The sequence below is a fragment of the Protomyctophum bolini genome (assembly GCF_963924005.1).
Source record: "Protomyctophum bolini genome assembly, chromosome: 1".
Taxonomy (NCBI): domain Eukaryota; kingdom Metazoa; phylum Chordata; class Actinopteri; order Myctophiformes; family Myctophidae; genus Protomyctophum; species Protomyctophum bolini.
The window spans coordinates 45297744-45369832 of NC_137862.1; the positions used below are offsets into that span (position 1 = coordinate 45297744).

The following is a 72089-nucleotide window of genomic DNA, read 5'->3' on the forward strand; positions in this document are numbered from 1 at the left end:
GCTAAATCAACATTAACATTTCATGTACAGCTGCTATTTAAAAAAAAAAAAAAAAGAATTCGGACTCGGGAGTTCTACAGCAGAAGCCTATGGTAAGTGAATGGGAAGTCCTGGCAGTCAAAATGACATAAGCGATCTTTATAATCTTAATACTTGGTCACAAACCAACTATTTTACAAGAACAATATTGATGTAACTAGAGATTAGACAAATTATCTATATTTTATATACACGGAATAATAAGTAATGAGCAAAAGTCCTGATGTGACATTTCCTGGTTTTAATGCGGTCTGTCTCTCAGCGCTCCGCTCTGGGGCAGAGCTCAGAGAGCTTGGTGAAACTTGCTGGAGTGGGCGGAGCCTAGTGCGCGTTCATGTGTTTGAGGGCAAAACCTTACCAAACTGCAATACCTTCTTCGGCCACTATGTCCATTGCGCTTCAGGATTTTCTCTGGGTGTCTTCTCTATTGTATAATAACTCTATGGCTATAACCCATGTTTTTTGAAATTTTGAATTTTCTTCAAATCCTCAAAAATGATGAAAAACGGCGTGCTATAGTATGCCGTATGGTAGGGGCTATAGCCCATGTTAAAAAATGATGAAAAATGAGGATAACATTTTTTTCAAAAATTCAAAAACAATGGGCTATAACCCATGTTTTTTGAAATTTTGAATTTTCTTCAAATCCTCAAAAATGATGAAAAACGGCGTGCTATAGTATGCCGTACGGTAGGGGCTATAGCCCATGTTCAAAAATGATGAAAAATGAGGATAACATTTTTTTCAAAAATTCAAAAAACGATGGGCTATAACCCATGTTTTTTGAAATTTTGAATTTTCTTCAAATCCTCAAAAATGATGAAAAACGGCGTGCTATAGTATGCCGTACGGTAGGGGCTATAGCCCATGTTCAAAAATGATGAAAAATGAGGATAACATTTTTTTCAAAAATTCAAAAAACGATGGGCTATAACCCATGTTTTTTGAAATTTTGAATTTTCTTCAAATCCTCAAAAAGGATGAAAAACAGCGTGCTATAGTATGCCGTACGGTAGGGGCTATAGCCCATGTTCAAAAATGATGAAAAATGAGGATAACATTTTTTTCAAAAATTCAAAAAACGATGGGCTATAACCCATGTTTTTTGAAATTTTGAATTTTCTTCAAATCCTCAAAAATGATGAAAAACGGCGTGCTATAGTATGCCGTACGGTAGGAGCTATAGCCCATGTTCAAAAATGATGAAAAATGAGTATAACATTTTTTTCAAAAATTCAAAAAACGATGGGCTATAACCCATGTTTTTTGAAATTTTGAATTTTCTTCAAATCCTCAAAAATGATGAAAAACGGCGTGCTATAGTATGCCGTACGGTAGGAGCTATAGCCCATGTTCAAAAATGATGAAAAATGAGGATAACATTTTTTTCAAAAATTCAAAAAACGATGGGCTATAACCCATGTTTTTTGAAATTTTGAATTTTCTTCAAATCCTCAAAAATGATGAAAAACGGCGTGCTATAGTATGCCGTACGGTAGGGGCTATAGCCCATGTTAAAAAATGATGAAAAATGAGGATACATTTTTTTTCAAAAATTCAAAAAATGATGGGCTATAACCCATGTTTTTTGAAATTTTGAATTTTCTTCAAATCCTCAAAAATGATGAAAAACGGCGTGCTATAGTATGCCGTACGGTAGGGGCTATAGCCCATGTTAAAAAATGATGAAAAATGAGGATAACATTTTTTTCAAAAATTCAAAAACAATGGGCTATAGCCTATAACCCATGTTTTTTGAAATTTTGAATTTTCTTCAAATCCTCAAAAATGATGAAAAACGGCGTGCTATAGTATGCCGTACGGTAGGGGCTATAGCCCATGTTCAAAAATGATGAAAAATGAGGATAACATTTTTTTCAAAAATTCAAAAAACGATGGGCTATAACCCATGTTTTTTGAAATTTTGAATTTTCTTCAAATCCTCAAAAATGATGAAAAACGGCGTGCTATAGTATGCCGTACGGTAGGGGCTATAGCCCATGTTCAAAAATGATGAAAAATGAGGATAACATTTTTTTCAAAAATTCAAAAAACGATGGGCTATAACCCATGTTTTTTGAAATTTTGAATTTTCTTCAAATCCTCAAAAATGATGAAAAACGGCGTGCTATAGTATGCCGTACGGTAGGAGCTATAGCCCATGTTCAAAAATGATGAAAAATGAGGATAACATTTTTTTCAAAAATTCAAAAAACGATGGGCTATAACCCATGTTTTTTGAAATTTTGAATTTTCTTCAAATCCTCAAAAATGATGAAAAACGGCGTGCTATAGTATGCCGTACGGTAGGAGCTATAGCCCATGTTCAAAAATGATGAAAAATGAGGATAACATTTTTTTCAAAAATTCAAAAAACGATGGTCTATAACCCATGTTTTTTGAAATTTTGAATTTTCTTCAAATCCTCAAAAATGATGAAAAACGGCGTGCTATAGTATGCCGTACGGTAGGGGCTATAGCCCATGTTCAAAAATGATGAAAAATGAGGATACATTTTTTTTCAAAAATTCAAAAAACGATGGGCTATAACCCATGTTTTTTGAAATTTTGAATTTTCTTCAAATCCTCAAAAATGATGAAAAACGGCGTGCTATAGTATGCCGTACGGTAGGGGCTATAGCCCATGTTCAAAAATGATAAAAAATGAGGATAACATTTTTTTCAAAAATTCAAAAAACGATGGGCTATAACCCATGTTTTTTGAAATTTTGAATTTTCTTCAAATCCTCAAAAATGATGAAAAACGGCGTGCTATAGTATGCCGTACGGTAGGGGCTATAGCCCATGTTCAAAAATGATGAAAAATGAGGATAACATTTTTTTCAAAAATTCAAAAAACGATGGGCTATAACCCATGTTTTTTGAAATTTTGAATTTTCTTCAAATCCTCAAAAATGATGAAAAACAGCGTGCTATAGTATGCCGTACGGTAGGGGCTATAGCCCATGTTCAAAAATGATGAAAAATGAGGATAATTTTTTTTTCAAAAATTCAAAAAACGATGGGCTATAACCCATGTTTTTTGAAATTTTGAATTTTTTTCAAATCCTCAAAAATGATGAAAAACGGCGTGCTATAGTATGCCGTACGGTAGGGGCTATAGCCCATGTTCAAAAATGATGAAAAATGAGGATAACATTTTTTTCAAAAATTCAAAAAACGATGGGCTATAACCCATGTTTTTTGAAATTTTGAAATTTCTTCAAATCCTCAAAAATGATGAAAAACAGCGTGCTATAGTATGCCGTAAGGTAGGGGCTTTAGCCCATGTTCAAAAATGATGAAAAATGAGGATAACATTTTTTTCAAAAATTCAAAAAACGATGGGCTATAACCCATGTTTTTTGAAATTTTGAAATTTCTTCAAATCCTCAAAAATGATGAAAAACAGCGTGCTATAGTATGCCGTACGGTAGGGGCTATAGCCCATGTTCAAAAATGATGAAAAATGAGGATAACATTTTTTTCAAAAATTCAAAAAACGATGGGCTATAACCCATGTTTTTTTAAATTTTGAATTTTCTTCAAATCCTCAAAAATGATGAAAAACAGCGTGCTATAGTATGCCGTACGGTAGGAGCTATAGCCCATGTTCAAAAATGATGAAAAATGAGGATAACATTTTTTTCAAAAATTCAAAAAACGATGGGCTATAACCCATGTTTTTTGAAATTTTGAATTTTCTTCAAATCCTCAAAAATGATGAAAAACGGCGTGCTATAGTATGCCGTACGGTAGGGGCTATAGCCCATGTTCAAAAATGATAAAAAATGAGGATAACATTTTTTTCAAAAATTCAAAAAACGATGGGCTATAACCCATGTTTTTTGAAATTTTGAATTTTCTTCAAATCCTCAAAAATGATGAAAAACGGCGTGCTATAGTATGCCGTACGGTAGGGGCTATAGCCCATGTTCAAAAATGATGAAAAATGAGGATAACATTTTTTTCAAAAATTCAAAAAACGATGGGCTATAACCCATGTTTTTTGAAATTTTGAATTTTCTTCAAATCCTCAAAAATGATGAAAAACAGCGTGCTATAGTATGCCGTACGGTAGGGGCTATAGCCCATGTTCAAAAATGATGAAAAATGAGGATAATTTTTTTTTCAAAAATTCAAAAAACGATGGGCTATAACCCATGTTTTTTGAAATTTTGAATTTTTTTCAAATCCTCAAAAATGATGAAAAACGGCGTGCTATAGTATGCCGTACGGTAGGGGCTATAGCCCATGTTCAAAAATGATGAAAAATGAGGATAACATTTTTTTCAAAAATTCAAAAAACGATGGGCTATAACCCATGTTTTTTGAAAATTTGAAATTTCTTCAAATCCTCAAAAATGATGAAAAACAGCGTGCTATAGTATGCCGTAAGGTAGGGGCTTTAGCCCATGTTCAGAAATGATGAAAAATGAGGATAACATTTTTTTCAAAAATTCAAAAAACAATGGGCTATAACCCATGTTTTTTGAAATTTTGAATTTTCTTCAAATCCTCAAAAATGATGAAAAACGGCGTGCTATAGTATGCCGTACGGTAGGGGCTATAGCCCATGTTCAAAAATGATGAAAAATGAGGATAACATTTTTTTCAAAAAATCAAAAAACAATGGGCTATAACCCATGTTTTTTGAAATTTTGAATTTTCTTCAAATCCTCAAAAATGATGAAAAACGGCGTGCTATAGTATGCCGTACGGTAGGGGCTATAGCCCATGTTCAAAAATGATGAAAAATGAGGATAACATTTTTTTCAAAAATTAAAAAAACGATGGGCTATAACCCATGTTTTTTGAATTTTCTTCAAATCCTCAAAAATGATGAAAAACGGCGTGCTATAGTATGCCGTACGGTAGGGGCTATAGCCCATGTTCAAAAATGATGAAAAATGAGGATAACATTTTTTTCAAAAATTCAAAAAACGATGGGCTATAACCCATGTTTTTTGAAATTTTGAAATTTCTTCAAATCCTCAAAAATGATGAAAAACAGCGTGCTATAGTATGCCGTAAGGTAGGGGCTTTAGCCCATGTTCAAAAATGATGAAAAATGAGGATAACATTTTTTTCAAAAATTCAAAAAACGATGGGCTATAACCCATGTTTTTTGAAATTTTGAAATTTCTTCAAATCCTCAAAAATGATGAAAAACAGCGTGCTATAGTATGCCGTACGGTAGGGGCTATAGCCCATGTTCAAAAATGATGAAAAATGAGGATAACATTTTTTTCAAAAATTCAAAAAACGATGGGCTATAACCCATGTTTTTTTAAATTTTGAATTTTCTTCAAATCCTCAAAAATGATGAAAAACAGCGTGCTATAGTATGCCGTACGGTAGGAGCTATAGCCCATGTTCAAAAATGATGAAAAATGAGGATAACATTTTTTTCAAAAATTCAAAAAACGATGGGCTATAACCCATGTTTTTTGAAATTTTGAATTTTCTTCAAATCCTCAAAAATGATGAAAAACAGCGTGCTATAGTATGCCGTACGGTAGGGGCTATAGCCCATGTTCAAAAATGATGAAAAATGAGGATAATTTTTTTTTCAAAAATTCAAAAAACGATGGGCTATAACCCATGTTTTTTGAAATTTTGAATTTTTTTCAAATCCTCAAAAATGATGAAAAACGGCGTGCTATAGTATGCCGTACGGTAGGGGCTGTAGCCCATGTTCAAAAATGATGAAAAATGAGGATAACATTTTTTTCAAAAATTCAAAAAACGATGGGCTATAACCCATGTTTTTTGAAATTTTGAAATTTCTTCAAATCCTCAAAAATGATGAAAAACAGCGTGCTATAGTATGCCGTAAGGTAGGGGCTATAGCCCATGTTCAAAAATGATGAAAAATGAGGATAACATTTTTTTCAAAAATTCAAAAAACAATGGGCTATAACCCATGTTTTTTGAAATTTTGAATTTTCTTCAAATCCTCAAAAATGATGAAAAACGGCGTGCTATAGTATGCCGTACGGTAGGGGCTATAGCCCATGTTCAAAAATGATGAAAAATGAGGATAACATTTTTTTCAAAAATTCAAAAAACGATGGGCTATAACCCATGTTTTTTGAAATTTTGAATTTTCTTCAAATCCTCAAAAATGATGAAAAACGGCGTGCTATAGTATGCCGTACGGTAGGGGCTATAGCCCATGTTCAAAAATGATGAAAAATGAGGATAACATTTTTTTCAAAAATTCAAAAAACGATGGGCTATAACCCATGTTTTTTGAAATTTTGAATTTTCTTCAAATCCTCAAAAATGATGAAAAACGGCGTGCTATAGTATGCCGTACGGTAGGAGCTATAGCCCATGTTCAAAAATGATGAAAAATGAGGATAACATTTTTTTCAAAAATTCAAAAAACAATGGGCTATAACCCATGTTTTTTGAAATTTTGAATTTTCTTCAAATCCTCAAAAATGATGAAAAACGGCGTGCTATAGTATGCCGTACGGTAGGGGCTATAGCCCATGTTCAAAAATGATGAAAAATGAGGATAACATTTTTTTCAAAAATTCAAAAAACGATGGGCTATAACCCATGTTTTTTGAAATTTTGAATTTTCTTCAAATCCTCAAAAATGATGAAAAACGGCGTGCTATAGTATGCCGTACGGTAGGGGCTATAGCCCATGTTCAAAAATGATGAAAAATGAGGATAACATTTTTTTCAAAAATTCAAAAAACGATGGGCTATAACCCATGTTTTTTGAATTTTTGAATTTTTTTCAAATCCTCAAAAATGATGAAAAACGGCGTGCTATAGTATGCCGTACGGTAGGAGCTATAGCCCATGTTCAAAAATGATGAAAAATGAGGATAACATTTTTTTCAAAAATTCAAAAAACGATGGGCTATAACCCATGTTTTTTGAAATTTTGAATTTTCTTCAAATCCTCAAAAATGATGAAAAACAGCGTGCTATAGTATGCCGTAAGGTAGGGGCTATAGCCCATGTTCAAAAATGATGAAAAATGAGGATAACATTTTTTTCAAAAATTCAAAAAACAATGGGCTATAACCCATGTTTTTTGAAATTTTGAATTTTCTTCAAATCCTCAAAAATGATGAAAAACGGCGTGCTATAGTATGCCGTACGGTAGGGGCTATAGCCCATGTTCAAAAATGATGAAAAATGAGGATAACATTTTTTTCAAAAATTCAAAAAACGATGGGCTATAACCCATGTTTTTTGAAATTTTGAATTTTCTTCAAATCCTCAAAAATGATGAAAAACGGCGTGCTATAGTATGCCGTACGGTAGGGGCTATAGCCCATGTTCAAAAATGATGAAAAATGAGGATAACATTTTTTTCAAAAATTCAAAAAACGATGGGCTATAACCCATGTTTTTTGAAATTTTGAATTTTCTTCAAATCCTCAAAAATGATGAAAAACGGCGTGCTATAGTATGCCGTACGGTAGGAGCTATAGCCCATGTTCAAAAATGATGAAAAATGAGGATAACATTTTTTTCAAAAATTCAAAAAACAATGGGCTATAACCCATGTTTTTTGAAATTTTGAATTTTCTTCAAATCCTCAAAAATGATGAAAAACGGCGTGCTATAGTATGCCGTACGGTAGGGGCTATAGCCCATGTTCAAAAATGATGAAAAATGAGGATAACATTTTTTTCAAAAATTCAAAAAACGATGGGCTATAACCCATGTTTTTTGAAATTTTGAATTTTCTTCAAATCCTCAAAAATGATGAAAAACGGCGTGCTATAGTATGCCGTACGGTAGGGGCTATAGCCCATGTTCAAAAATGATGAAAAATGAGGATAACATTTTTTTCAAAAATTCAAAAAACGATGGGCTATAACCCATGTTTTTTGAAATTTTGAATTTTTTTCAAATCCTCAAAAATGATGAAAAACGGCGTGCTATAGTATGCCGTACGGTAGGAGCTATAGCCCATGTTCAAAAATGATGAAAAATGAGGATAACATTTTTTTCAAAAATTCAAAAAACGATGGGCTATAACCCATGTTTTTTGAAATTTTGAATTTTCTTCAAATCCTCAAAAATGATGAAAAACAGCGTGCTATAGTATGCCGTACGGTAGGAGCTATAGCCCATGTTCAAAAATGATGAAAAATGAGGATAACATTTTTTTCAAAAATTCAAAAAACGATGGGCTATAACCTTAGAGTATATATACAATAGAGAAGACACCCAAGTTCTCCTCCCGTCCACTTGCATTGAGTTGCTCAGAAGCGCATGAGGCGAATCCACTCCTCCTTCCGGTTTAGGAGCCCTGTGCATTCTGGATTTTTGCCCTCAAACACATGAACGCGCGAGCGACCGGCAGAGTGGACGGAGCCTAGTGCGCGTTCATGTGTTTGAGGGCAAAACCTTACCAAACTGCAATACCTTCTTCGGCCACTATGTCCATTGCGCTTCAGGATTTCCTCTGGGTGTCTTCTCTATTGTATAATAACTCTATGGCTATAACCCATGTTTTTTGAAATTTTGAATTTTCTTCAAATCCTCAAAAATGATGAAAAACGGCGTGCTATAGTATGCCATACGGTAGGGGCTATAGCCCATGTTCAAAAATGATGAAAAATGAGGATACATTTTTTTTCAAAAATTCAAAAAACGATGGGCTATAACCCATGTTTTTTGAAATTTTGAAATTTCTTCAAATCCTCAAAAATGATGAAAAACGGCGTGCTATAGTATGCCGTACGGTAGGGGCTATAGCCCATGTTCAAAAATGATAAAAAATGAGGATAACATTTTTTTCAAAAATTCAAAAAACGATGGCCCATGTTTTTTGAAATTTTGAATTTTCTTCAAATCCTCAAAAATGATGAAAAACGGCGTGCTATAGTATGCCGTACGGTAGGGGCTATAGCCCATGTTCAAAAATGATGAAAAATGAGGATAACATTTTTTTCAAAAATTCAAAAAACGATGGGCTATAACCCATGTTTTTTGAAATTTTGAATTTTCTTCAAATCCTCAAAAATGATGAAAAACAGCGTGCTATAGTATGCCGTACGGTAGGGGCTATAGCCCATGTTCAAAAATGATGAAAAATGAGGATAATTTTTTTTTCAAAAATTCAAAAAACGATGGGCTATAACCCATGTTTTTTGAAATTTTGAATTTTTTTCAAATCCTCAAAAATGATGAAAAACGGCGTGCTATAGTATGCCGTACGGTAGGGGCTGTAGCCCATGTTCAAAAATGATGAAAAATGAGGATAACATTTTTTTCAAAAATTCAAAAAACGATGGGCTATAACCCATGTTTTTTGAAATTTTGAAATTTCTTCAAATCCTCAAAAATGATGAAAAACAGCGTGCTATAGTATGCCGTAAGGTAGGGGATACTATAGCCCATGTTCAAAAATGATGAAAAATGAGGATAACATTTTTTTCAAAAATTCAAAAAACAATGGGCTATAACCCATGTTTTTTGAAATTTTGAATTTTCTTCAAATCCTCAAAAATGATGAAAAACGGCGTGCTATAGTATGCCGTACGGTAGGGGCTATAGCCCATGTTCAAAAATGATGAAAAATGAGGATAACATTTTTTTCAAAAATTCAAAAAACAATGGGCTATAACCCATGTTTTTTGAAATTTTGAATTTTCTTCAAATCCTCAAAAATGATGAAAAACGGCGTGCTATAGTATGCCGTACGGTAGGGGCTATAGCCCATGTTCAAAAATGATGAAAAATGAGGATAACATTTTTTTCAAAAATTCAAAAAACGATGGGCTATAACCCATGTTTTTTGAAATTTTGAATTTTCTTCAAATCCTCAAAAATGATGAAAAACGGCGTGCTATAGTATGCCGTACGGTAGAGGCTATAGCCCATGTTCAAAAATGATGAAAACTGAGGATAACATTTTTTTCAAAAATTCAAAAAACGATGGGCTATAACCCATGTTTTTCGAAATTTTGAATTTTCTTCAAATCCTCAAAAATGATGAAAAACGGCGTGCTATAGTATGCCGTTACGGTAGGGGCTATAGCCCATGTTCAAAAATGATGAAAAATGAGGATAACATTTTTTTCAAAAATTCAAAAAACGATGGGCTATAACCCATGTTTTTTGAAATTTTGAATTTTCTTCAAATCCTCAAAAATGATGAAAAACGGCGTGCTATAGTATGCCGTACGGTAGGGGCTATAGCCCATGTTCAAAAATGATGAAAAATGAGGATAACATTTTTTTCAAAAATTCAAAAAACAATGGGCTATAACCCATGTTTTTTGAAATTTTGAATTTCTTCAAATCCTCAAAAATGATGAAAAACGGCGTGCTATAGTATGCCGTACGGTAGGGGCTATAGCCCATGTTCAAAAATGATGAAAAATGAGGATAACATTTTTTTCAAAAATTCAAAAAACGATGGGCTATAACCCATGTTTTTTGAAATTTTGAATTTTCTTCAAATCCTCAAAAATGATGAAAAACGGCGTGCTATAGTATGCCGTACGGTAGGGGCTATAGCCCATGTTCAAAAATGATGAAAAATGAGGATAACATTTTTTTCAAAAAATCAAAAAACGATGGGCTATAACCCATGTTTTTTGAAATTTTGAATTTTCTTCAAATCCTCAAAAATGATGAAAAACGGCGTGCTATAGTATGCCGTACGGTAGGAGCTATAGCCCATGTTCAAAAATGATGAAAAATGAGGATAACATTTTTTTCAAAAATTCAAAAAACGATGGGCTATAACCCATGTTTTTTGAAATTTTGAATTTTCTTCAAATCCTCAAAAATGATGAAAAACGGCGTGCTATAGTATGCCGTACGGTAGGAGCTATAGCCCATGTTCAAAAATGATGAAAAATGAGGATAACATTTTTTTCAAAAATTCAAAAAACAATGGGCTATAACCCATGTTTTTTGAAATTTTGAATTTTCTTCAAATCCTCAAAAATGATGAAAAACGGCGTGCTATAGTATGCCGTACGGTAGGGGCTATAGCCCATGTTCAAAAATGATGAAAAATGAGGATAACATTTTTTTCAAAAATTCAAAAAACGATGGGCTATAACCCATGTTTTTTGAAATTTTGAATTTTCTTCAAATCCTCAAAAATGATGAAAAACGGCGTGCTATAGTATGCCGTACGGTAGGGGCTATAGCCCATGTTCAAAAATGATGAAAAATGAGGATAACATTTTTTTCAAAAATTCAAAAAACGATGGGCTATAACCCATGTTTTTTGAAATTTTGAATTTTTTTCAAATCCTCAAAAATGATGAAAAACGGCGTGCTATAGTATGCCGTACGGTAGGAGCTATAGCCCATGTTCAAAAATGATGAAAAATGAGGATAACATTTTTTTCAAAAATTCAAAAAACGATGGGCTATAACCCATGTTTTTTGAAATTTTGAATTTTCTTCAAATCCTCAAAAATGATGAAAAACAGCGTGCTATAGTATGCCGTAAGGTAGGGGCTATAGCCCATGTTCAAAAATGATGAAAAATGAGGATAACATTTTTTTCAAAAATTCAAAAAACAATGGGCTATAACCCATGTTTTTTGAAATTTTGAATTTTCTTCAAATCCTCAAAAATGATGAAAAACGGCGTGCTATAGTATGCCGTACGGTAGGGGCTATAGCCCATGTTCAAAAATGATGAAAAATGAGGATAACATTTTTTTCAAAAATTCAAAAAACGATGGGCTATAACCCATGTTTTTTGAAATTTTGAATTTTCTTCAAATCCTCAAAAATGATGAAAAACGGCGTGCTATAGTATGCCGTACGGTAGGGGCTATAGCCCATGTTCAAAAATGATGAAAAATGAGGATAACATTTTTTTCAAAAATTCAAAAAACGATGGGCTATAACCCATGTTTTTTGAAATTTTGAATTTTCTTCAAATCCTCAAAAATGATGAAAAACGGCGTGCTATAGTATGCCGTACGGTAGGAGCTATAGCCCATGTTCAAAAATGATGAAAAATGAGGATAACATTTTTTTCAAAAATTCAAAAAACAATGGGCTATAACCCATGTTTTTTGAAATTTTGAATTTTCTTCAAATCCTCAAAAATGATGAAAAACGGCGTGCTATAGTATGCCGTACGGTAGGGGCTATAGCCCATGTTCAAAAATGATGAAAAATGAGGATAACATTTTTTTCAAAAATTCAAAAAACGATGGGCTATAACCCATGTTTTTTGAAATTTTGAATTTTCTTCAAATCCTCAAAAATGATGAAAAACGGCGTGCTATAGTATGCCGTACGGTAGGGGCTATAGCCCATGTTCAAAAATGATGAAAAATGAGGATAACATTTTTTTCAAAAATTCAAAAAACGATGGGCTATAACCCATGTTTTTTGAAATTTTGAATTTTTTTCAAATCCTCAAAAATGATGAAAAACGGCGTGCTATAGTATGCCGTACGGTAGGAGCTATAGCCCATGTTCAAAAATGATGAAAAATGAGGATAACATTTTTTTCAAAAATTCAAAAAACGATGGGCTATAACCCATGTTTTTTGAAATTTTGAATTTTCTTCAAATCCTCAAAAATGATGAAAAACAGCGTGCTATAGTATGCCGTACGGTAGGAGCTATAGCCCATGTTCAAAAATGATGAAAAATGAGGATAACATTTTTTTCAAAAATTCAAAAAACGATGGGCTATAACCCATGTTTTTTGAAATTTTGAATTTTCTTCAAATCCTCAAAAATGATGAAAAACGGCGTGCTATAGTATGCCATACGGTAGGGGCTATAGCCCATGTTCAAAAATGATGAAAAATGAGGATACATTTTTTTTCAAAAATTCAAAAAACGATGGGCTATAACCCATGTTTTTTGAAATTTTGAAATTTCTTCAAATCCTCAAAAATGATGAAAAACGGCGTGCTATAGTATGCCGTACGGTAGGGGCTATAGCCCATGTTCAAAAATGATAAAAAATGAGGATAACATTTTTTTCAAAAATTCAAAAAACGATGGCCCATGTTTTTTGAAATTTTGAATTTTCTTCAAATCCTCAAAAATGATGAAAAACGGCGTGCTATAGTATGCCGTACGGTAGGGGCTATAGCCCATGTTCAAAAATGATGAAAAATGAGGATAACATTTTTTTCAAAAATTCAAAAAACGATGGGCTATAACCCATGTTTTTTGAAATTTTGAATTTTCTTCAAATCCTCAAAAATGATGAAAAACAGCGTGCTATAGTATGCCGTACGGTAGGGGCTATAGCCCATGTTCAAAAATGATGAAAAATGAGGATAATTTTTTTTTCAAAAATTCAAAAAACGATGGGCTATAACCCATGTTTTTTGAAATTTTGAATTTTTTTCAAATCCTCAAAAATGATGAAAAACGGCGTGCTATAGTATGCCGTACGGTAGGGGTTGTAGCCCATGTTCAAAAATGATGAAAAATGAGGATAACATTTTTTTCAAAAATTCAAAAAACGATGGGCTATAACCCATGTTTTTTGAAATTTTGAAATTTCTTCAAATCCTCAAAAATGATGAAAAACAGCGTGCTATAGTATGCCGTAAGGTAGGGGATACTATAGCCCATGTTCAAAAATGATGAAAAATGAGGATAACATTTTTTTCAAAAATTCAAAAAACAATGGGCTATAACCCATGTTTTTTGAAATTTTGAATTTTCTTCAAATCCTCAAAAATGATGAAAAACGGCGTGCTATAGTATGCCGTACGGTAGGGGCTATAGCCCATGTTCAAAAATGATGAAAAATGAGGATAACATTTTTTTCAAAAATTCAAAAAACAATGGGCTATAACCCATGTTTTTTGAAATTTTGAATTTTCTTCAAATCCTCAAAAATGATGAAAAACGGCGTGCTATAGTATGCCGTACGGTAGGGGCTATAGCCCATGTTCAAAAATGATGAAAAATGAGGATAACATTTTTTTCAAAAATTCAAAAAACGATGGGCTATAACCCATGTTTTTTGAAATTTTGAATTTTCTTCAAATCCTCAAAAATGATGAAAAACGGCGTGCTATAGTATGCCGTACGGTAGAGGCTATAGCCCATGTTCAAAAATGATGAAAACTGAGGATAACATTTTTTTCAAAAATTCAAAAAACGATGGGCTATAACCCATGTTTTTTGAAATTTTGAATTTTCTTCAAATCCTCAAAAATGATGAAAAACGGCGTGCTATAGTATGCCGTACGGTAGGGGCTATAGCCCATGTTCAAAAATGATGAAAAATGAGGATAACATTTTTTTCAAAAATTCAAAAAACAATGGGCTATAACCCATGTTTTTTGAAATTTTGAATTTCTTCAAATCCTCAAAAATGATGAAAAACGGCGTGCTATAGTATGCCGTACGGTAGGGGCTATAGCCCATGTTCAAAAATGATGAAAAATGAGGATAACATTTTTTTCAAAAATTCAAAAAACGATGGGCTATAACCCATGTTTTTTGAAATTTTGAATTTTCTTCAAATCCTCAAAAATGATGAAAAACGGCGTGCTATAGTATGCCGTACGGTAGGGGCTATAGCCCATGTTCAAAAATGATGAAAAATGAGGATAACATTTTTTTCAAAAAATCAAAAAACGATGGGCTATAACCCATGTTTTTTGAAATTTTGAATTTTCTTCAAATCCTCAAAAATGATGAAAAACGGCGTGCTATAGTATGCCGTACGGTAGGAGCTATAGCCCATGTTCAAAAATGATGAAAAATGAGGATAACATTTTTTTCAAAAATTCAAAAAACGATGGGCTATAACCCATGTTTTTTGAAATTTTGAATTTTCTTCAAATCCTCAAAAATGATGAAAAACGGCGTGCTATAGTATGCCGTACGGTAGGAGCTATAGCCCATGTTCAAAAATGATGAAAAATGAGGATAACATTTTTTTCAAAAATTCAAAAAACGATGGGCTATAACCCATGTTTTTTGAAATTTTGAATTTTCTTCAAATCCTCAAAAATGATGAAAAACGGCGTGCTATAGTATGCCGTACGGTAGGGGCTATTGCCCATGTTCAAAAATGATGAAAAATGAGGATAACATTTTTTTCAAAAATTCAAAAAACGATGGGCTATAACCCATGTTTTTTGAAATTTTGAATTTTCTTCAAATCCTCAAAAATGATGAAAAACGGCGTGCTATAGTATGCCGTACGGTAGGGGCTATAGCCCATGTTCAAAAATGATGAAAAATGAGGATAACATTTTTTTCAAAAATTCAAAAAACGATGGGCTATAACCCATGTTTTTTGAAATTTTGAATTTTCTTCAAATCCTCAAAAATGATGAAAAACGGCGTGCTATAGTATGCCGTACGGTAGGGGCTATAGCCCATGTTCAAAAATGATGAAAAATGAGGATAACATTTTTTCAAAAAATCAAAAAACGATGGGCTATAACCCATGTTTTTTTAAATTTTGAATTTTCTTCAAATCCTCAAAATTGATGAAAAACGGCGTGCTACAGTATGCCGTACGGTAGGGGCTATAGCCCATGTTCAAAAATGATGAAAAATGAGGATAACATTTTTTTCAAAAATTCAAAAAACGATGGGCTATAACCCATGTTTTTTGAAATTTTGAATTTTCTTCAAATCCTCAAAAATGATGAAAAACGGCGTGCTATAGTATGGCATGAATTGAACAAAGGGCATTGTTCAATTCATCAAAACATTTAGAGACAAACAAATAGACACTTATATGTAGTTAAAGCAACAGAGTTAAGCAACAGAAACAAACAACAATGGATTCTACAGTGTAAAGACACCAATTTAATTATAAATGTCAATAAAGTTGAATATCTAATAATATCAATTTAAAATGTATTATCCAATACAAATTTCCTTACCATTTTTAATGTTTTAGTTTTGTATTGCTATTTTTATTTGCTAATTGTAGATTGACCTACTTTTTGTTTCTGGCATTCCGCTGCTTGTTATTTTTTATTTTATTTTCATGTGAAGTACTTTGAGTTGCATTTTATGTATGACATGTGCTATATAAATAAAGTTTAATATGTGAAGTACTTTAGTTGTCAAGGATGCAGACAGAGTTGAACCCAGGAGCAAAGTCACAACAAACTAGAGTATAATAATAAAGTATTTAATAAAGAATTACGAGATATCTTACACAGGGGAATGCAGGTAGGAATCAGGCATGAATCAGAATGACATCAAAGTCAACACATGAACAGGCAGGACATCTGTGACACAGGTTATGAACTGACAATGAGTGTTTGTACTGAGTCCAGTTTTATAGTGAGCAGGTTGATTGGAGAAGTGTTCACTGCTGGGCTGATTAGGTAGTTGACAGGTGTGTAAATGGAACTGGGTGTGCTGGAATGGGATATGGGAGGCCAGTGTGGAGACTGAGGGAGAGACAGAATGTGACAGAGTTGCATTTTATGTATGAAATGTGCTATATAAATAAAGTTTACACCACTGACTGTCCCTCCATATAAAATAAAGGCGAAAGTCACAAAAGAAAATTGATCAGTTACAATTCCAGACTATGAAGAATCATTTAATAAAGGAATACTTCCAGATTCAGTTAAAGATTAGCTACAATAATTGTGATATTAAAAGTTAAATGCTCGTCATATGACATAACAGAGAGGAATGGGCCGGACCCTGCGCGCAAGGGGACAATTTACAATTTTACAATTTAGGCATTTAGCAGACGCTCTTAATCCAGAGCGACTTACATTAAGCAAGAACAAAAGCATGGGAATACATCACATAAAAGCATTTATCATGAAGTGGAAAACAGGAAACAAGAAATGGGTAATACATTTTAAATTGATATTGTAATCACAGACTATCTTCTTGGCAGTGTTGGGGAAGTTACTTTGAAAGCGTAGCTTGTAAAGCTACAAGTAGCTCACCATGGCAGTAGCTTGATCAAGCTACATAGCTACCCCTGGAGAAATGTAGCTTGTAAAGCTACAGCTACATGGAAAAAGTAGCTCAGCTACTTTTTATTTTTCAGCGTTAAATTGAGAATGTACATGCATATGTAGGTGCATATGAAACAAAATATAATATCCTACAAAAAAGTCACATGCCACGATGCCAGCTGAAATATGCCTCTCAACAGTTTTATTTAAAAAATAAAATAAAAATAAAAAAGACTTAGAGACTAAAAGAGGATCTGTTGAGGATACTGTGTGTTATACATGGCATTTGATCGTCAATGTTAACACATCTTAACTGTAAAAAAAGAGACCCTTGTATAATGAGATAACTACACCTACATTATAACTAAACAACTGTTACATGATGACATTTGATCGTCAACATTTGAAGACCCCTGTTCTAGACAGATTTTCCCCCATTAAACAAAGGATAAAACAATTAGAGCTGACATGCCCTCAAAGCAATCAGAAAAAGGAACAGTCCTTGATTTTTCAAAGGGGGTTCTAGTACAAGAATTAACACAGCAACCAATGGTCAAAATGAATATATTTATTTCATGTTATTGCCCAAAATTGTAGCTTGTAACTTGAGTAGCTAAACTACCAAAAATGACCCAAAAAGTAGCTGAGCTACTTGACGAGGTACACCAATATGAATGTAGCTAAGCTACCACAAGCTACAGCAAAATGTACCTAAGCTACGTAGCTCAGCTACATGTAGCTTAATACTCCCCAACACTGCTTCTTGGTGTCTTTGAACTATAATTTGACATTTGATTTAAACATACAAAAGGACAAAAGTGTCATCAAAGCAGGATATTGAGCAATGCAGGGCCTCGCACCCCATATAGGTCAGCAGAAGCTGGCTAATAGTACTATTACCATCGCTTTTCGTGTTGCTTTGCTTTGTGACACTTGAGTTCATTGCATGTGAATAGGCCTAGACAGTTAAATAAATAAAACAAGAAAAATACTAAAATAGCCAATCTACAATCTGGCTCATATTACATAATTTTCACATTTTGTGCCCATATATGGAGCTGAGTGGACCTGGCCCCTTTTGTGGCCATATATGGAGCTGAGTGATTGCTGATGCAACACACTCCATATTTGGATAGCGGGACAGACACACACAGACAGACAGACAGACATGATCTGCTAGGTCTCATAGTAAGTGCTCACTGGTTCGCAATCACTGCGTTCGCAATAATGAGAAGAACCCATTGCAGCTAATGCTAACATATGCTGCAATGTACATGTCTATGCCAAAATGAACCAAAAATGTTCCAAATTAAAGTCGATTCCTTGGTGATACCTGGTTGACGCCACGGTGCCTTTCACTAATTTCCAAACGCCTTGTACGATTTAATAAAAAAATATGAAATATTCACACATAATAAGAAGAACCCATCATCATCATCATCATCCAGCAGCTAGCTAACATGCTAACAGATACTATACATGTCCATAACTAAGCCAAAAATGGACAGAAATGTTCCAAATTAAAATCGTTCCCTTATTGGCCCCTGGAGAAAGCCCTGCTGCCTTTAAATATTTTCCAAACGCCTTGTACGATTTAATAAAAATATATGAAATATTCACACATAATATTAAGAACCCATCATCATCATCATCATCATCATCCAGCAGCTAGCTAACATGCTAACAGATACTACATGTCCATAACTAAGCCAAAAATGGACAGAAATGTTCCAAATTAAAATCGTTCCCTTATTGGCCCCTGGAGAAAGCCCTGCTGCCTTTAAATATTTTCCAAACACCTTGTACGATTTATTAAAATTATGAATACCTCCATCCACCGCACACTGTAACAAGATGGCCGCCGCCGTGCTGTTTTGGAATTACTGAGAGGTAGGGGCGGGACCATGCCCCAGGACGAAGATGGAACTCGACCAAGCGCGCACGAAGAGGCAGTTGTTACTGAGTGATGGTGTAGTAGGGGCTGATGATCAGACAGACTGTCAGTACAGAGAGTTCATGTTCAAATCCCAGTCTCCCTAAAGTTTAATGCTAGTTACTCAGCTTTATTTGGCTCACGGCCTCAGCCTGACGACCTCAAAACTCTAATATCTCCCCTGAGTCATAGGCCTTTGACTTGTCTTAGTGGTTAAGATGTTGGCTTTCCACTTGGGAGACCAGGGTTCGATTCCCGGCTGTTACACTCACATACAAAAGAATACCTCAATAGCGCTAAGAAACATCTCATTCTCTGTTATTTTAACTTTACTGAAGGCTAAAACAAAAGATCACTTCAAAATTACCAGGAGACTGTGGCTGAGTGTCTGACTGATGGTGCAGTGGTCTAATGATCAGTCTTTCAGTAGACTTTCCATGTTCAAGACCCATTCCTCCTATGGGTCAATGCTGCAGTAATTTGTCAAGGCTCAAATAAAAAATAAAACTCAAAAGCCCCAGGAGACATCTGCCTTGGCTCAATGGTGTGGTGTGCTTGACTCTTCCATCCCGTGTGTATAAGGACGTTTTTCTTTTAAGGTAAGGGACCCCCGAAATTATGTATTTGGCCACACGGACCCCCATTTCAAAATGTTGTGTTCCAGGGACCCCCAAAAGTAAATATTTGAGTTCAAAATGTTCGCTTTAAAATACACGTTTGCACATTTTCAGGATTTTTGAAAAAAAAAAGAAGATCTACAACGACACGACACAATCTGCCATTAATAGCCACTGTCTTAATGGGTTCAAATGGTTTATTCATTAAAACATGTTCTGGGAGGGTTGTAATAAAATAAAATAAAACTGCACATTACAGATTCCAGTTCCTTCTACACTGCAGTAACAAAACTTGAAATCTCTCTCTCTCTCTCACACACTCTCACACACACACACACACACACACACACACACACACACACACACACGGTTCCTGGTTCAAATACAGGTTACTCCTGGCTGCGTGTGAAAGATAAGCAGACTCCGCCAGATGGTGGCAGCAGTGAGTTACTCCTACTGCTCCCACCTGGTCTCTCTCAGGCTAGCCTGGAACTCACCTATGCTTTCTATGGCATAGGCAGTCATAGAAACTGTGCGCAGCTGCTGGACATGAGACTAATTAATTAGAGCGACAGAGAGAGGAGTGTGTGTGTACGGGTGTGCGTCAATTTAACAAAGGTGCAGACGATCAGAAACCAGCAGAGAGTGATCAACCTTTGCGCTACTCTATGCCAAATTGAAGTGGACTCGGACCCAGACTTTTTTCTGCTAATCGGAGCGGCCGTCTGCAGCCGCTAGAGGCGCGATCAACGTGGGACTGGTGACGTATTGAAAATGTAAACGCAACCTAACAAGACTGATTTTTGTCCCGCTGCTTCCGGTTCATCGTTTCTGCTTGAGAGAGCCCAGATGCAGGCAGGAGGAGGGAACTGGTGAACTCAATACTGCCTCCATCTGGCGGAGTCAGGTTATGTTAAAGGATCTTTGAGCAAGACTCCCGATGAGCAGGTCGGTGTCTTGGACCAGTCTCCTCTGATGAGCAGGTCGGTGTCTTGGACCAGTCTCCTCTGATGAGCAGGTTGGTGTCTTGGACCAGTCTCCTCTGATGAGCAGGTTGGTGTCTTGGACCAGTCTCCTCTGATGAGCAGGTTGGTGTCTTGGACCAGTCTCCTCTGATGAGCAGGTTGGTGTCTTGGACCAGTCTCCTCTGATGAGCAGGTTGGTGTCTTGGACCAGTCTCCTCTGATGAGCAGGTTGGTGTCTTGGACCAGTCTCCTCTGATGAGCAGGTTGGTGTCTTGGACCAGTCTCCTCTGATGAGCAGGTCGGTGTCTTGGACCAGTCTCCTCTGATGAGCAGGTCGGTGTCTTGGACCAGTCTCCTCTGATGAGCAGGTCGGTGTCTTGGACCAGTCTCCTCTGATGAGCAGGTCGGTGTCTTGGACCAGTCTCCTCTGATGAGCAGGTCGGTGTCTTGGACCAGTCTCCTCTGATGAGCAGGTCGGTGTCTTGGACCAGTCTCCTCTGATGAGCAGGTCGGTGTCTTGGACCAGTCTCCTCTGATGAGCAGGTCGGTGTCTTGGACCAGTCTCCTCTGCCGTTGGTGGGCGAACGTAATGCACACCGTAAAGAGCTTTATAACACTTCATTTTATTTTCATCACACACACACACACACACACACAGTTACACATGGGAGGGAGCTGCCATAGTCTTCTACGTTTGTCCAGTGAACACTAGCAGTTGGTCACATTAGCATATTGTATATGGATAGTAGTTGCTGCAGTCAGAGAGGCATTTCACCAGCATGCTGTTCAGCAGATTTAAACAGAGGACTTTTCAGGGACAAGACTCCTCAAGGTTGTAGCCTTCAGTCAGTCCTCACAGAGGACATAGTAGTCTCCATGTTCACCACTGCTGCTGCTGAGAACTCATCGTCTTCAACCTGGAAGGAAAATGGCCAATACAGTTAGAAAGGCTGTCCAATTGCAGTTGTATTGAGCATGGTATTGGTACAGTGTTGGATATAATATATCTTGTGACAATTTATGATATGAAATTTCGTAGACAAACTTGTCAGCACTTTTGGTAAAGCCTGATTTATACGTGGTTACATGATGGTGTTGAATGCTATAAATAGCAGATAAACAAGCTCACAACGCATCATATTTGTGACGTGTTGTGAGCTTGTAGATCTGCTATTTACTGAGCAAAACACCAGCACACAACTATAACTATAACTGAGTCTTGCGCAGTGTTGTTTTCGTCGACTAAAACTAAGTTGAAAAATGTTCGTCGACTACCTTTTTTCACTGACGAAAACTAAATGAAAACTAAGCTATGATGACTAAAACTAAGACTAAATATACTGACAATTAAGTCAACAAATAAAAACTAGACTAAAATAGCTGATCTACGTAGATCGGCTATTTTCAGCCATCACGGCGTCGTATTATGACATTTAGTCGACTAAAACTAGACTAAGACTAAAACATTCCGGGTGACTAAAATGTGACTAAAGCTAAAACGAAAACTATTCAAGAGACTATGGCTAAAACTAACATCAAAATTTGATGCCAAAAACAAGTGTCAGGTACCTTTTCAGTAGCTCCTGTGTTGTTGCGTCTGTAGTGGGTCTGCCCTGGTCGTCGGCTTCACTGTCCTCTGAGCTGCTGTCAGATGTCTCCTTCTTCTTCTGCTTAGCTTTGTGTTTGTGCTTCTTATGTTTCTTCTTCTAGAACAGGAAAAAAAGGATTTAACCCATTTAGATCTGAGGCCGATTCTAAAAAGAAAAAAAAAGGCTTCTAAATCCTGACAGTTTTCTGAAAAACATGTTTCTGTCAGTGGTGCTCAACATTTTTCATGTCAAGGAGCCCCAAGAATATATGTAATTGGCCGCCGACCCCAAGTCTGAAAATATGTTGTTCCAGGGACCCTCCAGAAGCAAAGATTTGAGTTAAAAACGTTTACTCTGAAATAATATATATTCAAAGATTTGCGCCATATTTTCAGGATTTTTCAAAAACAGCAGATCTGCTATTTTTCAATAGCTAAAGTATAACAGTGTTTAAAACACCAAAAGGGGTTCCCGCCCAGAATGGGTTATTTAACCCATTCTTTTACCTTTTAAAAAGGTAAAAGTCCAGGTCTGATGATGCTACACATCTGAAATTGGATAGAAATTTACTTCAACAACATAAAATGTCAATTATGGAATTAACAACACTAAAATAAGCAATATACTGGCTTCAAGTTAATATATAACGAACAGATTTCAGTTCTGTCATTAGGAAAATCACCTAGTAACAACAAAGAGTGCCTTGCTGAAAGTCACAAACATGTATGTTACCACAGCCATCTTAGAATGATGATTCTTTTTAACAGATGTCAGTTTTTTTTCCAATTTCAGTTCTGTAGATTGTATTTTTGGGCAGATGCCCAAACTTAAAAGACTTAAAATAAATCAAGGGGGAGGCAGTTAAATCCCTAGATCAAACAAATGTATGTACAAGTGTGACGCCAACAAAGTGGTCAGATCACGTAGGACTCAGGGAGTGACTGTACCAGAAAGAACGGAGACAATGTAGAAGAGAAGGTAGGATAAATATCTACACATAATCCTGTGGGTATTCTGAAGATCATTGACTGTCAATGGCTGCGGTTACATGAGGGCTTTTTCATTCAGAATGGAAACTTCAGAATTAATTAATTCAGAAGTACGCTTTTTGCTGCGTGTTTACATGGGAAATGGTCATTCCGAATGAGTGTTTACATGGACAATACTTTAAAATAAATTTGGGGGTGGGAAGGCTTCTGATTGGATAGGGGGCGGGGCGGATATGTTTACGTCCAGTGGTGGAAAGTAAATAAGTAAATTTACTTTAGTAGTATTTCTACTTTACTTGAGTATTTCAAATTTCCAATGCTTTTACTTCTACTCCACTACATTTCAGGTAAAACAAAATAATAATAATAATAAAAACACTTTTATGCCATATTACTTTATATTTGATGTATCCTGTAGCCTATGAGAGGTTGCTCTCAGAGATGTGAAATTAAACATGTCTAGTTTCTTATAATTAATCACAAAACAAGAGCATAATATAGCCATACCAATTACATGGAAACAAGCATGCACAGAAAGACCAGAATGAACTTAAATCCGAATGAGTGTTTACACGAGTCCACAATTGTTTCAATAGGATTTAAATCAGATTAAGATCAGATCTTTTAATAGAATTTAACTTTTATTCTGAATGAAAAGGGGATTTAACTGTCCATGTAAACGTAGCCAATGTATCCTAGTATTGAAATGTCTTAATCCCTGCTCTGATTAAGAGTGACTGAATCCCTACCGGATCTCTTCTTGTACATCTCTTTGGATAGCAGTCAAATAAAAGTCACCTTCTTATCCTTCTTGTGTTTGTGCTGTTTCTTGTTCTTGTGTTTCTCCTTGTTGCTCCTCCTGCTGCGTTTCACCTCCTCTTTGTTGAGAGGAGTCAGAGAGGACGTTCCTTCTGCAGCTGAACACAGGGAGTATATTAGTTTTGAATGCTGGCAAAACATAAATGAACACATTCTGCTTCTGCTTAAAATACTGCTTGAGAGTGTACTGCTACTTGTAGCCTCTTGACGCAACAATTCAGTTAGCCCATGGTTTGGTTTGTAGTACCCCTTGTATTATATAACTAAATAAGTGAAGTTTTTTTCCATTCAGACACATTCCAATTGCAATTGTATTGAACCGAGAACCCTCAAATCACAAGCGCGTATTGAATCATGGATGGCAGACTGGCCGGACTGTATGGTTCACTATTAAACCGAGAACTGTTACACCCCTAATGTCAACCCAACAAGGAACTGTTACACCCCTAATGTCAACCCAATAAGGAACTGTTACACCCCTAATGTCAACCCAACAAGGAACTGTTACACCCCTACTGTCAACCCAATAAGGAACTGTTACACCCCTAATGTCAACCCAATAAGGAACTGTTACACCCCTAATGTCAACCCAATAAGGAACTGTTACACCCCTAACGTCAACCCAATAAGGAACTGTTACACCCATAACGTCAACCCAATAAGGAACTGTTACACACCTAATGTCAACCCAATAAGGAACTGTTACACCCCTAATGTCAACCCAATAAGGAACTGTTACACCCCTACTGTCAACCCAATAAGGAACTGTTACACCCTTAATGTCAACCCAACAAGGAACTGTTACACCCCTAATGTCAACCCAACAAGGAACTGTTACACCCCTAATGTCAACCCAATAAGGAACTGTTACACCCCTACTGTCAACCCAATAAGGAACTGTCTAGGCTCGGTTTAATCAACACTCACAGGGCAAGGCCGGGTGATGTTCTTTTTTTTTTTTAACCAGACAAAAAATAAATACTACAGCAGTAGGATTCAAACTGGGGTCTTTGCAACACACACAGAGCATGTGGTCAGTGCACCAACTATCTGTGCTGCCTGGGGCAACTTTTAATTAACCATGTGACTTATAATGTGAACTACTGACTATCACCAAACCCTTAGTTAATAATTAATAATTAAACTACATACGGTAGATACATATCTTATGAACTACAGAATGTAGTGAAAGTGCCTCTTGGAAAATCAATTGCATTGACAATTGCTTGGGCTGAACACAGTTTAGATTAATTATGGATGAAATGCTGGATTTCCTATGTTTAATTCCGTTTGTGTTTCTACTCACCCGGGACAGAGGAGGGGGGCGGGAGCTTGGGTCCAAACTCCTCCTCCTCCTCCTCCTGTTTTATGTTCTGGGAGGATGAGGCAACAGCAGGGACAGTTTGGCCAGCAGGGGGCAGCACTGCCAAGAAAGGAAGTAAAGAGATCATGTTTAGAATAGAAATGATTGAAAGCCATTATTTCTAATAGAGCACTTTTCAACGCTGTGTGGTTATATTCTGTACGCAGGGTTTTAGTTTTGTTCGCATTCGGCTCAAAAAATGAATCGGTGAACCAATATTATAGATCTACAAGCCTCACGTGTCACAACTTGTGAGCTTGTAAGAATATCATTTTGTAACATTTTCAGCCCAACAAAACAATAATTCACTGTCTGGCATTTTTTGGTTGATAACTTTCTTGTTGTTTGGAAGGCTTTCACTGCATGAAGATGCAGTATTCTGTCTGTGGGGTGGAGGCAGCAGGGACTGTGTTGTACCTGTAAGCTGTGTCTGTGGGGTCTCTGTCTGTGGGGTGGAGGCAGCAGGGACTGTGTTGTACCTGTAAGCTGTGTCTGTGGGGTCTCTGTCTGTGGGGTGGAGGCAGCAGGGACTGTGTTGTACCTGTAAGCTGTGTCTGTGGGGTCTCTGTCTGTGGGGTGGAGGCAGCAGGGACTGTGTTGAACAGACTGGACACCTCACTAGCGCCACGCCCAGTATCCTCGTCATCATCCCCCTCCTCAGAGGAAGAGGAGGACTTGTCGTCCGAGGAGCTGTCGAAGATGGCTTTGAACAGGTCCATAGGAGGCCTCGTCTCCTCCTCCTCCTCTTCACCACCAGCATCTTCCTCATCCACAGTCTTCTTCTTCTCCCCGTCCGGGTGCTCTGGGGACTTTGTCTGTGGTGGGAATTATAGTTTATTTCACTTTAGAATGCTTTTTTTTAAACCATTAAATAGATGGCCAAGAGAGAAGATGCAGACTTCCCACAAACAATGTAGATGAGCAAAAAAGTCAAAAAGACCAGCTGAAATGAAAAGAAATTAAGTCATAGACTTTTAGTAGTATGTGTAATGGAGTCAATAGATGCCCCAAAAATGTAAAGAAATTCAAAGTTTTAATTACTTGCTGTTAAACAAAAATGTAATGTGCGATTACATCGGCAGGCCCATACCAATTTCAACCAGTAACATGATGACTGGCACTGTGGAATATCCACAAAGATGGAAGCCGTACAGTCCTAAACTATATACCAACATGTTTATCTGAAAACATTTGAGGTGAGAAATAGGCAATGCCGTGACAAACTTGATTGAGCACTTGTTACATTGCACAATGCAGAGTTTAGTAAATTAAAGCCTGGCTATTGAAGCTTTTATGGTAGGCCTACGGCAGTTAGAAAGACTTACCTCAACTTTGATATCTGTTGTCGGGGCAGCAGCAGTCGTGCTGGGGGGGTTTGTGGACGTGCTCTGGTCCGGTTGGGGTCCAGACGCTGTGTTCCGAGCCACACTGATGAACTCACTGAGAGGATCCTTTTGTTTATCCTCCTTATCCCACCTGGACCTCCGACTCGTCTCTGCAGGCTTGGGAAGAGCTGAAGGAAGGACAGAAAGAAAGGAAAGACAGATGGATGAAGATATGCATGATAGTTATGAGATAAGTGACAAATAATAGTCAACTCTTATCTCAGTCTTTCGCCTTAACAACATATTTGTCTTTTAACTTGTATTTTTACGTTAAATTATATGATGCTGTAAATGGTACGTTATATTACCGAAAGTGTGCGCGGAGGCGGTGGCTGTTGGACTTTCTGAGACATTCAGGAAGTTGAAGACGGAGAACTTGTCTCTCTTCACCTTGGGCATGCCCACCAGACCTGACCTAAACAACCCATTCAATTACACACTTAGTCATGTGGCACAATGTGGAAAAGTGCTCACTTGAGCACATGCGCAGTTGAGCACTAGCGCCTTGATTCTGGGGGGGAACATTCTGCAAAATAGTTGTTCCACATGCATTGCAACACGCTGTGAGCTTGTTGTAGATTGGCTGTTTTTGGCAAAGATATTTAGTGTAGAGAGTCAGCCTTTGGGAATCCGGTTCAAAGTGGTAGTAGTGTTAACCCATTTAGACCCGAGGACGATTCTACAAATGTCGATCTTATCGACCTACATGCAGTAGGTCGATAAGACCGGCTTGATAAGTATAACATACTGGGAATTATGGGTTGATACCATTGGAAGCGGGTGTAGGTGGTTAATCACCCCGTCTGTGATTTATTTATCAACAATAACCACCAGGCCATACATTATCCCTCGCATAAAGACACTACACACATTGTGAGAGTGAGAGTATGAGTGTGTGTGTGTGTGTGTGCGTGCGTGCGTGCGTGCGTGCGTGTGTGTGTGTGTGTGTCTCTTACCCAGGGAAAGGGTCAGGGACATTAAACCTCTTACAGAGGAGTTTATCAGGATGCCATTCAAACGTGTCTCTGGTCAGCTGACCAAACATCTTCATCTTCACTGCTGCTTGTTTGTCATCTACGTCATTCTGCGCGCGCACACACACACACACACACACACAATGGTGTAAATAAAAAAGGCAAAAATATAACAAATGGATATAGAATGTCCCCGTCCCCCCCACAGTGCCATCTTCCTACCTCCTCGTCTCTGTTGACCTCTATGTTGTCTTCGACGGTGTCCTCCCGTTTTCCTCTTTCAAAGCGAGACGAGAGGAAGGAGGAGGCGGGCTTAAAGAGGATGGCCGCCCTGACAAACTCATCCCTCTCTCTGCTCCTCTCCCACTCCGTCATGTTGGTGTCCAGACACAGATCCAACGAATCTAAGGACACACACACAAATACACAGTCGACCGCTTAGACCTGAGCCCGATGCAAAAAAGTGGCTTCTAAATCCTAACGCTTTTCTGAAAAGTCCTATGTTTCTATGTCAGTGGTGCTCAAACTATTTCATGTCAAGGACCCCCAGTCTGTATCTGACGCCCATCTGAAAATATATTGTTCCAGCAGACATTTGACCTAATATCTCCTTTCATTTGTCGATGGCAAATATGAGACGTGTGGGGACAAGATGGCGTAGATTTTCCCTTCCGGCCAATTGGCGTCCTCAATTGTCTGCCCTCACATTTTATCCTAAATATGTACATTGCTCGGCCAATCAAATACGCCCATTACCTTTGTCTCCCTGTCTGAGTTTGCTGAGGTACAGGTCGTAGCGTGCCTGCTTGCTGGCGTTGCTCTCAAACGGTTTGAAGGTCTGAGAGCCCTGTGCGGTCGGGGCCTTCCAGGCAGACAGGGCCTGTTCCTCTTGTTGCTGCTGCTGTGTTGGTTGTGGTTGGAACCTGGAGGCCATGGCCCTCTGGGCCGTTAGCTTGGCTGCTTCTACACCAGCAGACACCATGGCCCTCTTGGCTGCGTCTCCACCAGCAGAGGCCATGGCATCGTGGGAAGAGGAGGAGGGAGGGGCAGAGGTGGCGGCTGGGGGGCGGGAGGTGCTTCGAAGGCTGGACAATTTCTGTCTGTCTTCAGATGACAGCAGCTCAAATATGGAGCTAGGGCCTGAGACAGGGACAGATTGTAGAATTAGCAAACATAATAACGGCAACAGGTATAATTGTAAAAGGGGATTTGTTTTCTTCCATGAAGAGCTGTAAACTACGATCAAACTAAATATAAGGACTACAAAGCAGAACCTCAACTACATACAGAGTAAGGTAAATAGATACCCTTAGGAACCTACGGTTCTCTTGTTTCCGATCAATCCAATGGCTGAGGCTGAGTGCCAAGAAGGGAGGCATGCATTGGGTACATTACTATAGTCTTTGGTATGACCTGGCCAGGGATTGAACCCTGCATTCCCACTATAGGGTAAGGGCGGACACTGTGTAACCACAAGGTCACCGAGCTGTGCACAGTATAGTATACAGAGTATGTACAAGGCTGATTAGTACCTTGTAGGGCTGTCTCTCCCAGCAGCTGTCCTCTCTGGGCTGAATCTAGCTGGTGTCTGCCTGGCTGAGGGCCACTGTCTGTGGTCAGCTGGCCTTTGGAAGCCTGTAGGGCCTGGGCAAGGGCAGGACTCACACCAGACACATTGAACACCGGGCGGAAGTAATGAACTGGACGATAGTCACTGGGCAGGACTGGAGGTGGAAAGACCTTGAGTAGCATGACAGAGAGAGAGGGAGGAGAGACAGAGGGACGAAGAGATGTATTTATAAAGATGGAGAGAGATGGAGGAGAAAGATAAAGGAAGCGGTAGGCGGAAGAGGAAAGGGATGGAAAGTGGAAGAGAAAATGAAAAATTAGACGTAGGAAGAAATGTGATATGTGAGAAAGTATAATATTGAAAAGAAGACACTGTATGTTCACTCAATGAGGTTGAACACTCACTGTTTTCTGCTCAACCGCCAGAGAGGACAGAGTGAATCCTTCCAGAATCTTCCCCAGATAAGCTGCATCTACACTCATGCCTGGGACAAAGGAAGGAGGAATAATGCAGCTGAGTGATGTGGTGAAAACTAATAGCTGGTCTCAAGTCCCACTGATGATACAGCTGGGAACATACCCTAGGTTTACGAGACCAGTTGTTACACAACGACTTAGGCTGTTTGAGAAATCCAGATAAAACCGGGATAAACAGTACGACCAAATTAGTAATGTCAATCTCTCTTGGAGAGAATCATTTCTACTGAAGGGAGTGACAACAGTGTTGTTTTTGGCAGAACATTTTGATTTTAGTTTTAGTCATAGTCTCTTGAATAGTTTTCATTTAGTCACCTGGAAGGTTTTAGTGTTATTTAGTTAGTCTAAGATTTTTGTCGACTAAATGTACAGTTGATTTAGTTAACTAAAATGTATTTTGGCGGGCCTTGATGCCGTCATAATGACTGATTTTACACTTTTACACATCTACAAGCTCACGTGTCGCAGTACGACGCTTTGTGAGCTTGTAGATCTGCTATTTTCAGCATGCAACAAAGTGTAAAATTACTTATACTGGATCTCTTGTCCACTAGTCCCTTCCTAACATTTTAGTCTAGTTTTAGGCTTTAGAAATTGTCAGTACGGTATATTTAGTCTTAGTCATCATAGCTTAGTTTTCATTTCGTTTCGTCAGTGAAAAAAGGTAGTCGACAAACTTTTTTTCTTTTAGTCGACTAAAACAACAGTGACAACACAGCTGAACAGCAGTAAATCCAAAAGTGAGCATAAATAACTTATGGCAAAGCGCTTGAGCTTGCTATATTTATGGAGCTTGTAAATTAGCCATTTAGTATTTGTTTATTATCGAAAAAGTTGTATAATTGTATCAATGCTGATGCTGATATTGTACAAGTATTTTTTTGTATAATAATGGCTGATTCATCGTCGCTATAGCACTACATTATGTTTGAATAGTCTCACTTGTCTTGTTTTTCTTGTACTGCTGGGGGGCGGTCCATCCATAGAGTCCGTCCCCTGACTCCTTCCCCCCCAGGACCCTGTCATAGTTGGACATGGAGTCTCTGTGGTACACGTCTTCATCATCGTCCTCCATCGCCCCCACCCCAAATGCCTAAAAAGGTGAAAGGTCAGAAGTGAGCATCAGAAAACAGATTGTGTGTTGCCGGGCAATTATATTGAATTCTCCAATTTGATGCAGTATATCGTGTATTGTGTAAGCACAATATTAATGACAAATTTAATATCACAAGGTCGAAAATATTCTCATTTTCATTGCACATTTCAACACCGGAAAGAAAGGCGATTCACCCAAATCATCTGATCTTAATCTTCTCCCCCCTGAACTCAGAAGTCTGATTTCAACAAAGACATAAAACATGGAGTGGTCTGGTTGAATTGTTTAATAAAAGGAAGATTCGAGAAAATGCGACAATAAGCAATCCAGGACAAAATAAATGCACCTACTGTAGGCGCGCACACAGCTTACCTGTAAAGCGACTACATGAGAAATAAACTTAAAGTCGCTGAGAGGCGATGGGATGCGCCATGTTGTCAGACGCGCACCGCCGCAAACAAAAGGAATTCGCTGGATCCAAACGATGCATAAGGGTTTTACTTTTAAAGCAATATAAATGACTCATAACGGTGCTCAAACGTAAAGCAAAAATAAAGCTTCAACTTAAATAAAGTAAATAAAATAAAGCTAATTAAAGCGGTGTAAAGCGGTCAACAAAAGTACGGAGTCCCACACACCCCCTCTCTCACTGTGTGCTCAGCAGGTGAACAGGTGCCCGTCAATCAATCATCTAGACACCAGTGACAGCCCATTCATTTCATTGACCATGACCAACATATAAATAATAACCAACATAGCCATTTCATTACCTGTCCCGTCGGGCCTTTCCTACTCCTGTGCGCTCCTCCCTGTTGTCCAAACAGCTGTGTGGTTCTGTCCGAGTCCAGGGAGAACAGATTGATGTGTCCAGAGGCAGAGCTGGACCCGGAGGATCCCAGCAGGGCCTTGAGGGGGTTGAGACCGCTGTACCCCAACCCGTGGACGTTCTCCTTAGGGGTGAAGTCAATGGGCGTGACATCTTTGGGGGCAAAGGTCACGTTCTCTGGGGCAAACTCTTCATCGTCCTCATCATCCTCCTGGACAACAGGGAGAGGGGGGGAATATATTCGATAAAATATTTATTAATGATTTCACTACGTCTGGCACGTCACTGGCCATCAGCCAGTTTTTTTTCTTTTTATACGTTTATTTAACAGGGACAATACAAAAAAACAATGTATCAAGTTATAAAACATGAAACTGTTGCATTGTATATGGGGTTTATAGCCGAGGCTAATTTGCGACCACATAGTCCCTGGTTACGAATACGAATGTGAATATAGTTCCCAGGAAATGCCCGTTTTGCGCACACGCGCACAAACACGCGCACACAGTAATGCAGACATACAGTACCTCAGAGTCCTCTGAGCCAGCGCGAGGTGGAGCACAGCCGTATATCCTGTTACCAGATGATTCTAACAGGAGAGAAAGAGTATGTTTAGTGAGAATCACTCAAAGTGAGAATCTGGTACAGGTGAAATCACCCTGTCTGTCTCCATGGGTAACATACCTGTTTTCTGCTTGCCTTTCTTCCTTTTCATTCGAGGACCCACGCCTTGGCCATCCTTCCAACCCATTTTCCTCAGTAGTTCCACCCCTATGGAGGTCCTGACATGCAAAACAAACAAGCTCCTTTAAATAACACAGATTGACACTACCGCGTTGACACAATCAGCGCCAGGATTTCTTTCAAAATAGAAGCTCAGGGTGCCGGGAAGATATGGCCGCTTTTACTCTGTAAGACCCCCGCTTCCGTTCCGAACAAAAAACGGGAGACATATTTTTGCTTGCTTACCTCGCTAACATTACGATAAAGTCGCTGAATAATCCCCCGTTCATATTTTGAACGAGAGGCATGTTGAAGTCAGAAATGAAGAGTTTAGTATATCTGGTCAAAACCACGGAGAGCTCCTTAGATTACGCACGCCGAGCCTTTCTTTCTGAGCGGTGAACAGGGAAGTGATCGACAACGCGCATGCGCGAAAGAGCAAGGAGTATGGTGCAGAAGGAGAGGCCAACAAAAACAAAAGCAGAATATTTTTCTCTCGTTTGATATCAATGAAAATGCGCTAGGACGTGTGTACACGTCCTTTGGATCCGTCGGTTGGATTAGTTATGACGTTCCCACACGTCGTACGGGCTGTTTGTTTCTGAGCTAAATTGCACCCATAAAACATGAACCAGTTTGACATGCACATTAGTCTACGCCGTCTACGGACCCCCATTTAATGGCATTTCTATCTCTGGAACCCCCAATTTATATTGTAAAATCAATGTTAATTTAACTCTGAGAGTGTACAAATGGAACCTGTTAGGGTCCGTTTGGTTCCATTTGTACACTCTCAGAGTTAGTTACAGACCCAGAAGGGTCCATTTGATTCCTAATTATAATTTAGCTGGGGACCCCACTTTGGGAACCATTGGTGTCGTGTACGTACCTGGCTGGAGCGATGAGCTCCTTCAGCAGAGTGTCTCCGGGTATGGTAGCTGACAGAGAGCTGATGAGTCTGGCCTTCTCCTGCAGCTGGTCTCTCCTCCCTGAGCCAAACTCCTCTGTCCGGCTGATCTCGCTGGGAGCAATGCCATGTTCACTGAAATCCTGGAGAGAGAGAGACAATGTAGACACTGCGGTCAACGTTAGAATAGGCATTAGACATCCTAGAGGGTTGGAACATTAATTTAAACTTTGTATTGTATAGCCTTTTAGACTAGGGGCTCCATTTCTGTCACCGCTAAACCCCTTATCCCTAAACGTCTTTGCCATTTTGCAAAACATTTTTGAATAGTTCAACTAAATAGTACACTACATTGACACGTTGTGAGCTTGTAGACTGACCTTTTTTTTTTTAAGAAAAAAGGCAAAGAAGTTTAGGGATGAGGGGTTTAGCGGTGACGAAAACAGAGCCCTAGATGTACACAGGCATTTATATGCAGTGTGTACAGTATGCTGTATGTAATACAGTACACACACACACACACACACACACACACAGTATGTCATACACATCAAATACAGAGAGACAGGCACTACAATGTCTCTCTGCATTTGATGCGTTTACCTTTGCTTATTTTGAGTCACGCTGGGTAGAGCGTCTGCTAAATAGCATGTAGGGTAAAAATGCATATTATTTTATCTACACAGATTATGTATATAGTATTATGGACCTCCTCATCCATGAAATCCTCAGGTCTGGCGCGCCCTTTCTCCGCTTTCTGTTCCCGCGACGACACGAAGGTCGATGGAGCCCATCCTGTTGGGAGGAGCAAAGGATGGATCAGACTTTGTCATTTAAATACGTAGAACGACACACTTCACATTAAGGGCTGTATCCGTCCGATCAGTGCAACATGACTTCAAAGAAAAATGTCCACCTCCCACCCCCACTAGGAATATAAAATACTAGTAGTATTCCATGGTGCAGTTCGGCCGAAATCTAAACCCCCTAGCTGTGTGTGTCGATATATATATTATACAGTATATACCAAAAAACATCAATATCACCACTAACCCTCTTTGGTGCCAACGCTGTTAAAGTATCCAGCAGAAAAGCCTCCAGTGAAGGCTCCATGAAACCTCTTGTAACGGCCCTTCTCATCCTTCACCGTCTGTTCGTGGACTGGTACTGGCTTCCTCAATGGCTCATCTGTTGAAAGTCTGTATTATTATCATCATCATCATCATCCACAAGCATGTAGCCTGATTTATACTTCTTCAGTGTTGCTCGGTGAAAATAGCAGACATAGGCTAAGGCTACAAGCTTGTAGATTCGTACATCATCTACAAGCTCACAACGTGTCGCAGCACAACTCGTTGCTTGTAGATCTGCTATTTTCAGCATGCAAGCAAGTGCAAAATGACTCATACTGGATTTCTTGTCCACTTGTCCCTTCCTAACATTTTAGTCTAGTTTTAATTTGTTGTCAATATATTTAGTCTTACTTTTAGTCATCGTAGCTTAGTTTTCATGTAGTTTCCATTTAGTGAGTCAGTGAAAAAGGATAGTCGACGAACATTTTTCGCCATAGTATTAGGGGCGATTCATACTCCTATTTTAGAGGCGAAATCATTTCGGCACTACAGCGCCGAAACAGCGGTAAAATAGGAGCAAGAATCGGCCCTTAGTCGACGAAATCAACACTGGCAGGCAGTGTGCATAACTGCAGGCCCAGGTTTCCAGAAGGTGGGATAGTATACACATTTCCTGTCCCCATCGCTTTGTTTAATTGGCTAAGCACTAGATTTACATTTTTAACCAATGTCATAATTATGTGTTTTTCAACTCACGTGGCATTAATGCATTTTACTAATATTGTATGAATTTATCACGTCCGACTCCTATAAATAACAAACAACATTCAGGGACCTCTTCCCTTGAGTTTTAGTCCCTTCTCATTTGTCAGACAGACTGCCGTTTCCATGGAATATGGCTGTGGACTGTGGACTAGTAAAATAATAATAATAATAATAAGAAAACAACTTTATTTGTATAGCACGAGAACCTTTCATGACATGAAATGCAGCTCAAAGTGCTTTACAGAACAATGCAGAAAGAAAAGAAAAGCAAGGCATAAAACATTTAAAAAATAACAGTAATACAATACAGTGAGGACATAAATAACAAAAAAAATAAAAGATCAATTAAAAGCAAGAGTGAGTGTAGAAGTGGGTCTTGAGCTGTGCTTTTAAAATGTCTACAGAGGCTGCCTGTCGAAGGTACAGTGGGAGGTTTTTTTGGCACAGCGAGCACTGAGCAGGCTGACCCACAATCACCCCAGTATAGCTCCCATGGGGTGATTGTGGACCCCTGGAATGTTCTTATGTATAAATATTACACTATATTATTATTATTATTATTATTATTAATATAGCTATTATCTTTATTGTCATTATAGCTCTGGTACATAGCTCTAATGCCTTTGCATTTAGAGCAATGCAAAGGCATTAGAGCTAAGGACCAGAGTTGTCATGTATAGTTATTGAATGGTTGCATTTAAAAGTTATGACAGAAAACGTTAACCACTCCACGGACCCCATTTTGGGGGTCACGTCCGACGTGCTTGACTTGCCTCTCCGACCCGCAGCCCCCTTTTTTCGTGGAAAAGTGGACATACCGAATTTTACCAAAAATATACCTTTTGACAACTTTTCATAGGGATATGATTGAAAATAGAGCGGACTCTAATTCGCAGCAATTCATTATTGGGTGAGTCTCTCTGTGGCTGGAAGTATTTATTAACAGTTTGCAGATTTACAGTACATTTCAAAGTCAAACACAACTCAATACAAAAACTGTTAACTGTGAGTGGACGACATTACACTTGTTTACAAGAGGGTCCACCTTGTTCAATTCATCAAAACATTTAGAGACGTACAAATCATACGATGTAATGGAAAATCAGCTATTGGCCTATAATAACTCAGGCCATAGGGGGAAATCAAAATATCGTTACTATAGTGTATAGTCCAACTTGTTTGGCTCGGGCTGTTGGTTGTTTAGCTAGCAGCTAACGGCTAGCTTAACATAACAGAGAACGACGTTTCTAGCTTGAAAGTCATCTCGGCTCTGATAGAATAATAATGAGAACGAGTGAATGTTGGACCCAATTATAGACAAAATTAAAACATGTTTTACCGTCTTCCAGAGGCTCAAGAGGAGTGCCATAAGTCACAAAATCCGCGTCGCTATCATCACTGTCGGACGCCATGTTTTACTACGACAACAACAACAGGAGCAAAGAGGGACATCCCACGTCCAAAATAACCTGAGTTGTGAAAATTTGGCGACATCTTGTGGTAAAGCATATTGTAACTTGTTCCTTACTTCCTTTACAACCTTTCATTCACTACTTCAGTGTAGAGAAAGCACTCAATTTCCAGACTTTCCTTTTGGCAGTCACAGATTGATTGATTTATTGATTGATTGAAATATGTATTAACAGTTTGCAGAATTACAGTACATTTCAAGCACAACTCAATACAAAGACTGTTAACTAAATAAAGCATTACACCTTGTTCAATTCATCATAACATTTAGAGACGTACAAATAGACACTTTTATAGCCAAAGAACAGAACAGGAATTAATCTTAAAGGAGGTAAAAGTTAAAATAAACATATACAGTGGGGGGGGGGGGGGGGGGGGGTGGAGAGAGAGAGAGAGAGAGAGAGAGAGAGAGAGATACACAGAGAGCGACACAGGACACTCACTCACATATACACACACATAAGCTCAGAGAGTAAAGGTCCCTGCACACAGAGCGCGTTTTTCGAAAAACGTGTCCAGTGTGCAACCACCTTAACAGTAAAGTGTGGGGGCATGCACGTTCCCCAAGTGTGGAACCATGTAATTTTTCTTTGCCTCCCAAGAGCAGAGCAGAGCAGTGGCTATCAAATGTTGATCCAATGCTTTCTGTCATTTGTTTTACTTGACCCTGAAATCACTTGTCTGACAATCCCTGCAGTCACATAAAAGCACATGCTGTTTGACGAAGACCGAGCGGGCCAGCTCAGCACAAGGCCTGATCCAAACGGCCCCCCCTGGTATCACATCATAAATAAAACCCAATCCTCCCTGCGCTCTGGAGCATGATTGCACCACCGGTCTGTCTTCAGAGGGGGTAAAAATAACTTAACGTTGATGGAGTTTGTCAATCCTCTACCACAAAAATATACCTCACTCGCACTTGGGAATATGTTTTAGAGATAAGTTTCAAGATATACAGAAACCCCTAGCGCTGTTGACAACATTATAGTAGCCTACCCATGTAATTTAACCCATTAAGACCTGAGACCATGCAGATTCTACAAAATGTCTTCTAAATCTTGCCAGATTTCTGAAAGATCAGTGGTGATGAAAATATTTTATATTGTCCACTAGTGACTAGTCCCTTCCTAACATTTTAGTTGTTATTTGTTGACAAAAGCAACAGTAGGCTAACAGTAGAACATGTTGTATCCAGTTTCCTCTATAGATATTAAGGTTAAATCAAAGTATATCATCATCATGTTGAACCTCAGGGTGCCGTTACATCACACTCCAGCGGTCTTGACACACACTGCTCATCAGCTGTTATGAAACACCTCGTGGCGAATTTGAGCGGGCCGGGAGAGAGAGAGATATACAGACAACATTAGTAACTTCCTCCTGGGGGATCCCTAGGCGTTCAAGGCCAGTGTGGTGATGTGTTTCCTCCATCTGATCCTTGGTCTGCCCCGGGGTCTCCTCCCAGTGGGATGTGATCCAATGATCCATGGTCTGCCCGGGGGTCTCCTCCCAGTGGGACGTGATCCATGGTCTGCCCGGGGGTCTCCTCCCAGTGGGATGTGCACCGATGACCTCCCTAGGGAGACGCTCGAGAGGCATCCTAAGTTCCTAACCAGATGCCTGGACCACCTAAGCTTAGGTGATTATAAGTAGGCTACTATATATCTATTTGTAACCCTCAGCGTTACAAATAGATACATTTAACACTGAGCATTTTTACTGTGTAGTTTTTACTTTTACTTTACTTTGTATAATCTTCACATTAGTTAATTTGTTAAGTGGAACTTTGATCCGTTTTACCTCAACACCTCTTCCATTTACGTCTATGAGACCTAAATTTCAAGTTTCATGTCTTCTTCATGTTCATATTGATGTCTTGATTCTGTTCCAGTTGTGTTCTGTTTGTCGGCCAATATTATGGACTTCCTCATTCCCTTTGGTTATGTGCAGCTAGGGAGGTGTGTTTTGGCTTGCATTTCTTTGTAAGTTTATGTAATGTTGTACAATGTTTATGCTTTTGTTCCATTTATTTATGTGCATACTGTATTTATGCTTATTTTCATACAGTTTTACGTTGGACCCCCCTCTGGCCCTCTCATTCTTTCCCCCCGTCTCAACCTCTCCCGCTCTTTCTCTGTCCCTCTGCCGCCCCTGATGTCTTTCCCCCTCTCCCCCTTCCACCTCTTTCTGCGTATCTCCCTTTCTTTCCCTTTCTACTGCCCTCACTTCAAATCAAAATCTCCGATCATACTTTTGACCTGATTCTGATTCAAATGGTGTTGCATTTCATGCCGTCTGTCTGAGGACAGTAAACTATCCTTTTCTCTTATGACAGCCTGTTTCTTCATCATCATCATCATCATCATCATCATCACTGTGGAACGGCATGCTGACTGGCGGAGAAACAGTAATAACAGAGACTGGCCCAACAGAACATGACAGACGTAAACAAGAGAGAGGTGCGCTTCTGTCTCCTGCTAGTGATGTAGCTGCCTGTAATGCAGTGGTCACAAATACGCACGCACGCACTGTACAGTAGGCTACATACTAAAGGTCTTTTCAGACAGGGAGTGTACGTGACGCAGACCAGTGTTGATTTCGTCGACTTCTTTCACTGAGGAAAACTAAATGGAAAGTAAATGAAAACTAAGCTATGATGACTAAAACTAAGACTAAATATATTGACAATTTCGTCAACAAATAAAAACTAGACTAAAATGTTAGGAAAGGACTAGTGGACAAGAGATCCAGTATAAGTAATTTTACACTTGGTTGCATGTTGAAAATAGCCGATCTACAAGCTCACAACACGTCACAGCAAGTAAAAATGTATCAATTTGTAACACCCAAAGACTACAACCGTAACCAAATGGACAGTTTTTGTAATGTATAGGACAGTGTTGTTTTTGTCTGTGTATTACAGGGGTCAAATAAGGACAGCCATAAACACACACACACACGCACGCACGCACACACACACACACACACACACACACACACACACACACACACACACACACACACACACACACACACACACACACACACACACACACACACGCACACGCACACACACAATATTGCAAAAAAAAAAAGATACAGCAATATACAGCAATCATAGATATAGTTAGTGCCTGTTGCCCTTGCATGATCTTTCTAGAATCGTAGCTCGGATCCTCTTAGATTGTGATGTTGTTGTTGATCCACAACTGATCTCCAGAGTACCTACAAACTATTTCTATGCAGTCCAACTGCCAGTGGTATGCCATATGTTAAGCTGACACAAGATGGTGGTGTTGTCCAAGAAACCCTTTACTGCAAATCTCTGAGACCTTTCCAACCATACACCAATCTAATCTGATACCACTGTTGTTTTTGGCATCAGATTTTGATTTTAGTTTTAGTCAAAGTCTCTTGAATAGTTTTCATTTAGTTTCAGTCACATTTTAGTCACCTGGAATGTTAGTCTAGTTTTAGTTGACTAAATGTCATGCGATTTTAGTCGACTAAATGTCATGCGATTTTAGTCGACTAAATCTACAGTTGATTTAGTCGACATAAAATGTATTTTGGTGGGCCTTGATGCCGTCGTAATGACTGTTTTTTTCACTTGCTGAAATAGCAGATCTACAAGTCCACAACGCGTCAAGATCTGCTATTTTCAGCATGCAACCAAGTGTAAAATGACTTATACTGGATCTCTTGTCCACTAACATTTTAGTCTAGTTTTTATTTGTTGACGAAATAGTCATATTTAGTCTTTGTTTTAGTCCTCATAGCTTTTTCAGACGAAATCAACACAACACAAGTCTGATACTGTGTTTTGTGCCAGCCTTCAGTAGTGTAACTGATTCTGTTCACGACAGAATGTCACGACTCATTACCATCTGTTGTCTCCAGTTCTCCACTATATTTGGTTGTGTTGAATGTTTTGATTTAACTATGGATACATGATAACAACATCGCGAACCTACCCAGTAAAATCCTCAGTGTCCTCAGTTGCTCATTGGCTGCGTTTTGCGTCCCAAAATGCGGAATATTGATAATGGAGCCATAAAAAGGTCTGGACGTCCCATGGATGCACTACTGTACTCGGCACCATAGTACTATAATAACTATAATAAAAATCCACGGCACGGACACAATAATTTTGCATGGCCGCATCCGACCTCATCCTACGATATAAACGATAAAATCCACGTAGTCCATGAATCCATGAAGTGAACGAAGTTGTCACAACTCTCATCTAAACGGCTGCCTCAGACCAGATCCAAAGATCCAAAGATTATTCACTTAATTCTTTGCCAGTGCAACCATTGAATGGTAACGTCTTAGTCTAAGTCACTGTACGCGCGGTCCGCGGACGAAAAGTGTTTTTCCGAGCTTGTAGATCTGCACATTTTGGCTAAAAACGGTCATTGCACACGACAAATGACGAAATGAGAAACTTCAATTGAGCTGTGCATAAATGCACCATACACTTTATAGCTCACTGAGTGTATTTAATTTTACTTTATTTAGGTGCTATTTCATTTAATGTTTAATGTTTGCATATAGGCCTACTTTGCACTGTTGTTTTGCAATTGTCAGATTTATAATTATGTGTATTTCTTTCAGATACATATCTACATGAATGAATATAACCATATGGGAGTTAAATGCTGCAATTTGTAAATATGACTCCTAAGGTCGTTGAAGTGGGACTGGGGCCCATTTAAAAAACCACCCCTGGGTCCCGGGAGCCATTACATTGAAAACCTATTTACGTCACTGTTAACGTATCTATTTGTAACCCATTTGTTCACATTCTGAGAGTTAAATGAATACTAGGTACAACTGTGTCACTCTGTGGTTTTGTACTGTACTGTACTGTACTGTACTGTAGACAAATGTACTCTTGTGGGGGTCCTTTCTTGGCACATCTTTTCAAACCGGGATCCGCGGCTAAAATACATATTAATGTGGGTGTCCTCAACAACGTGAACATGTTTGAGAACTAGCTGGCCTATAAATGATGACGCTAATGTAACTGAAACGTTTGACTTGTCTTCTTGATTACACCAGCTAAGGGGACAAAGAGTTTCTCTCAAAGGGAAAGACATTAGTGTAAAATCACTTTGGGGATACTTGTCAGATGGTGTACAGAATAAATCAGTTCTATTGTTTAGTGACTTGCAGTATAAACAAAACATTTGTTCTTCCAAACAAAAAGAAACACGGGCGAACGATTTATGAAAGGGAAGTTGGCAGGAAGCATTTATACCAGGGATGTGAGCTCTCCGGTGGGAGAGATCATGTTTTGAAAGACCGCTTGTTGATATATGTGGTCAGCAAGTATGTTGTCAAAGTGTTTTCAGTGTCCCGAATTAGTTTTTAAATACCTTGCTGGGCATTTTTGTATGTTTTTGAAAAAAAATCTCTTCTTAAGTACATGTGTGAAAAGTCAGTTCCTCTTTGCCAAATGGGAGAAGCTTTATTATCTTGGGCAGTCCTCTCTTGTCCAACGCACACTAGTGGAGAAGAACCAATATTGAGATTTAATAAAGAACAGCCTGAGCTGCTTTTCATCGAGTTAGACAGAGACATAAATTACTATTTAATAACGTACTGTTTTATTAATGTTACCGTACTTCTCTCACTGTCTGTGTGTGTGTGTGTCATACATGGATCTTATTCTACACATTTAAGATTAAACAGAACACACATTGAGGTTCCAAAAAGTATATATATATAATTGGCCAAAATTCTATTTTGTAATCTGGATATTATCACAGAACCTTTCATATATATTTTAGTGCACTCATTTCTTTTCTCCATTTACTTTAGAATATTTGGCCATGTTCTGCATATCTCTCATGTTAATCATAATGTTGTATGAGAGAGAGAGAGAGAGAGAGAGAGAGAGAGACTCTGCAGGGGAAAGACCCTGTGTGGAGGTCTATCGCTCGATCCATACCTTGTCATATGACGACGGGGTCACACACAAAGAAAATAGCAGATCTACAAGGCAAACGTGTGAGCTCGTAGATATAAAGTTTTTGTGTGCGACCGGGACACGTGAGCTTGCACATCTGCCTATACGACACCCTCCTACACTGGGACTGGGAGGGCATACATTATGCACATCCTTAAGTTCTGCTCCAAGGGAGTCGATCATTCATCGTCGTTTCACTCTCCCTGAGATGTTCTCATTATACCCAAAATACATTTCACAAAACAACGTTATATGGGAGAGAGAGAAAATATTTTTATAGAGCATCATCTATCAAAAATATGTTTCCAATGGTCCCAAATATACTTGAAACCATATTTTTAGGCCCAAATCTTTGTTTATTTGAAGCTCATGTGCGAAATCTTATTTATTTTCGATATTGGGTGGGGAACGATCCACGGTCGTTTAATTGTCCCTGCGTCGTGAGGATGATCTATAATCGCTTAAGTGTCTTGGGACGCTGAGGTTGTTGGCGGTGCTATAGTGTGGTTGCTGGCTGGGGGAGTCTTCGGTTTAATGAGTGAACGTTTGCAGCTGTTTGGCTTGGAGCAGCAGCCCCTTCTCTTCTCTTCTCTACCATGATGCAGCCTCCACTGCTCACTGCCTGCACACACACACACACACACACACACACACACACACACTGGAGACAGTTAAGCTCGCATGCATTCTACTACTAACTGCCACATACCAGCACACATGCTCCTAAACTAGATCTGAAAAGAGATAAAGTTAATTAAGCCCCCCCCTCGAGTGAACCTGGGTCATCGTGGCTGCAAGGAATAAGATGAGTTGAAGGGTATCAACGAGATGTTCAAATTATATTTTTTCTAAAACAGACTCTAACCACCATGAACCCTATAGCATACTTATTCATAATAGCTGAACATTTGGGGACAATGTTGAGTTTGTAAATCTGTTATTTTTGGCATTTTATTATTTTTTATCATTTTATTATTAGAGGGAACAAAGGTGGGGGCCAGCCAGGGATAGACCCTGGGGGACACCCGGTCAAGGGGTTTAAGTGGCTAATGGCCATTGAACCGTGGAGGGGTTTCTCTTGCAGAAACACTGCTTCATGCAGTAAACACAGATTCCCTGTAGGACCACAGTCTTCCATTTGATGTCCACTGGAGGTGGACATCATTCACTGGTCACTGGTAGCTATCCAGTGCAGCAACAGTCTTCTACCACTGGTCACTGGGTGCTATCCAGTGCAGCAACAGTATTCTACCACTGGCCACTGGGAGCTATCCAGTGCAGCAACAGTCTTCTACCACTGGTCACTGAGAGCTATCCAGTGCAGCAACAGTCTTCTACCACTGGTCACTGGGTGCTATCCAGTGCAGCAACAGTCTTCTACCACTGGTCACTGAGAGCTATCCAGTGCAGCAACAGTCTTCTACCACTGGTCACTGAGAGCTATCCAGTGCAGCAACAGTCTTCTACCACTGGTCACTGAGAGCTATCCAGTGCAGCAACAGTCTTCTACCACTGGTCACTGGGAGCTATCCAGTGCAGCAACAGTCTTCTACCACTGGCCACTGGGTGCTATCCAGTGCAGCAACAGTCTTCTACCACTGGTCACTGGGAGCTATCCAGTGCAGCAACAGTCTTCTACCACTGGTCACTGAGAGCTATCCAGTGCAGCAACAGTCTTCTACCACTGGTCACTGGGAACTATCCAGTGCAGCAACAGTATTCTACCACTGGTCACTGGGAACTATCCAGTGCAGCAACAGTCTTCTACCACTGGTCACTGAGAGCTATCCAGTGCAGCAACAGTATTCTACCACTGGTCACTGAGAGCTATCCAGTGCAGCAACAGTCTTCTACCACTGGTCACTGGGAGCTAGTGCAGCAACAGTCTTCTACCACTGGTCACTGAGAGCTATCCAGTGCAGCAACAGTCTTCTACCACTGGTCACTGGGAGCTAGTGCAGCAACAGTCTTCTACCACTGGTCACTGAGAGCTATCCAGTGCAGCAACAGTCTTCTACCACTGGTCACTGGGAGCTAGTGCAGCAACAGTCTTCTACCACTGGTCACTGGGAGCTATCCAGTGCAGCAACAGTCTTCTACCACTGGCCACTGGGTGCTATCCAGTGCAGCAACAGTCTTCTACCACTGGTCACTGGGAACTATCCAGTGCAGCAACAGTATTCTACCACTGGTCACTGGGAACTATCCAGTGCAGCAACAGTCTTCTACCACTGGCCACTGGGTGCTATCCAGTGCAGCAACAGTCTTCTACCACTGGCCACTGGGTGCTATCCAGTGCAGCAACAGTCTTCTACCACTGGTCACTGGGAACTATCCAGTGCAGCAACAGTATTCTACCACTGGTCACTGGGTGCTATCCAGTGCAGCAACAGTCTTCTACCACTGGCCACTGGGTGCTATCCAGTGCAGCAACAGTCTTCTACCACTGGTCACTGGGAACTATCCAGTGCAGCAACAGTCTTCTACCACTGGCCACTGGGTGCTATCCAGTGCAGCAACAGTCTTCTACCACTGGCCACTGGGTGCTATCCAGTGCAGCAACAGTATTCTACCACTGGCCACTGGGAGCTATCCAATTCGACCAGTTTTTTAGGGGTGTAACAATACATTTTAACAGCGATACGATACGTATCACGATACATGGACCATATACAATACATGTGTAATTGTGTATAGTCCTGCCCCCTTTCATGACGACGCCAGGCCCAGGAAATTAATCCCAAAGCATTTTTCCCATAGACATTTCACAAAGTATTTATGTAAAGACCTTTTAAGCGTTGTACGAAGCCAACTTGAGTCGTGACAAATCATGACAACAAACACAATATTTTGGACCAAACAAATAATTACAAAGAAGAAAAACAACAAAAAAAAGTGTTGTAACCTGCCGTTTTTTTCTTTGTTTGGCCCAAAACATTGTGTTTATTGTCTTTAAATAAATGGAAGGAAGGAAAGGGATTCGAATACCACTCATTTTCAACATTGAACTATGTCATTAATATACCTTAGAGTTGTTGTGTGGAAATAGTGAGGGGCGCTCTTATCATCTTACATCATCGAGGAGGGGGATGTAATGATGATGTAAAACAAACAGTGTCAAAACAAACATTGAATTCTCTTTATTGTTAATGGTATTTAATGTTTGTGTTATGACAAGATGTACATTTTCCCTTCATTGTCAATGGCATTTTTACAACAAACATTGAACTAAACACAAACATTAAACCATATAGGACAGCGCCCCTCCTTCTGTGTAGGGGGGGGAGTTGGCCCTGACATCGGTTCAGTGACATCACAAAGGTGTACTTTCCAAGCCAAAGTACATCTTTGTGATGTCACTCATCACATGACACCAGATTCAAGATCTCCAGTTCCTGGCTACCGGTAAATAGAATTATTTCCACACAACAACTCTAATGTATATTAATGACATATAGTTCAATGTTGAAAATGAGTGGTATTCCCCTTTTAAAGGGAAAATGTATGTATATGGTTATAAATAAGTAAACAGTGATATACACATATCGATTGCATCATTTCTGGGAGCAGGGAACTGCATTCAGTCTCTCCCCTCCATTTAGATTTAGTAGGGAGGCCACCCAGAAGATGGAAGGATGCTGGTTTGATCCCAACCTCTGACAATGGTTATTCCAGTTGTGTGCTGGTGACTGGAGATATATACTGTATATATATATATCACTATCACACTGATATATCATATATCATACTCATATATCACTGGAGAGTGGCTGATATTTCTTATACAGCTCCCATCAGCTCTGCTGTCAACTATACTCTGGAGCAAGGCAATGCACCCACAAACTACAGTGCAGTCTACTCAAGCGGTGGCCTGTGTGTGTGTGTGTGTGTGTGTGTGTGTGTGTGCGTGTGCGTGTGCGTGTGCGTGCGTGTGTGCAGATTTGATGTGGCTGCCGTTGCAAGCACACTGTAAATAATGTTGTATATGCATGTGCATAAGGGTAGGATATGAACGGCGCTGTTTAGAGGAAAGGCTATAGTTTTATCTGCCAGCAACCCCCCCCCCCCCCACACACACACACACACACACACGCACACTAGTGTACACTAGAGTGTTCCAGCTTACACCCACCTTAAATCTGAGGAGCAGACTATAGTACAGCAACAGAGAGTAGGTGGAAGCTGTTTTGTGTGGAGATGACACTAGTTTGACATTTGAGTGAGATCCATCTCAGGTCTTGCTTGGGTGGAATTGAGATGTCCCAGTATGCCGATCTGTCTCAGAGAGGGTCTGACAGCCTGCCATGGCATCTCTCCACCTCTCCCTCATTCACTCTCACCTTTCTGACTTCCTCTGCACCCCCGTTTTCTCTCCTCTCTTTCCTTCTCTCCTTGGTCCCTTCTCCTTTCGCCTCTGTGTACCTCTCTCTCTCTCTCTCTCTCTCTCTCTCTCTCTCTCTCTCTCTCTCTCTCTCTCTCTCTCTCTCTCTCTCTCTCCCCATAAACATAATCAGAGGTTGCCATTTTGTCATGGCAGTAATTCTGTAGACGGTAATGTACAGTGGGGACAGGCAGGACAGAGAGAGAGGATTATATGTTATCTCCTGCTCACTTACTAAATAAAACTACCTCTGGGAGCTGCTAAACAGTGTTTGGACTGCACACTGCTACGCTGGCCAATCATTGGCTTTCAAGAGAGAGAGAGAGAGAGAAAGGGGGGAGTGAGTTCTGATTGCAGAGTGAACTTTTACCTCTCCAGTCGTTCCAATAAGCTGATCTATACTCCGTCTGGGGGGGTGGGGTGGGGGTGGGGGGGGGGGGGGTGACTCTCATGGGGACATCATTTCAATGCTGAGTGTGCAGACAGAGCAAGAGAGCCTAAAATACACAGTAGAAGTAGTACAGATTAACATGTCCATTTGGGTCATTTTGAGTCAAATGTGAGTGAAATGAATTTAAGGTTTAGTGTCGTCTCCTCCGCGCCATATAACCAGCTATGGTGCGGTTGGCGAAAGGACCACATGTGTGGAGTTTGCATGTTCTCCCCTGTATAACCCTGGTCTCTGTACTGCCTCCCCCTGGTTAGCCAGGCTTCCTGATGGAAGGGAAAGGAATATGGGGTAGAGAAACCACGATCAGACCACCTCCTCAAACCTGCCGTGTGTGTGTGTGTGTGTGTGTGCATGTGCACGCACACGCACACACACACACACACACACACACACACACACACACACACACACACACACACACACACACCCACACACACACACACACACGCACACACACGCACACGCACACACACACTGTGTGTGCGTGCGTGCGAGAGGCGCGTGTCTGTCTTACTGTATCATTGATCTCTGTCCTACATCGGTGTGGCTTGATAGCAACCTTTGCCCTACATGGCAGTCCTACACTAGACAGATATGAGCCATAAACCAACTGGACAAAATCTCTTATCGCTCATTCACGGACTTACTGAGCCATGTGTGTCGGCAATCAGCATTAACCCGGCCAGGCCAGGCCAGGCCAGGCCAAGCTGGGCCAGGTCAGCTGCAGGACAGGACAAGTAGAGTCTTAAGCGGCGATATTGTAAACTTGACTGAAATGTCGACAGTTATGCCTGATTTAAACTTGGATGTGCACTTGGATCACGTGCACACCGAAAAGCTATTGTCAAATTGACTGAAAGGCATCATTTATGCCCGATATATAGCCTACTATTGCACACATAAAACAGCCGCTCCACGAGCTGACAACGTGTCACAGCCTGATGTGTTGTGAACGTTCCACAGTAACGCTGCTATTTTGCAGGTCTCTGCTATTTAGACATGCGTGCAACTAAGTACTTTATAAATCTGGCTTAAAAGGCCCTGTGTGAATTGCCTCATCTCCTTCTATCTGTCCCCCGATTCACCTCCCCTCGGCTCCCCTGGTCCTCCTTGCTCCCACATGTGGTCACATCTGACATTAGTACAGTAATGTTTTCCCAGTGTGATATTGTCACTTCCTTCTGATCTGGGATCACAGGAACGCTGTCTCTACGGGTGCAGTACTTATTTTAGACAGTACTTGGTTTAGACTAGTCATTGGTTAGACCAGTCATTAGTCCTACAACTACAACCTATTTCAAACCCTCGCCCTAAACCTAACCTCCCACGGGGCAGCACACCTAAACCTAACCTTAACCCATGTCTAACCAATGACTAGTCTAAACTAAGTATGCACCCCGTCTCTACAGTGGCTCGCACTCCTTGTGTCCTCCAATACTGGATGCTGACCTTAGTGACCTATATATATATAGGAACTGAACGTTTATTCTCTGCTTGGCATTCCTTTACTGCATTTACTCTGGAAAATGACTGATAAGATACTCGCACACTGTGGGCTCCGATGCTAGTGAAGTTTTTTTTTTCACAAAAAAGTTGACTGTGACGTTTCAGGAAGAGCATTGCGCTCGAAACGTCACAGTCAACCTTTTTTGTGCAAATAAAGGCACTTCACTAGCATCGGAGCCCACAGTGTGCGAGTATCTTCATTTCCTTATCTGTGTATACTACTTACAGCTCGGCACCTGCCCAAGTTTGGGTTGGATGTGCATGATGTCTTTGTACTTTTTCGTTCACCTAAAAAAATGACTAGTGAAATAGTTTCATTACATGTTTGTCTGTTCAATATTGGGAGACGTAGTTGAAGCTTGGAAATTGAATGCACACTTGTTGGATTCATGCTGAATTATATGGCTCTGTGCCGGGCGAAACGGAGCCATGTTTGGAAAGCTCCAGCTTTACTCACGTCTTGGCCATCAGAGTTATCATGCAAGGTTAAGTTCCTTACATTTTTCTAATTTGGTTCAGCTGTATGACAAGAAAGGCTTGTCGACGGCACTAATGCATGATGGATACATGTGGGATGAATAAACCCACTGCATGAAGTGCATGTGTTCCGTTGTGGGATTGGCGTGGTGGTCATCTGAGGTCATCCAGCAGTAATAAGTAGTGGGCTAATGTCTTTGAGTCTGGTTGAGACTATAGCGCTTGTTTCCCAGCAACCATTCCGATCTACCTAGCAACAGGACTTTGACCCTAGTATCTGTTTTGCTCAGCTGTCGGCCTATACTCACTGGTCCCAGACACCAGACCTGTCAATCTCGTACAGTATGTGGCCTACCGGTCCGGTCCTATTGAATCTATTGATTGGTCTACAGTATATCTGGTCCTATACACCAGACCACTGTGTTTACAGTGTATATATATATATATATATATATATATATATGGTCCTATGCACCAGACCACTGTGTTTACAGTGTGTGTATATATATATATATATATATATATATATATATATATATATATATAAATATACGTTGCTATTTTCGTGGTGCAAAAACGGCACGCAAATAAGTACAGATCAAGCATAACTCCAACCCCCCCCCTAACACTAACCTTTATCTTGCCTTACTGTAAACCCTAAACTTTTATTTTCTTCTTTTTACTATTTTGAAAAATAGTTCAAATATGTGATCTACAAGCTCACAAAGTGTCGATGTAGATCGGCTATAGTTGAACTATTTTAAAATGCTTTTCAAAATGGTAAAATAGACCTAATAAGTTTAAGCATGGGGGGGTAAGGCAGGATACGGTCCATTATGCCCCGTTTCTAACTCTAACCCCAACCTGAATCTTTCACTAATTGTAAGCCAATTTAATTACACTTAAAAAATAAAACCCTCCGTGTCTATGTGGGGCCATTTGGAACCTAGGCTACAGTACAAGTATAGTAATACAAGTACACATGCACGCACGCACGTGCACCCGGTATGGAGACGGCAGAGTGGCTGAGAGGGTGAGGGAGTGTTGTTATGCAAGCTGATCCCTGTGAGAGCTGGGGCTTCACTGAGAGGGAGGACAGGCTACATGATGGACAGACTGACTGTGGACTCCGCATGGCTGTGCCCAGGCCCCGAGCCAGGTGCGCCCATGTCTTAATCATTATACTTTGGATTTTTCATTTAGACGTTTGTAATTAAGTTTAGTTTGTTAGGTTGCTGCTCGCTTCCGCTATGCGTTTTAAATGTTTAAAACTGCTTCGTTTTAGTTAAATTTGTATCAAGTACCTGTCCATTTAAAGAGTCCTCAACAGGCCCGGAAATTAAGGCCCGGCCCTACCTGGACCCTCATCAAACCCTGTACACTCAAGAGAATGTCCCCGCTACCACCCTTAGATCTCCATATATAGAGGTGATCTGTTCTGACATTCCATTATGTTGATCTGACCTCATCAAACCCTGTACACTCAAGACACACTCCATATACAGTATGGCCAGTACAGCATTCATTCCATATGTTGATCTGGCCCCCCCATGTGCCGTCACCCAGGCGGACGTGTGCACGCGATCTCGCCCCTTTGGGGCGAGGCCGTTTCTCGCCCTCAGGCGTGTTACTGGTTTACGGTATATGTAAATAACAATACATAATATGAATACAAATGCACACAATAACTATTCCTAAAACATATGTTTGTGGAATTGAGCAATCCTTGCTCAAAACACCCCGGAAATTGTGTTGCATTTTGAGCTTGTATAGATATTTTTGCAGAAAGTTTTCCTTGTATTTTTGCTGAATGTTCACCTACTATACAGTATTATGACATAAACATATGACTTAACCCTATTCTGGGAATAGGGTTAAGCTGAAAGGAAGGGAGTTTTGTTTTGATTCATTCCAAGCATCTATGTATAACTCAATTACCTCACAGTTGAAGATTTCCAACATTGATCATCTTCAGAAGGCAGCCATTTTGCACTGACTTCATACTTTGTGGGGGGGTGTAAACATGGTCAATTGCGTAAAAATGAGAAAAAGGCAGCACACACGTAGCCACGATGCTGTATATTTATGGACAAGAATCCAACGTTTCGACCTAGGAGGTCTTCTTCAGGGAATGATGTTGACATGGTCAATTGCCTCTGAATGAGGCACTGGAACTTTGCGATCTGGAACAGATTACTTCCAAGCAGATTAGTTTGATGTATAAAGCATATATACGCTGTTCTTGGAAATGTTCTTTGAAAGGCTAATAAAGTAGACCAGTGCTAGTATGTTGAGTCTCAGTACAATGGTATATGGCCTGGTCAGCCTGCAATGACATGCATAAGATCTGGTCATGCCAGCTTAGTAAATATTTAGGACGACCGTTGAGCCGATTCTACTCTATGGCTCCGAGACATGGACACTTTCAAAGAAACTTGGATGGCACTTACTCCCACCTTCTAATGAGAGCGCAAAATCTCTCTTGGAAGAGCCACCCATCGACTAATCTAATATACAGCAACCTTCCCCGTGTTTCTTCACTAGCCTGATCCAGAAGAACACAGTTTGCCGGCAACTGCTACAGAGCTGACAATGATGTAATATAAATATATATATTCCCTTCTTCTCTGGAATCCTGCCTCAAAGCAGACCAGAGGTAGAAAACTGTCGTTCCCTGATGTCATCGCTAGGGACACATGCATCAGTAAGCAGGAACTGGGGATGGCAATGAAGGACTGGAAAGTCGGGTGTGGCATTGTGAAAGCCATGATCTCGACCGCGTTCGAAAAATGATGATGACAATGTTGGACCGTTTCTGTGGAACAGCTTCATGTCAATTAAGGAGAATTCATTCATACAACAAGCATTCAAATATATTTTTTTGTTTTTGTCATTGTCTCGCGTATAGTGGTAGCCAGACAATCGGAGATCTTTGCCTGCTGAATTGTTTGAGGAAATCTAAATTCAATGAAAGGGCTTGGACGACAAACCAACAGCAACAAAGCTATACCTTTGGAATCCTTGCTTCAAAACCAACCAAACAAGAAACAACTGATACCATTCCATATGAAGGTCTGCCCTCAAGGTTTTGTACAGGTTCTGTGATGCTGTTTAATATTAAAATGTCTGAAATGGGTTCCAGTTTTAGCCCATTCCTTGAATTTAGTTATCTAGGTGAGAATAGTTTAGTCATAACGTGCATATGTATGTATGTGTGCGTGCGTGTGTGTGTGCATGTGCGTTTGCGTGTGTGTGTGTGTGTGTGTGTGTGTGTGTGTGTGTGTGTGTGTGTGTGTGTGTGTGTGTGTGTCATTCTTGGAATTCTCAGTATGTGTTGAGCGGTGTGTGATTGACAGGCAGGGTATAAAGGGGAGTGTACAGTACATAGGATGCTGTTCATAGAGTGACTGATGTCTTTCATTAATCATACAGGTGGAATACACACACATACCATCATTTCTACCTCTCCATAAGAGTGTCAGATACATGACTAGTGGCTCACCCATTGTACATCTCTGTGAGCGAGAGTGTTAGCTTAACATGTAAATGCCTTATATTTCAGCTCTTTCTCATACTGTCAGAACCCGTCTTCAGCTAACTGGACCGTGGCATTAAGCCGTTCTCTCAACAAAAGGTGTTGATGTGCCTACGCAACCGACCTGCCAGCCAACCAACCATATTCCCAGAACTGCCTGACTTTTAAAAAAAACGTTGAGGTACAGCATGGCTGAACTTGAAGACACAGAGAGCTGTGCCCAAACATAAACACGCACGCACTGACGGCAGTTATACGTAGGATTGAGCGCTAGCTAGCTTGGCACTGGGCCAGCTAGCTGTACAATCAGTCAGGTCCTGAACTCCAACACTTAAACAGAGTGTCAGAGTCAGCGAGCAACAAACGCTTTGCCGTTTTGATTTATTTATTTTATTCACACACATCATGTGAGGGTGCGAACATAACCTGGGACAGCCCAGGTTCAACTTTACAAGTTCAGACCACAAGACGCAGCATGTCGCCTTAGTATCTTTGGCTCCCGGTGTTATTTTCACACCTCAGGGCCTGCAACCCAACCTGGACAAATACTGATTGCAAGTGATATACTTTGGGGTTTGTTTTAACATGCCTCGTGCCAAACAGAGTACATTTCACTTTTGAGGCATTTTATTAGCTGACACTCTCGTCCCGAGTGATTTATTTACAGTGGGTGAGCAGGTAGGGGATCCAGTAAGTGCCTCAAGGACACACCAACACTGGCAGGCTTCATTATTGATGAAGTATTGATGGATTTATCCATGTGTGCAGTATGCAGGAGGCTACGTATTGATGAGGGACGGAGTGAAAAGGCCATTTTAAATGTCTCTCTCTCTCTCTCTCTCGTATATATATTGTGACAGACTGAAGTGGGAGACGGACACAGTGGAGAAGTTTCACGATTGAGGTGGGCAGCCTCTTTTATTTATGAGGGGAAATCATAACAGTCCAGGGAAGTGGAACGCGAATCACAGTCCGTTGGCCACACAGAAAAATGTCTAACATAAATCCTCCTCTTCGGGGTTCAACACTGTCTCTCGGCCCGAGGCCACTCTGGCGAGACAGTGAGGTACAATAAAACAGGCTTCTCTTCTCTTCGGCCCTCTAGGTTCTACGGCTCCACCGGTGGGTCAGGGTAAATACAGGTAGGTGGTCTAACATAGAATATAACACAGTTCGTTAGCTGTGTCCTCTTCTCCCTGCCGGATCCCCGGGACAGGTGTTGTGTCGCTCAGGTATGATGATAACACAGGTGTGCTCCCCGCTTCAGCCCAAAGGGTCTCACTAGCCTCCCCATCCGTGGCAATATATAGCCTGAGCGGAGTCTTCGCCTTTAACGGCTCCTCTTGACTCGTCAGGTGAATGATATGTGAACAGTGGTAAGGTTTCTCTTACAACCTTGTTTTAGGCGGTGTCGGTCCGAGGTGGCAAGGGGTCCCCGCTGTCTCTCTCTCACTAGCGGCAGGGGGACGAGGAGTGGGTGGCGTCCTCTTCCGCCTCAGTTCCAACCTGAAAGTTGGGGTACCAGCAACAACCAATATAAGGCACAATGTTCTAAATTTCATTATGCTTTAAGTAGCAATGTGTTTTTCGTGTAAACTAGGGTGTTTTCATGATTCTGAACTCATTCCAAGCATTAGTTTTACACGAAAAACACTCCTTGGGCTAAAACGGCCATAGCTGGCATCACAAATGTGCCCACATTTGGGCACATTTGGGCAAGTGGCTATGGCCAAATTTAGCTCAAGGAGTGTTATGTATGCAAAACTAATGCTTGGAATGAGTTCAGAATCGTGAAAACCCCCTATAGTTTGACGCATCACATGCTACTTAAAGCATAATGAGATTTATAACATTTTGCCATATATTTGTTTTCATGGTACCCCAACTTTCAGCAGCTGTCAAACTTTCCCCTAGGGTGGTTGAATAAAAACCAATGTGGGGTATGAGCTTGTAGATCTGCTATTTTTGAAAAATGGTGAAAATGTGGCCCAAATGTTTGAATATATTCTTTCAGAGTGAACGTTTTTAACATTTTTAACTAAAATCTTTTCTTCTGGGGCGTCTTTGCTTCTGGGGCATAGAAACATGGGTTTTTCAGAAAACTGTCAAGATTTAGAAGACATTTTGTAGAACCGGTCTCGGTCGAAATAGGTTAAGTTCCAATACCTATTCCTACACACTATCCTGATTCCTGACGGGTCGTTTCAATATTATCAGACAGTATAAAGATGACCCTTTACCTCATGGGGACCTCAAAGCTGTTACTGTGGAGAGAACTAAAACCCCCACGTGGCTAGTTGGTAGCTGGCGTCCCACTTGGGTAGTTAAGCAACACACGCACACACGCACGTACGCATGCACACACACACACACACACACGCACACACACACACACACACACACACACACACACACACGCGCACGCACCAAATGGGCTAAAAGTGATGTCTGATTTTGTGATTTGTCTGGTGTCGCAACGTTGCTTCTCTCAGCATGTATATCGTCCTGTCTGTCACTGCCCTCGGCTTCACTTTAATGACTCCCTTGATTTCCAGCGGCCCTTCTTACAACAATAAGCTGTTTGTGTTTCTGATTCTGTCGACCTCTGCAGATGCTCCACAGTGTTGCAGCAATATATGAGCACCACTGTGGCCCACTCTCTAATGGAACTACTGATTAATGGTCCGCCACAGAGGACCGCGTGTGTGTGCGTTTGTGTGTGTGTGTGTGTGTGTACACGTGCACGCCAGATCATGCACACTGCAGAGTCTTGGGAGTGTCTGGTAGTTGAAGTTGTGTCAGGGACAGTATGAGTTGGCCCAGTGTGTGTGTGTGTGCAGCTCGCGTGTGGCTGTCTGGGGGAGCTAATACAGAGTGGGTCGTGGCACTCGCCAACTGATTGAGGCAATCAAGTGTCCTCTGTGTGTACGCGTGTCTATTTGTGTGTGTACGTGCTGCCTGCGTGTCCTGAGGGTAGGCCTACAGTACAGTTGGGGTGAAGTGAGGGGTAAAGGGTAATATGGTGATTAGGGGTTTGTGCTCTGGGGCTGTTAATGGTATGTGGTGCATTTATATATAGCGCCTTTATCCAAGGCGCTTTACATCTAGATTGTGCATTACATTCACCCATACACACACACACACATTCATACACCGATGGCGGCGGAAACCATGCAAGGCACCAACCAGCACATCAGGAGCAATTAGGGTTTCAGACTTCAGAGTCTTGCTCAAGGACATGAATGACTTTAATAACAAAATGAATAATACTAAATAAAGGGAATAAAGGTCCCAACTGCATCAGAGTTAATAACAATCTAAGCACTTCTCCTCCATCTGTAGCTCTCGACCATCAGACCCGCCTTACTCTCATGCCCCCCCAAACAGTCACAGACCTGACAGCTCTTTCTCCTTTCGGGACATTATCCCATCAGATGTTGAACGGGCTATCCGTGACCTGAAATCTGGAAGTGGTGCTGGGCCCCATGGCCAGATGGTCTGGACATTAAATTCATTCAAATTGTACCTCATATCCTGGCATATCCATTAGCTGATCTATTTAATATATCTATAACCATGGGTGAAGTCCCAGCAACCTGGAAATGTGCCAGAGTCATGCCATTACACAATGATCCTCACGATCCTAATAACTACAGGCCTATTTCCATTATGAATAGTATAGTAAAGATATTTGAGAAATTGATATTCAACCAACTATCTAAATATCTCAATGACTCTAATATTCTCCTTTTCAATCAGGTTTCAGGCCCAATTTCTCCACGACCACCACACTTTACCAAATTTACCAACGATGTTCTCTCTTCATTTGGTAACAATATGCCCACGGGAGCAATATTTATTGACCTCACCAAGGCTTTTGATATGGTGGAGTCCACCATAGTGGTCCACCAGGTGGACCACTATCTTCTTCTGGATAAACTGTATGCCATTGGTCTTTCAAGACAATCTCTATTATGGTTCAACTCATATATCCACCACATGCGTCAGTGTGTCTCATTTCAAGGTACCCAAGGTGTACTTCAATTCGCTCCAATAGCCATATCCAATTATATGCTGATGACAGTCATTTATTTTTCAAAACCATCCATCCCTGAAATCGAGTGTACGCTACAGGCAGATTTTGACTCTGTTCAGAAATGGTTTCACTTTAATAAACTGTTGCTGAACAAGAAAAAGTCTGTCAGTATGCTGTTCGCCCCAAGACCAAACCCCCTTCCCTTATCCCTCAACTTCACAGATGGTACAGCATTGGAGAAAGTAGAGGAGTTTAAATATCTAAGCCTGTGGCTGGATCCCTCTCTTTCATATCAACTCAATTGTTCAAAAAATAAACTACTGTCTGAAAGCTTTATATCGATCCGTCAACAGTTTCAGATCAGAAAAATATTAATCTCACAGCTGCTACTACCAATCATAGATCATATACCAGAATACCACCGAAACAAATCTCTACCCCGTTAATGTAACCTATAACAATCTGTGTGGATTCATACTGAGATGCCCTTATAGAACTCACCACTGCTCCATGTATGAGTCCCTGAACTGGTTATCACCTAAATCCCGAAGACATTCACACTGGCTGCAATTCATTCTAAGGCGTACTGATTGATCATCCCTACTTCATGGTTCCCACCAGGATAACAAAGGAAAGTGGTCGCCGTGCATTCAAATTTAAATCACCATCGAATGACTTATCTTTGGGAGAGCTTTTGTTCTGTTCTGTTCTGTTTTGTATATATGGATGTACTGTTGTATTGTTTGTGTACTGTATGTATTGTATGTACTGTTCATTTGTGTTGAGGACCCCCTCTAAAATGAGATGAGACGTCTCAAGGGGATTATCCTTTCAATAAAGGTATATATGAGGACACTTCGACACTAACTCTGGGGGAGCCCGGGTTCGAACTGCGGCCACTCTACCCCTGAGCCACCGCCGTGGCTGTGTACTGATGTCCATATGCTGGAAATGCCAGCAGTGTGACGAAGAGCTGAGAGGCTTTTCATCTGGCTGGAGTTGAAATACTTTTCAACTGTGGGATGAGCATTTTAGAAGAAAGAGTGCTTTGCGTTTTCCCGCATGTGCACGAATGTGCACGGGGGCATGTGCACATTCGTGCCCCTCAACTGTGTGTGTGTGTGTGTATGTATATATATATATATATATATATATTTATTTATTTTCTTTGGGGGGGGGGGTAATAATAATAATAATAATAACAATTATTATTATTATTACCATTATTAAATTGTGTTTGTATGCAGTATTATTGTGTGTGCGTGCATGTGTGCAGCACCATGACCAACAAACACACGAGCGCCAGTGTTATTTAGTCACATTTTAGTCACCTGGAATGTTTTAGTGTTAGTCTAGTTTTAGTCTATACTAAATGTCACAAGATTTTAGTCGACTAAAATGTGTTTTGGCGGGCCTTGATGCCGTCATAATGACTGATTTTACACTTGCTGAAATAAAATGACTTATACTGGATCTCTTGTCCACTAGTCCCCTAGCTCCTAACATTTTAGACTAGTTTTTGTATTTGTTGACAACATTGTCAGTATATTTAGTCTTAGTTTTAGTCATCATATAGCTTAGTTTTCATTTAGTTTTCGTCAGAGGAAAAAGGGGAGTCGACGAACATTTTTTACCATAGTTTTAGTCGAGGAAAACAACAGTGGGGCACACACAGTTTTTCCGTCAGTCGATCCGTCCCAACCTTTTGAACTGATATATCAGGAATGCCATGAGTGGACACGGCTGAACTGAACTGAGGTCAAATGTCAAAGGTCACGGTCGCTGTGACCTCACAAGATGCGTTAATGAAATTCCTTCAAAGTCTTCATTCTCTATACTGTACTGTACGCCATACTGTACAGACAGGTGGTTGGCGGAGGAACGCAACCACCATGCGGCATTTCTGCTTTGTCTTGTTTTCTGTTGAACTGTTATCTGTAGACCTCCACACCCCCCACGGGGCCAACAAGGATTCTTCTATAAGACAAATGAGACACGGCATTCCGCAGAATTAACCCATTTGGGCCTGACGTCGAAATAAAAAAAACGTTCGCTCTGAAAGAACATATACCTATTCAAAGATCTGTGCCGCATTTTTACGATTTTTCAAAAATAGTTCATAGCACGCCACTCGGTGGCGCGCTATGAGCTTGTTGCTTGTAGATCTGCTATTTTTCAATAGCTAAAGTATATAACAGAATGCTTGAAACACCAAAAGGGGTTCCCGCCCAGAATGCGTTAAGAAGGTATTCCGGATAGTTTTGTATATATCTCACATATCTGTACACGCTGCATACTTTAAAGCGAGACGAGAGATAAAAGTGTGAAGTCATTCTTCATGCTTTTCACTCCTCGGGGCATGCAGCGGCGGTGCTGTTTCTCGTCTTTTGGTAGAGATTAGTCGTGTTGGTATTCCAGCATGTGAAGCGAGCAGCGAGTGTGTTTGGACAGACATTTTGTCCTGGGCTGAACTCTCTCCATCCTGGCTCTGATAGCAGATAAGGCGGTTCGCCCCCAGCCCAGCCAGTGGTACTAAATCCCGGGTAGACCTCCGTGCCTGTCTGCCACCTCCTCCTCTCCACCCCGTGTGGGTGTAGAGGCAGGGGGAACACTCACTGTAATCCGGAGTGTTTCATTATCTATCATAGTTAGGGGGTCCATATTTTTTTTTACTCCAGAGTTCAATAAACATCTCAGAACTTTCTTCTGTGGGTGTGGGTGCGTGTGCGTGTGTGTGTGTGTGTGTGTGTGTGTGTGTGTGTGTGTGTGTGTGTGTGTGTGTGTGTGTGTGTGTGTGTGTGTGTGCGTGCGTGCTGCCTGCCAGATGCACACAGCAGAGACTTGGGACCGTGTGTCTGGTATAGTTGAAGTTGTGTCAGGGACAATATGAGTTACTGCACTGAACGGTCTCAGAGGGAGATTGATGGATATAAGATGGAGAGAGCACGTACACCAAAGATGCGTGCATGCGCGCGCGGCCGCGCGCGTGCATGTGTGTGTGTGTGCGTGCACGAGTGTGCATGCGTGTCAGAGAGTGTGAAAGTGAGAGAGAGAGATAGAGGGACACAACGTGTATAATTTGACAAGGGGAAACTCTTGCAACTCAACTATCAGCCGGAACAAATCTTTGGTGCAAACTACTGTTTAGTGGCATAGGAGTGAAATGAACTACTGTTTAGTGGCATAGGAGTGAAATGAACTACTGTTTAGTGGCATAGGAGGGAAATGAATGACAACAATACTTTACAACTCAATACAACTACTCATGCAATTTTGAAAATGTTTTAACCTATGACCTTTGACCTTCAACCCTGATAGATGATTTTGTGATCATTAGAATGTCTAGAACATGTTTTATTTATTATTGTGAAAGATATCCCCAAAATGTAAATTATTAATTTAATGTATTATTATTCTTTTAGTAATTGTTTTAAATGTGCATAAAATTAGCTTTTTTTCTTTTCTTTTTTTTCCCCCATAATTTCCTTCCTACAAAGTCCTATAGTAGTACAAGTAGTAAGGTTGAAATCTCTTTTTTGCAGGTAGAAACGTATGTAGATCGGCAATTTTTCCAAAATTATTTGGATTAGAGTGGTTAACTTGCACACTGATAATCACAACCTCAAATCAGACTTATTTTGCAATATTGAGGTTTTTTTAGTTGGTAGTGTTTTCACAGCACTAGCTCTGCAGGAGGCTCTCAGTCTGTGTGTCTGTTTTTCCAGAGCCAACCTCGCAAACCTCAGGACAGATTAGCGCCAAACAGTTATGCGCTCCGCCAGCAGGCCAGCTACTAAATAGTTTCACGTAATGTTTTATAATATCTTTTTAAATATGTTAACTTTCATTTCATAACGGAGGTCACTGGGTCTGTGATCATGTGATCATGCTGAAATCTTAGATTTGGAATCATATACAGTACAGTTTATATCATAGATACGTCATCTATATCTAGGGCAGTGGTTCCCAAACTGTTTCATGTCAAGGACCCCCAAAAGGACAAGTCACTCATTAGCCTGCAGACCCCCCATTTGAAAATGTATGCCAAGGACCCCCATAAGAGAGGCCTCCATTTAATGGCATTTCTATCTCTGGAACCCCCATTTATATTGTAACGTCAATGTTAATGTGACTCTGAGAGTGTGAACAGCTATAGGGTCCATTTGGTTCCATTTGTATACTCTCTGAGTTACAGACCCATACGGGTCCATTTGGTTCCATTTGTACACTGAGTTACAGACCCATACGGGTCCATTTGGTTACAAATTATCATTTAGCTGCAGGGGACCCCCCTGGAACTCCCTCAAGGACCCCACTTTGGCATTCCTTTCTAGATCCCTGAGATCCACATGATTTAATAAAAATGTCTCTCTTGTCTTTCACTCTCTCTGTCTTATTTTCTTCTTTTTGGTACTGCCGAGACCCCCCTCCCCCCCACCACCACCACCGCCGCCACCCCGTGCTTCTGTTCTGGATCAGATTTACTCTGCATGGTCTCTGTGGACTCCAAAACTAACCCTAATAGTGATGGACAGACAGAAGGAAACTCTCTCGGAATTATTACGAGTCAGGCTTAATTAACCCCTGGCTCGTTACACTCGTGATCTCCGCCAGACCGCTGCGTGCGGCGGGAGGTTGTCGTGTTGGCCGCGGCGGGCCATCATCGCTATTTTTGAACATTTTTTGGCAATAATGGCCAAAACGGGAACGACGGGTAGAAAGTGGTTAACTACATGCTGCCGAGTGCCGACGAGTCCTTGAACACAATGTCAGTGTCTGTGGATGATCTAATGTTGTCCAGAGTTTTATGGCCTCAGTCTGGCCTCAGCCACTGGCCCTCCCAGCTGCAGCCTGGAGAGACACTTCCATTTGGCCCGCTTAACGCATTCTGGACGGTGGACCCCTTTTGGTGAAAATGTGGGACAAATCTTTGAACATATATTCTTTCAGAACGTTTTTAACTCAAATCTTTGCTTCTGGGAGGTCCCTGGAACTATACATATTTTCAGATGGGGGTCGGCGGCCAAATACATACAATTTTGGGAGTCCTTGACATGAAAAACTTTGAGAACCACTGACATAGAAACGTAGGGTTTTTCAGAAAACTGTCAGGATTTACAAGACATTTGTATAATGGTCCTCTGCAGGTCCAAATGGGTTATGGAACATCGCTGGTGTGACTGCGATGTGGTCAGGTCTGGCCCAGTTCTGCATGTCGCAGAGCTACGAGCCAACACAATGTTACTCAACCACAAATTGTCCTGCCATTCCACATCAGAGCCCAACAAATTCAATAGGCTACTTGCTCGATGGTTTAAGGCGTTCAAATTTTATCTTGGCACTGAATCTTTACAATCTCCACTCTGGTATTCCCTTATCTTCCGTCATTGCTGAATCAAATAGTTCTGTCTGACCATAGTTCTTGTTCTGTCTATCTTTCTTCCTGACCTTTGGCATTGTTTTATGTGAGTTAGTCATATATTGGTTATAATGCATGTGTGCAGGTGGGTTGGTTCTCGGTTACTGAGTAACTAGGTGGTGATTACGGTGGCTGAGAAAAGCCCAATGGCAATGCAAAAAGAAAATGTTGCATTATTCGTGGCAGAAATACTTGCAAATGCAGCAGAAAAAGCAATCACAACACAACAGAAGTTCTGTGGAGGCCTACAGTAAAGAGAAACTAAAGCACTTGGACCACCCAGAGGAAACCTTTTTTTTATTAAAACCTATTCTGGGCGGGAACCTCTTTTGGTTATATTATGTTATATGTTATACTTTAGCTATTGAAAAATAGCAGATCCGAGTGCCGCGCTACAAGCTTGTAGGTCTGCTATTTTTGAAAAATCGTGAAAATGCGGCACAAATCTTTGAATGCATATTCTTTCATAGCGAACGTTTCTAACTCAAATCTTTACTTCTGGGGGGTTCCTGGAACAACATGTTTCCAGATGGGGGTCGGTGGCCAATATCATTTTTGGGATCCTTGACATGAAATATTGAGCACCTGATACAGAAACATGAGGTATTATTATTATAAATATTGAGCACCTGATACAGAAACATGAGGTTTTTCAGAAAACTGTCAGGATTTAGAAAACATTTTTTTAAATTTTGACGGTCGTCAGGCCTAAATGGGTTAAAGGGACATTTCACCGTTTCACCGTTTCAAGAAACTGCAGTAACTCAATGTTAATAGTATTCGTAGTAGATAACAGTAGCACAATTTGAAATGTGCACCCTATGTCCGAAACATAATGTCTTTGGTATATACATTTAAATTTTGAGTCATCAGTTCATCACAAAGTACGGCAGTTGTTTAGCTAGCATGCACCTGTGCACCAGTTGTTTAGCTAGCATGCACCTGTGCACCAGTTGTTTAGCTATAGCATGCACCTGTGCACCAGTTGTTTAGCTAGCATGCACCTGTGCACCAGTTGTTTAGCTAGCATGCACCTGTGCACCAGTTGTTTAGCTAGCATGCACCTGTGCACCAGTTGATGTGCACCAGTTGTTTAGCTAGCATGCACCTGTGCACCAGTTGCTATATGCTTCCATCTGTAGGCCTATGCTATGCATGCACAGACATCCATTCCCACCCTGGATAAATCAATTTAGTTGACTCTGGTGTTGTTAAACACATGGTTTTGCAGAGCAGGGGAACAGATAGGCATATAGTGCATAGAGCTATTGTGCCTACACCACCTTACATAATATAATTGCATGTGCATGAAGGCACACACACACACACACACACCTCTGCTGAATCCTGCACAACCTTGCACAGCTAGCACAGATTGCATGATTCATAGGAAGAAGGTATTACGGTAACAGGCATACTGTATATATGTACTCTTGAACAGAGCACACAGTTTACCTGCCCAGACCTCTTTCATCATCAGCATTCCTAGTTGTTGGCTTATCGGCTACAAGCAGACAGACAGATATGATATGATATTATGAGATACAGAGATGGAACAGCGGTTCAGAGAATAGCTTTATTCACAATGCTTCCCTGCAGGTCTACAGTCTTTGGTATCACATCATCAGCACCTTATCGCCTGTACAGTATGAGAACAATGATTTCAAAGGTATCCATTAAGGAATTATAAGCCCATCCATTTTTGCAGCGCAGCACTGCTGATATCGGACAATATACCGAACGTGCTTTATCAAGTCTGGACATGTCAGTACAACTTGTTCTTTGATCTTTTTAAAATAATAATAATTAAATGTTCATCCTTTGATTTGCCATTCTTAATGCTGTCTGACACCCAGCACTCCAGTCCAGATACTAGGTATCGAGGTCTCACTCTGTTTTAATCACCATCACCTGCCCCACGTGCACTGTCTCACTCTGTGTTTTAATCACCATCACCTGCCCATGTGCACTACGTCTCACTCTGTGTTAAATGGACAGCGTTGACGTTTCATAAAACCTCTAATTATGTCCACTTCTGTAGCAACAATACATTTGGTGGGACAGGAGCAGACAGAGGAAACCATGCAAGGCACCAACCTGCACATCGGGAGAAATTGACTTGACTGACTGACTGACCGACTGACCTCAGGATAAGTACAATAAACGCTGACACTCCCACTCCACAAACACAGCCACTGGTAATCATTATTCCTCTAATGACTCAGACCTTCTCCCATACTAACATGCCAGCTCATTAGTTAGTTACACACCCACTGACTCCACAGCCACCCAGACAACAATTCCAGCACGTCCCGCAGGTCAGAGTTCACGCTCCTCCAGAGAAACCATGCGTGAACCCAGCCACCCTCTAGTCACGTGACCCGAGGTTTCTAGTGAGCACTGATGGCTTTTTAACCTTGCCCTTGAACAGGCTGACTCCCCCTTTTTGAAAGTTGAAACTAACTCCTTGCCACTCGCCCTACACACTTCCACTCGGTTTGAGCATAGGTATATAAATACTAGAGACTGCACCGGAATCCCCCTCCCATCCACTTGCATTCCGGTGCCGTCCCTAATCTATTCCATCTACAGAGTGGAAGTGTGTAGGGCGAGTAGGGAGAGGAGCCGCTTACAAAGAGGGCCTTTGCTTGTTGCCGTCGGGCAAGAGGATTAGGGCAAAATGAGCTAAAAAGAAGGGTTCGTTTGTTCCAATACTGCTGTGGACATTTTAAATGAGAAATGTTTAAATAGTTCACCTAACCTCCACTACTCATGATCAATGATTTATGTGAATGCATTTTATATGGTAATTTAATGCATCTGTGTATTTTTTATGTAATGTTTTATTGTTGTAAACTGACTGCCGGTGTGCCAAAGACAATTTTCCATTTAAAATACACTCCTTGGGCTAAAAACAGCCACAGCCTTATAGCCTTGTCCAGAGCCCGGGCAGAGGACCTTTTGTGGCGGTTCTGGACATCCGTGGGTCCGACACCGGGCATAGGGAATTATTATTTTTCTCTCATCATTTACGAAATGCCTACTGTGATAATGCCAGCCGATGGTCGGAGGCTCCACAAACACGTTTCAGGCATTTTACTTTAGATAGATTGCAAATACAAAAATTGCAAAAATTGCAAATACAAAGGGCCCTTGCTCACAGTTCTAACCTGTTGCTCTTTCACGACTAGCCTCAAGTGAGACTCAACTGCCTTCACCTGCAGCAATCCTGCTTTTAACCAGGTGGGGCAAACCATCCCCTAATTAGTAAGTGGTAAATTATCTACTCAACCACATGGCTATCTGAGGCCTAAGAGTAATACTATTTTTTAGAGGAATATATACATTCAACTACATTTCACACATTTCATTTACTAAGACAACATAATACAATGAAAAATGCAACATAAAAGGAACAAACACCCCTCCAAACAAGACCACCTTAGACCCACTGCCCCCAGAATGAGACATATGCAAGGGTCAGTAGGGCTAAACAAACATTCACTCACTGTGTGTGTGTGTGTGTGTGTGTGTGTTTCTCCCAAATGTATGCACCTTTGGATCACAGAGTTCAGGGCTCAGACAAGTGAGAAGTGTGTGTGTGTGTGTGTGTGTGTGTGTGTGTGTGTGTGTGTGTGTGTGTGTGTGTGTGTGTGTGTGTGTGTGCATGTGCGTGCGTGCTGCGCGTGTGTGCAAACAGTCATATTATATTATACTGTGATACAGCACATAGTGACTATAATACAGGAGTTTGGCCGCCAGGTAACTTGTCTGTGTGTGTGTGTGTGTGTGTGTGTGTGTGTGTGTGTGTGTGTGTGTGTGTGTGTGTGTGTGTGTGTGTGTGTGTGTGTGAGTGTGTGTGTGTGTGTATATTGAGTCCTATCAGTCAGTCTAATATTTGGACTGCAGGTATATTAATAGCTGCGATAGAGAGCAGGGTTTTACCCTCTCTCTATTTGTCCTGTTTAATTATTGTCTTGAACTCTGGGAGGTTTGTCACGAAGTGTGGGTGTGTGTGTGTGTGTGTGTGTGTGTGTGTGTGTGTGTGTGTGTGTGTGTGGCTTGTGGCTGGGTGTGTGTGTGTGTGGCTGGGTGGGTGTGTGTGTGTGTGTGTGTGTGTGTGGCTGGGTGGGTGTGTGTGCATTGTGCACTCATGTGCAAGCGCATGTGAACATGAGCATTTGTGCATGCATGTATGTGTGAAAGAGAGAGTGGACAAAAACGGAACGAGAATTCTACTGTGTATATATAATTCATACTGCTGGGATGAGTTGAAATATTAGGATCACAGTGTTCCTTTTGTGCCATTGATGTGAGTTGGTAACGTAAAAAACCATTAAATTACATGGCATGAAAAACTACATACAGTAGTAGCTATATACGTGTTCTTCACACATACTGTTCCTTATTGGAGCAGCATTGTAAGGAGCATGGCTCACACACAGGGCCGGCTTAACAGCTCTGAGGGCCCCTGGGGGCACGTGCCCAAAGGTCCCATAGTGGTAGAGCCGGCCCTGCTCACACAGGTCCAATAGGCCTATCTCACAGCCATTCCCCGCCCCCTTTCACGACCCCTTTCCAGACCTAGTGGTGTTGACGTGACGTCACTCCATAGACATTACATGTTAAAAGACCTACATTCAGAAGCCATAAACTATTTTCTGCAGGTAAACTTTATTCTATTTGTTTTAGCTGTCTTGCCATCTTGTTTTCTTCATAATAATATTGGTCTTTTACATTTTAACATTTGGAAACGGCCTTAAATGGGGCAGAGAAAGCAGGTAGGGATGTAGCTCAGGTCCATAGCCTTACTTATGGACCAGCTACATCCCTACACGCGTGTGCGTGCGTATGCGCCTGTAAGGTCGTCGGGGCTAGGGCAAGTGCTACGGGCTAAGATAGAGTCTGAAGATTGAAGTTTAGTTTCACTCAGGCGTTAGAGTTGGAGATATGCCTGATGTACTTACAGACGATGTTGCACACTGAAAAGGGCAGCTCTACAAGCTCACACCATGACGGCGCAGTGCAATACATTGTGACCTTGTAAAAGAAAATAAATTGTAAGAATGGCATTTATAAACTTTCCATCTTAAGATATTGACGTCCTCACTAGTATAGTGTGTCTGTGTGCGTGTGCGTGTGTGCGTGTGCGTGTGCGTGTGTGTGTCAGTTAAACACTCACTCACATCAACAGCCCGTCAACTGTTTATGGGCTGACAGAACTCACTAAATCAACGTCTGAGCGAGGAAGGGAGGGGTCTGTCACACATTATGTATGTGAGATCAGCGTGTGTGTGTGTGTGTTTGAGGAGTGGCTCTGCACACACACACACACACGTGCATGCGCGGTGATATAATTGACAGTGACAGTGGAGGTGATTTGTTCTGCCCTTGATTGGTTGCAGGAACCTGGACACGTCTCAACTTCCTGTCAGCTTCCTGTGAATTTCCTCCCAACGAGAGACATGTTGAACGTATTGATTGATAAGCAGCACCTCGATACCTCCCACTGCACAGTGTGCACCCACGCACGCACCCACACACGCACGCACGCACGCACGCATGCACAGATGGAAAAAGCACTCGCATTAATTTTGTATCGATACTGGCACTGCAAGATAGAACTACTCCGTTACAAATAAATGTATGGTAATAAAAATTTACTTGTTGAGTGAAAGTACTACAGTATTGGTGTCAAAAAGTAGCCTACTTAAAGTACCAAGTAGAAAGTATTCATTGTGCAGATGTATTCAAAAATGTTTTGAAAATAGCAGATCTACAAGCTCACAATGTGTAGCATCGTGGCAGATTGTGAGTCTGTAGATCGGCTATGTTCAAATGGCTGAAACATATAATTATATAGGGATGAAGTGGTTAATGTAGGCTATACTTTGTGATAATAACCATGCACGCACGCACACACACACACACACACACACACACACACACACACACACACACACACACACACACACACACACACACACAGTGAGAGAAGTACGGTAACATTAATAAAACAACACGTTATTAAATAGTACTTCATGTCTCTTTCTAACTCGATTAGTTACAGACATCATAACAGACAGTTAGTGTTGAAGTGTCCTTGAGCAAGACGCTAGCCTGAACACCTAATTGCTCCCGATGTGCAGCTTGCATGTTTTCATCCACCATCAGTGTGTGAATGAATGAATGAATGTGTGTGCGAAATGTAATGCACAATCTATGTAAAGCGCTTTGGATAAAAGCGCTATATAAATGCACCTTTTAGCATACAAACAACTCACGCACGCACGCACGCACGCACAAATTCTGCATGTCAGTCAATGCCTCAAGCACCTGACCACCACATGTGTCCAAAATGTTTTCTTTATAACAGCATGACCAATCTTTAACACACACACACACACACACACACACACACAGATGCTCACACGTTCAAGCAGTTGTGCAGTACGCACGCACACACGCGCGCACAAACAAACAAACAAAGACATAAATTCTACATTTCTTCCCCATGTGTAGTGGGAAAGTATATCTCAGGTCTTTAACTAATAAAACGCAACAGTTGACAGGAATGGGCGTACATCCCATATCAGTGTAACCACTGTAACCATGGCTACGGGAGGCTGGGGAGGAACACACTGCAGAAGGTCAAAGGTGACTTCATCTCTTGGGAGAGCCATCTAACTCTCTCTCCTAGAGGTATAGGGAGGGGGGCCAAACAGCCGCTGCATGCGTGTGATTCCAGTTCAGGCTGTGAGTAAACGGCCTTCATACTGAAATCATCAACTTGAGACATGAGACCATTACCATGAAGAATTACCATATTTCACTGGTAAGATTATTGGCTCTTCTCTTCTCCTCTCTTGTTCATGGTGTTTCATAGATCACAGAGCTCTCTCTCTCTCTCTCTCTCTCTCTCTCTCTCTCTCTCTCTCTCTCTCTCTCTCTCTCTCATCTCATCCCTAATTATACTTCATAGTACAACAGTGTCGTTCATAAAAAGGAGCAGATCTACAACGGCATCGCAATGGCTTGTCAATGTGTAAGTTCTATTATCTACAAAGAAGAGAGGAGTTAGATGGTTCTCCCAAGAGATGAACTCACCTTTAAACTTAAAAATGTATACGTGTTCCTCCCCAGCCTCCCGTAGCCATGGTTACAGTGGTTACTGATATGGGATGTACGCCCATTGCTGTCAATCATCACTGTTCCATTTTCACCTGAGATACAGAACAGAGGAGAGGGAGTTATTCTGTAGTTTGTTTTAGCTAGCCTATTTCAGAACCAACATTATGCCCATTGTTTCTCCCCTATATGAGACAGACAGACAGACAGACAGACAGACAGACAGTGTGCAGACTAGAGAGACATGCAGGAGTCCTGGGATAAACAGATGAAAACTATATGTTAGGAATCGACTTGGACAAGAGATTCAGTATAAGTCATTTTACACTTGGTCGCATGCTGAAAATAGCCGATCTACAAGCTCACTCGCAGCTATTTTCGGGGCGCAACCCAGCACTCTTTAGCTAGCGGACATGGATTTCTAAACTAATTTGTTTAACGCAAAATGCTGTGTTCCAAGTTCAGGAGACTTCAGGAAAAATACATACATTTTGGTGCTCAATACATACATTTTAGATTTGGAAATATTAGCTCCTCTTACAGACACAGAAACACAGACAGACCTTCTTACAGACACAGACAGACCCTCTTACAGACACAGACAGACCCTCTTACAGACACAGAAACACAGACAGACCCTCTTACAGACACAGACACACAGACATACCCTCTTACAGACACAGACTTACAGACACAGAAACACAGACAGACCCTCTTACAGACACAGACACACAGACAGACCCTCTTACAGACACAGACAGACCCTCTTACAGACACAGACACACAGACAGACCCTCTTACAGTCACAGAAACACAGACAGACCCACTTACAGACACAGACACACAGACAGACCCTCTTACAGACACAGACACACAGACAGACCCTCTTACAGACACAGACACACAGACAGACCCTCTTACAGACAGCTCACACCGTAACAATTAAATTCATATACAGGGGGGAAAGTGAACTCACGCACATTGTCTTCCTCACTTGGTGTCAGGGTGCGTTCAGAGGACCCAAAGGCAGTACGACCAAAAGGCAGCATTCACAGTTCAGGATGTTTAGTAAACTAGAACTTAAACTTCCCATAAAATGGGGCAGGCAAAATACAGTAGACACTCTGACATGAAATGACAGAAAAGACTAACTAGACACATGCAGGTGAACTCAAAATACAATCAAACACAGAATAGGCTAACAGGACAAAGAGGACACAGGTGAAAACACTGACACATCACAAGGTAGGTGAGACAAGGTAGGGAACAGCAACTAGGCAGACAGGAAACACTATAGGGACCATACTACAAAATAAGATACACAAAACCAACAGGGTAACAGAAAACCAAACAGAACAAGACATGGCAAAATACTGAACATAAAACAACCACATAACCATTAAGGTCAAGCCACATATTAGTCCAGTGGTTTGGACCTAAGTCAATGCACAAATACAAAGGCAGAGGAGCGAGGCGTGACACTTGGCATGCACTGTATATGCTTCATTTAGCCCATTCTGGACGGGAACCCCTTTTGGTGTTTTAAGCATTATGTTATACTTTAGCTATTGAAAAATAGCAGATCTACAAGCTCGTAGCGCGGCACTCTGTGCTGCTCTACGAGCTGGTAGATCTGCTATTTTTGAAAAATCGTCAAAATGTGGCGCAAATCTTTGAAAATATAATCTTTCCGAGCGAAGGTTTTTAGAATCATCCTCGGGTCTAAAATGGGTTAAACAAGGAAGCTTGGACGGACCCAAGGCGTCAAAATATAGTTTATGCAAGCGAGCGAGGACAGTTACTTTTTTTGAATGTAAGCTCACAGGATTAATATGATACTTCCTGTCCATAGAGGAAGGGGACGAGAGGTCAGGTTGTTTGCTGCTGAATTATTAGACAGCTTCACACAAATATGCACAAATTCACTCAATCCCTCCCACCTCCACCACCACCAGGGCTCTCATGATCGCTCATTTGGACTGTTGGTCCTTCTTTGCATTCTTTCTCTCTGTTTCAGAGAGAGAGAGAGAGAGAGAGAGAGAGGGACGAAGAGATACTGAGGGGAAACAAACTGAGAGACGAAACATATGTAGGATGTCATTTCTTGAGCTCTGTTTTAAGATATGCATACATGTAGGCCGTGTGTGTGTACACGCACGCACATGCACGCACGCCTGCATACTGTAGCAGTCCATACAAACACATTTAGATTATTTTTGCGTGAGAGAGATTGCAAACGAAATGCATTTTTATAGCGCTTTTCGAAGTACTCAAATCGCTTCACAATGGTTCATTCATTCATACGCTCATGGGCTTAGCAGTGTTTCTCTCTGTGTGTGTGTGTGTGTGTGTGTGTGTGTGTGTGTGTGTGTGTGTGTGTGTGTGTGTGTGTGTGTGTGTGTGTGTGTGTGTGTGTGTGTGTGTGTGTGTTCCACAAACATGAGAGGCTCGAGGCACGCTGCGCTCACGGCCGATGCTGAACAGAAGTTGTGCTCAATGGAAGTTGGTTGCAGAGACTTGGTGGGCAACTATCAGGTTCCTTAAGGACAAGATGGGAGAATGCAGTGTCAAGCCATCAAAGCCCTCTGTGGTGCTGCTTGAAAGGGCAAAGTCAGAGTCTCTGGATTACAGCGGAGGAGGGGGGCGGCCAGGGCACACACACACACACACACACACACACACACACACACACACACACACACACACAC

The 72089-nt window shown here is 40.9% G+C and overlaps 1 protein-coding gene across 1 annotated transcript; it reads right to left on the reverse strand.

Moving 5' to 3' along the window:
• Nucleotides 1-20829: 20829 nt before the first annotated feature.
• Nucleotides 20830-36417, reverse strand: gpatch1 (G patch domain containing 1). Its single transcript, XM_080763550.1, has 20 exons — nucleotides 36344-36417; nucleotides 34220-34354; nucleotides 33876-33961; nucleotides 33149-33309; nucleotides 32221-32318; nucleotides 32064-32125; nucleotides 31481-31747; nucleotides 30557-30707; nucleotides 29543-29622; nucleotides 29101-29308; nucleotides 28325-28708; nucleotides 27791-27972; nucleotides 27551-27678; nucleotides 26903-27009; nucleotides 26535-26722; nucleotides 25751-26024; nucleotides 25153-25269; nucleotides 23826-23944; nucleotides 22019-22155; nucleotides 20830-21366 (listed from the first exon to the last, which is right to left on the reverse strand). The coding sequence occupies exons 1-20, from the start codon at nucleotides 36414-36416 to the stop codon at nucleotides 21330-21332; spliced, it is 2994 nt and encodes a 997-aa protein (XP_080619676.1). The 5' UTR covers nucleotide 36417; the 3' UTR covers nucleotides 20830-21329.
• Between the last annotated feature and the right edge of the window lie 35672 nt (nucleotides 36418-72089).

Excerpts from the sequence above, each read along its gene's own strand:
- gpatch1 (XM_080763550.1), bottom strand. The coding sequence starts at position 36,416 with ATGGCGTCCGACAGTGATGATAGCGACGCGGATTTTGTGACTTATGGC. Across the intron at positions 29,623-30,556 it reads GTACAAGAAAAACAAGACAA|GCATGAGTGTAGATGCAGCT; the intron begins GTGAGACTATTC and ends CCTTTGTCCCAG. Across the intron at positions 26,723-26,902 it reads CGCCTCCGCGCACACTTTCG|CTCTTCCCAAGCCTGCAGAG; the intron begins GTAATATAACGT and ends TCCTTCCTTCAG.